Below are 72,089 nucleotides of genomic sequence, written 5' to 3'. Positions count from 1 at the left end.
AATGACAGGTTAAGGGCACTGCTATGCGCACCCAACAAAATTGCTGGTACATCCAGTAATTTCACAAATTTCCCATTTTGCCCTTTTGTAAAAGGATATGAATCAGTTGATTTGTGGGCCTCTTACGGATTACAGATCAACTGATCCGCATGAGCTGATCCGTGCTCGTACGGATTACATAATCCGTATGAGTTAATTCGTATGACTCATACAGATCACGTAATCCGTATGAGTTAACTCATACGGATTACACGATCCGTAAGTATTTTTTTTTTCAAAAATATGTTTTTTTAATTTATTAATATATTAAATTTTTTAATAGTAAATACTTTTTATTTATAAAAAATATACAGATTAAATAATTCGTATGAGTTATATTAAAATTAATTGTCACAAAATTTATTATTTAAATGCATTAAATATACATTAGAAAGTTTAGTGTTATGTATAATAACATTATTTATTTTATAACATAATTGACCTATTAACTTAGTTGGTTAGAGTATTGTGTTAATAACATGAAAGTCACAGGTTTGATTCTTGCTTGGACCATTAATTTTAAATTAATTCATAATACATATTTAAACAAAAATAAAAAAAACTTTCGGATTGGACTTATCCAGATCAACTGATCGGTGGGCCTCATGTGGGCTTATACGAACCAACACCCCTCTAGTTTGCTGTGGGAGCTCATTTACTTCGTCCAAGAGTTAGTACGTATAAGAGGGGAGATCAAGAGGAATGCCAAAAAGTTGTAATATGGATTTGATAATTAAAGGGTCAAAAGATTGTTTTTATATCATGTAAACATTTATAATGTACCAATTAACTATATATAGAGAAGGGGAGAAAGGGAGAGAGTGAAATAAAATTTTTAATTAGAAAAGAAATTTATTTCACAATCTATTTTATATGTATGTTATCTCTAACTACATTACTAAAAAGGGAGTGTTTTTAGAACGGCAATGATATGATATAGGTAGAATACTATAGTGTCTTCATACTTCCGTTTGAAAAGAAAAAATACCCATACTCAATCACATACTAAGGTGGATAGCAATGTTAATCCCATCACGTATATTCAATGGATACATATACTTCTATACTTATACTCGGCACACGCACTTTCATTAAAGTTTTAGACAAAATTTATATTTAATATTTAATTTAAAATAATATATAAAATTTTGTTTTACATTTTATCAAATACAATATTATTGATCAAAGCTCTATGATTAATTATTTCTGACACTTCACTGTCAATATATAAAAAAGACAAATTTGTACAGTCTATCTTTTAAACATAGTTAATATAAAAAAATAATTGAATAATTAAAAAAACTACCTTTAGAAGTTATAATAACTATAAATATTGTTAATAATATGTTTAAAGCAATTAATGTACTTGATAAAGAATATAATATTTTTATATAATTTAATTTTTTTTAGTAATGTACATATTATCTAAAAATTTAATTTATATACATTATCAAATGAAAAATGTTTTTACGTAGCTATCAAATAAAATCTGATTATCTTATTCATCAGTATATATAATGTTGTCATATACTAAATTCCAATAGACAATTTTTTACGCATACTATAAATATTTTAATTATTTTATCACATGCTATTCATCAACATAATATTTGGATATAGTGCATTTCTATTAGGTATGAGTATATAATATTTTACACTATTAATACATACAAATTAAACATATATTTTTGGTTCTTTTTAGCGAATAATTACTCTATTTGTTTATGGTATTTTTGCGGCTATTCATGGGTAAGAGTAGATTTCTTTTAAATTTTTTAAGAATCTTAGGTTGAATATATTAAATTTTTATGTTTAATATGAGTGTTTTAAAATCCATTTATTGTAATCTAACGTTCTCAGAAATCATGTTTTATTTAAATGTATGTTTAATATTATTCATTTTTTAATTGACCTTACTCAATGTTGTTGACTTAGTTAACAATGATATGATGGAGTGTGGGATTTTTTCTACAATATTGGAAATAGTTTTCAGGAGACACTCCACAATAACATAGTAGCAATATATATTTTTCCCACGATTTAATTTTCACCCCAGATACCATTTTCACAATTATTTCTCAGTTGGCAGAAATCAGTTTTCGCACTAATCATTCAAAAATAATTCGTATTTCAATTTTAAAAATTTTGAGAAAATTTAGACATGCTCTACAAAGGTAATTTCAAAACATATATATAACTCCCACATAAAAATAACCACAGAAATTATTTTTTTCTTCTCAATTTACAGCGCAAAGTAGATTCTGGAAAACACAATAAATATTTAAAATAAAATATGAAAATTGCTTTCAAAATTCCAGAAAAATTCAGAGACATTACACATCTTTAGCAGAAAGGGTTTATGGCCTCATTTCATGAAAACACTCCATTAAAACAATTTAGCCGTTCAAAAGATATATCATAGGGCAGATTTAGAGAAATCCAAAAATAAATCAATTAAGAAATTTTTTGGATATGGAGTTTAGAGAGACAAAGGAGGAAATGAGAAGCATTCAAGGAAAGAGAGAAAAATGAAATTTTCTCTCTCTCTTCCCTCCATAGGGTTGACTGTAGTGGTGTGAGGGGGAAGGGTCCTTGCTTTTAGGGTTCCCTTAATGAGTAGGGTCATGGGCCTTTAGGTTCATTTGAGTCCATTTCATTTTAGGTTTAAGAGGTTTTAATTACTTAAAAACCTTCTTAATTATCCAATTAGGTCCTTAATCTTGTCATTTTAAATTTTTAAATCTCAATCCATACACTACTAATTATTTAATTTAGTTCCACCTAACTTCAATTTCTAAAAATACAATTAGGCTTTAATTAGATATGTAATACTGGTGTGAACTGATATGACCCGATCAACTTTGCAGTTAAATGTTGGAATTTTGGTAAGAATATCAAATCGTTCAAGTAGCACAATGATAAGTAAATATCATCTTCACAAGAACTTGTGTGCAATTGGATAATTAATAGTATAATATCTAGACTACGAATATTGAAAATTAAAGGTAACTAAATATAAATAGCAAATTGCACAAAGATAAAGAAATCAAGGAAGGAGATTAAGGGAAGAATTAATCAGGGAGATTTTGATTTTTTAATTTTAACAAATGCTTGATATGCAAAGAAAATCAAAGTAATATAAATGAGAGAAAATTGTTGGGATTTGACTTCCTTAAATCAACCTAACATTTATTACTAATTATTCTTATTCTATTAAGTTAATTAATCTATAATTTATTTAACGTTAACAGTGTAAGCGAGAAAACCTAAGTCCCTTAATCACAATATCAATCCCTTGAGTAGTATAATTAATTGACTTGCATTATGAACGAGGATCTAACAATGACCAATAATCTTTACCCTATCCCTAGACATAAAGTTCATTGGTTGTCCTCTTCAGTTTACAATTCAATTGAATTTTTCAATTACAATCAAATAGAAAGAATCATGCACTCAAGTGATCAAACCAAGAGCAAGCAATAAGTATGGAAGAGAAACAATAACAATACTTAATTAAATAGAAAAATGTAGTATTTACATAGAAGGAGATTCAATTACATCAAACCCCAACAAGAAAGGAACTAGTTGCTCATAGCCATAAGAGAAGAAGCAACTAATAGAGAGACAATGAAAGATGAATCCCTATGCATGGAAGCTATCAAGAAATGTCTATGGCCTTTTCGCCTTTCAAAACTCAAGGATTTGGAACCCTTTTTCGTAGCCTAAAATGTCTATTTACATTTTTGGTACAATTAGGGTCAAAGCCAATCAAAACAAACAAAAAAAATGCAACCTCTAAATTCATGTTGAATGCAAGCCATGGCCATGGTGTCTACTTGCTATGATAAATTCTGATTTTAAAAATTGACCTCCTGACATCTGTCATGTCCATGGTAGCTATCACAGGCAGCCCATGGCACATTCTAGTTGTGAAAATTGCTATTTTTCTTCATTTTTCTTGATAGCCTCTTCTTTGTTTGATCCAAGCTTCAACAAAGTTTTCAAGTGCTCTTTCTTCATAATACACCTTTCTAAAAACAAACCTCAAAAATTCCTGAGTGATAAAAAGTGAATTTAGTCCTAAATGACAAAATGAATTCAAACCTAATGAATAAATATGAAAAAACACTGTATAAATACCACACATAATTAAACTAGTGGACCAAGGGTTAGTATGACCAAGATTAATTCATGTATGTTTTTATTTTCTTTCAAAAGTTTGAAACATCGAATTTAGACTAAGAATGAAAGAAAGGGACAAGTCAATGAAAGAAGTATTGAATAAATGAAATGACCTTGATCTATGAACTGAAGAACAAATCACATTGTCTTATCATCGTCGAACCACCCACTGCCATCGCATGAACACCCATTAACTGTCGTTGTAACTCGGGCATGTTGAAGCTTGTCTTAGCATCATCATACCAGGTAGCATCCATGCCATATTCGCATGCACCTTCCACCATGCCGTCGCACTTGCACCAACGACCATGCTATCTCACCAGGTTTTGAGTTCTAGTTTGTCTCATATTCAGATTTGTTAAGATAGAGCGGTGATAGTTGGCTAGCAAAGAGGCAAGGAGCTGCTGATTAGTTTAGGATTTTAGTGGAAATAGGCCTTTGGGCAAAATATTTTAAAGTAGAGTATTGTTATTAACACTACCAAAAATTCAATTCACACTACCCATGTGGGTAACTTTTTAGTAATTTCCAAAAATACCATTCCAAAGGAAATACGTTATTGTTGTAGATTTTGTATGTGATTATACAACGAAAATGTATTTTCTTTGGAAGGATATTTTTTGTAGACATCCCATGTTTAAGATTTTGTATGCACCCCATGTTCACACAACGAAATCATGATTCTATTATGAGTTTCAAAAATTAAAAAAGTGGAATCACAATTCCGTTGTCAAAGACACAGTAGAATCAGGATTCCATTGGACAAAAAAAAAATTACCTTGGCTAGAATTGGTCTAATGAGAGAGAGGAGAAGATAAATTAGGAAGGGGGTGGGTAGGGGGTGATGTAAGCTCCATTGGAGCTTTTAGGCCTAGGATCTTCTTCATCAATGGATTCTTTTGCTACTTGGAAGATGAATGGCAGTTGTCATACCCTAATTTCGTCCGGGGATTATTACTTGATGACATGCAACCTTTGGTTAGCCGCTTTGAGATACTTGGCGTCCTTTGTTGCACAATAAATGAAGTCCCGAGGCGTGTCAGAAATCAAAAGGAAGCAGGCTTGCGCGATCCGTGAAATTCCGTAATGTGGCGGAAATCGAAAAGAGGTGTTTTTGCGCAATTAGTGAGTTTCCGTAACTTCTTCGAAAGCTAAAAAAGAGTAAATACATAATCCGTAAGGACTCGTAACCTTGCGGAAGGAAAATAAGTATCGTTACGAAATTCGTAAAGTTTCGTAACGTTACGGAAAAAGAATTACCAAAAAAATATAGAAGGGGGGTGCATTTAGTAAAAAAGGGGGTACAAATAGCAATCTGGCCCACTTAGGCCTTCCAGATCCTTCCTCCAGAAGGCTGTTGCTTCTGGAGGAAGCAACCTTGCTCGCCTGGGCGAGCTGGGTGGCAAGCTTCTCCCCTATTTTGCTATAAATAGGGGGAGAAGTGAAGAAGAAAGGGGTTCAGCCTTCTTGGCACTTCTCTCTCTCTCGAAATTGGTGAGGAAAATTATTTCCGTGAAGAAAATCCAAGCCGAGGCGCTTCCGTAACGTTTCCGCAACGTTTCCGTGAGTAATTACGCGAAGATTCTCGACCGTTCTTCAACATTCATCGTTCGTTCTTCGTTTTCTCCAATCTTCAACGGGTAAGTACCTCAAACCAAGCTTTTCAATTCATTATATGTACCCGTGGTGGTCCACATTTTGTTTCATGTATTTTTATTCTCGTTTTCATTAGCTTTTTATACCCCCTTTTGACGTGCTTAAGCCATTTATTTAAGTCATTTATCGCTTAATCTAAAAATAAAATAAATTTCCACCGATCGTTTAAATTGTATCATCCGTTAATTTCGGTTAAAATGAATTACGACCGTTCAGTCGTGCCGTAACCACGTTGGAAACCAAAAAAGAGGTAAAATAATAATATAATAATAAAAAAAATACCTTTTAGTAGAATAAAGCGAAAAAATCAATCGGACGTTTTCTCTTTGGGATTTCTCATTCTTAATTGAATTGACTAACAACTAAAGTGAAACTAAGGCTAAAATCGAACTCACCTAGTCAAGCTCGTCCACAAAAATAGGTTTTTTGAAAGTTTATCATTTCAGTTTCTTACTAAGTAAAAAGGATCATTTTTAAGGTCCAACGCCTTAAAATGATCACCCCTCAAGTAAAAAATCAATCACTTGATTCACGCATAAGAAAGAACTACGTAGGTCTGATTTCCTCTTTGATGGAGGGTACGTAGGAGCAAAAGCCCCGCTTTTGTCGACCTCAAAAAATAAAAAGAAATAAAAGTTAAGATAACACAATTCCACAATTCTAAAAAATAGGCTGTTGTGCTTTGAGACAAACGTAAGAGGTGCTAATACCTTCCTCAAGCGTAAATACAACTCCCGAACTTAGAATTTTCATTTTGACCGGTTTCCTTCAGTTTTCCCGACGTTTTCCACAAATAAATGTTGGTGGCGACTCCGCGCATCTTTCCTCCTTTGGAAAGCGCACCCGTGAGCCTCGCCCTCGCTGGCCCGCGAAGGGCACGTTGCGACAGTTGGCGACTCCACTGGGGAATATTTTTTTGAGTTAGGCCTATTTTAAGGAATTGTGGATTTGTGAAGCTTTGTGTGTGCATTTATTTGAACTGTGTAAAATGTAAATAACTGTTGTCTATTTTGCATTCTTTACACTGCATTCTAATCACCCACGGGTTTGAGTAAAAAAAAAAAGGGCCCTATACCCGGGTTCATGGGAATTTAAGGAGTGGAGGTGAATCTATCATCATGCTAGGTCTCCGACTTGCTTGATAATAGTGAAACCTCGTCTAGAGCTTTCTCTCTTTATAATGTGTTGTCGCTGGTATTCCATACCACCACAATATTATTATCTTGGGTGATGATACCTCTAGAAAACAGCCGTGTGAGTTATAAATTGTTGGGAAGTAGTTATTAGAGACCCCTAGATATTGTCCTATAGGTTCCCAAATAGGGGCAAAGAGCAAACACGCTCCGTGCCATTTGTTCTCATGCATTTATGGTTTATAGTTTTTGCTAGTAATGTTTGGTTTCTTTAGAGTAATACGTAACCTTTTTGATGCTACGTTGAGGCGCCATCATGCCCAAAACATAGCATTAAAATTGGGTCTCTGCGGTCTCGTATGTATGAATTACCCTTTTTTTCTTGTTTTTTTTTCCGTTTCATGCATACGCATCGCATCATTCATGTCGGAGTCTTGATCCACCCCTTTTTTAGGTAAATGATGGGGACAAATCAAAACGGCAAAAGGTTTTATCAAGTCAAGGTTAAAAGTCTAGATGTCACTAGCCTCAAGGAATTAGGACGATTGATGGGACCTCTCCAAAGGCAAGCCTTCCGCAAAGTGTACGGGAAGATTCTAGATTTGACCGCAGCGGAGGTATTTACGGAAGCTGTCGTATCCCTCGCCCAATACTATGACCAGTCGTTGAGGTGTTTCACGTTTGGGGACTTCCAAATGGTACCAACTATTGAAGAGTTTGAGGAGATATTAGGATGCCCTCTTGGGGGGAGAAAACCGTATCTTTTCTCCGGCTTTCTTCCTTCCTTGAGTAAAATTGCAGCTATGATTGGAGATTCAGCAAAAGAGTTGGATCACATGAAACAAACTCGCAATGGAATAGTGGGCCTGCCACGGAAATACTTGGAAGGCAAGGCAAGGGATATGGCGAGCCAAGAGAAGTGGGGTCCGTTTGCGGATATTTTAGCTTTGCTGAGTTTTGGGGTTGTCCTCTTTCCGAACGTTGACGGTTTGGTAGACTTAGCCGCCATTGATGCTTTCCTCGCATATCACCATAGGAAGGAAAGTCCAGTGGTGGCTATCTTGGCAGATTTGTTTGACACCTTTGACCGGAGGTGTGAGAAAAACAGTGCACGGATTGTCTGTTGTTTACCCGCTCTCTGTGTGTGGTTGATTTCACACCTATTCCAACAAGACACGAGACACCCGTGTCCGCTTCAAAGCTATCGCTCATGCGCCGAAAAAGGAAGAGTCGATTGGGACCAACATTTGGCTGGGTTAGGAGGCAGCGCGATCAATTGGTTTCCTCGTTGGAAGGAAGGTAAGGAAGGAGTTCTTTTCTCGTGTGGGGACTACCCTAATGTCCCACTGATAGGGACTAGGGGTTGTATTAATTATAATCCCGCACTCGCCATAAGACAACTAGGGTATCCCATGAGGGTAGCGCCAACCGAAGAAAGTTTCTCGCCTTTCCTTGTGAGGGATCTAGGCGCGCAAGGTCTCAAGGTTATACAAAGAATCCACAAGGCGTGGAGGAGTCCGTTGAAGAGAGACAAGGAGCTTAGGGGCATCCGAAATGGCGTCATCGGAGGTTATCATGGATGGCTAAGAATTCATGCGCAAGGGTTAGATTGGCTCTCCAAATTGAAATTTTTCGATGAGGAGAACTTCGAAGCTCCGGAGGAAGATGAAGAAGTCCGAGCTCTAAAATTAGAGCTAGGGAAGGCAAGACTCGCCAAGGAGAAGTTCAAGTCAGCTGCTACACACATCCGGAAGGAGTGCACCGAGTTACAAGAGGAAAACGCGGCCACTGCAAGAGCCCTTGAACAAGAAACCAAAAGGGCCCACAAGGAGGAATATGGCCAAGAGAAATTCCGAGGAGCATTGTGGGGTAGTAACAATGAGCTCAAGCTCCGAAGAGAGGAGAGAGATCGGTCACGGATGCATGGCATGATCTTAAAAGAAGAGTTAGTTGCTTGCGTGAGGTCCAAAAGGAGTTTGGCACAACACTTGGAAGCCACGAAGCAAAGCATGCTGGCTATCATAGGGCAATACAAGGAAGAATTGAACCAGTCCATGGCCCATGAACAAAAGCTAGTGGAGGATTTTGCACAAGTGTATGCCGAAAAAGAAGCAAGGGGGAGGGTGATTGATGCACTGCATCAAGAAGCGACTATGTGGATGGATAGGTTCACCTTGACCTTGAATGGAAGTCAAGACCTCCCGCGTCTATTAGCCAAAGCAAAAGCCATGGCCGAAGTGTGTACTGCCCCCGAGGAGATTCATGGGCTAATCAATTACTGTCAACACATGATAGATTTGATGGCCCATATAATTAGGAATCGTTAGGTTCTCTTGTAACACCTTTTGTATAATCTTGGCTAGATGAAAGCTTTGTTCTTTTTATAAAATGAGAAGTTCTGAACTCATCATGTTATCTAAACAACCTTGGGGTGGATCCAAGTGCTCCGATCATCCATTTGCATACTCATGTTTTGGTGACATACTCACCGTTGTTTATTTCTTTGGGAATTTCATCATAACTAAGAAAACACCAAGGCACCCCTATAACACTCGATCCAGAAAAATGGATAATGAAGAGGGCGTGCAGGAACAGATGAAGGCCGATCTATCGGCCTTAAAAGATCAAATGGCTTCCATCTCGGAGGTCATGTTAAAACTCCAGAAAACCATAGAGGATAAAGCCACGACAACCGCCTCCAGTACGGTTAGGGAAGCGAAGCCGGTGCTGCAGCCCGCCTTGAATCCGGGCCTAGACAGAAACACGGCCGTGTTCGGTCGAAGGTATAGTCCGCAAGCTTATCCTTATGGCCTGCCTCCGGACTTTACCCGCCGTGCCACCCCGGAAGATTTAAGCCAAGCCCCTACTTTCGAGGGGCAACTCCCACCTTATGAAGACTATCCCGGGCAAGACGATGGGGAAGGAGATACCCATCTTGGCCCCCTGCTCCACCTCAAAGATCCGTCCCCACATGAACTACCCTAACCGAACATAGTCCGCCATATCCCGGCCTCACCCACACCCGTAAAAGAATCTGTTCCCTTTGCGGAAGATAAGGGAAAAATTGAGGCGCTTGAAGAGAGGTTAAGAGCAGTCGAGGGCCTTGGCTATTACCTATTCTCGGATTTGGCGGATTTATGTCTCGTGCCCAACATCGTCATCCCTCCCAAGTTTAAAGTACCAGACTTTGATAAGTACAAAGGGACGACATGTCCAAAAGGGCATCTCCGGATGTATTGCCGAAAGATGGGGGCGTATTCTGCGGACGAAAAGTTGTTGGTCCATTTGTTTCAAGACAGCTTGGCCGGAGCAGCTGTAGCATGGTATACCAATCTGGAAGCTTCCCAGATCCGATCGTGGAAGGACTTGGCAACTGCCTTCATTAGGCAATACCAGTACAATACGGACATGGCTCCCGATCGGAACCAACTTCAGAGTATGACTAAGCGAGAGCATGAGTCCATTAAGGAATATGCCCAAAGATAGAGAGATCTCGCAGCCCAAGTCGTACCGCCCATGACGGAGAGGGAGATGATCACAATTATGGTAGATACGTTACCCACGTTCTACTATGAAAAGCTGATAGGCTACATGCCAGCTAACTTTGCGGATCTCGTCTTCGCCGGAGAAAGGATTGAATCCGGACTACAAAAAGGCAAGTTCGAATATGCTGCCAATATGGCCCCCAACAACAACAGAAGAGCCCCAGTAGTGGGCGCGAGGAAAAAGGAAGGAGATGCCCACGCGGTCACCACCGCCCCAACATGGATGAAAGCACCCCAAAATATCCAAAGCTCATACCAGCCCAATCCCCCAAATTTTTTAATCCAAGCCGGGAACTCCCTCCCGACTCAAGTAAAAGGACCACCCGCAGCAGAAAGAGCGTCGGCCCAACGCACAGCTCCAGCCGCACCCCGGCCAGTTAATAATACAGCCCCCGACGCGACCTATAAATATGCACAGCACCCGCCCCTGAAAGACAACTTCCCTCCTATTCCCATGGCATACTCCGAGTTATGGCCTTCATTATTGGATAATCATTTGGTGGTGGCCATACCCGGGAAGGTTCTCCAGCCACCCTACCCCATGTGGTATGACCCGGGTGCCAAGTGTGTGTACCATAGTGGAGTTCCCGAACACAATATTGACTCCTGCATCCCGTTCAAGTATAAGGTGCAGCACCTGATTAGTGCCGGCTAGCTATCGTTTCAGGAGGAAGGCCCAAATGTTAAAACCAACCCGCTAGCTAGTCATGGAGGGGCTAGCGTGAACGCCGTCAAAGAGGATGGGCCATCGCGGGCAAAGAGATTAGGAGACGTAGCTACTTCTAGACGCTTCATCTATCAATCACTGCAAGCGGCGTGCATGGTCTCCCGTGGTGGAGGCGAAAAGGACGAATGTTTATTTCACCTCGGGGAGTCGCACGACATGGAAACCTGTCCCGTGGTAGAAGAATTGCTTCAGCGGCTCATGGACTGGGGGCAGCTTGAAGTGTCCATAGGAGGGAGGGAAGAACCACAAAGTTGCATGCAGTCGGAAGAGAAGAAGGCTCCTCTAACCCCCAAGGCCCTAGTAATATGTTTTACTAGAAAAGGGACCGGCTCCACACCCTTATACCCCCGGGTGGCGCCCAAGCCAACGCCATTTGCATATCAAATTAATAAGGCCATTTCGTGGAAGTATACCCCTCCCGCGTCCAGCGAAAGAGTTGCAACCGAAGTTGACTCCCTATCAACTAAGGTAACCAACATCACCGGCCTCAGTGGCGTAACCCGCAGTGGTCGGGTGTTCGCTTCCCCTCACCCGGCGGAATTGCCCTCTAAAGGGAAAGCGCCCATGGTCCAAGAGCCCAAAGATATAGCCACCCCCTCGAAAGAAGTAGATCCTCCAGTGGGAAGAGGGGCTGAAAAGAAAGAAGGTCTTCAAGGAAAAACAGTGACTTTGGAAGAGGCCCATGAGTTCCTCCGCCTCATCCAACAAAGTGAGTTTAAGGTAGTCGAGCAACTGAATAAAATTCCAGCAAGGATCTCCTTGCTTGAACTACTCATAAACTCCGAGCCTCATCGTGCGCTGTTGATGAAGGTCCTTAACGATGCCCATGTAGCACATGATATCTCAGTGGAGGGTTTCGAAGGCATCGTTAATCATATAACCACCAACAACTACATCGCGTTTGCGGAAGAAGAGATTCCCGTTGAGGGGAGAGGACACAACAAGGCTCTACATGTGTCGGTGAGATGTATGGACCAGGTTGTCGCAAAGGTACTTATCGACAATGGATTGAGTTTAAATGTAATGCCGAAGACCACTTTGGAAAAGCTTCCTTTTAGTGCGTCACGTTTAAAACCGAGCTCGATGGTGGTGCGAGCCTTTGATGGTACTCGGCGGGAAGTAATGGGGGAAATCGACATTCCCACTCAGATAGGCCCCCACACTTGCAATGTGGTGTTTCAAGTAATGGATATAAATCCCGCCTATAGCTGCCTCTTGGGAAGACCGTGGATTCATGCCCTGGGAGTGGTCCCTTCAACGCTTCACCAGAAATTGAAGTTCGCAGTGGGTGGACTTTTAGTGATAGTGTCGGGTGAAGAGGATATGTTAGTGAGCTGCCCCTCCTCCGCACCGTACGTAGAAGCGGCAGAAGAATCATTGGAAACGACTTTCCAATCCTTTGAGGTGGCGAGCTGCGCCTCGGTGGAACCAAGTCCGTCGCTACCTTCTCTCTCCAACACGGCCATAATGGTGGCACGTGTTATGCTCAGGAACGGATTTGAGCCCGGAATGGGTCTAGGCAAGGACTGTCTCGGGAATGCCGACATGGTCGATATCAAGGGAAATCCATACAAGTATGGATTAGGGTACGAACCCAGGATGCCGGGGAGGAGGAACGTGCCGTCAAGATTTCGGGCGGATAGGGTATGGCCCGGCCGTATTAGCCAGTGTTTCACCAGCGCTGGAATGGTGTCCGAGGAGGAGGTGGCCGCAATAGAAGAGGAGTTCCCTCAAGACCCACCAAGTTTAGTGCAACCATGCCACCCCGATTCCCAAGTGGGGAACTGGCGCGTGATAAGCCAGTCAGAAGTCTATACCGCTAATTCAATGTAATTAGAGCCTATAGATTTCCGTTCTCTTTTGTTTTGTGAAACCTACCTTATTAAATAAACAAAGAGATCTTGTTTCATCTGTTCTTGCAGTACCACCCTTTCTCATATCATTTTGCATGTTTTTTGTTTCTTTTGCCTTGTTTGGTATAGATATAAGGGTCGATTCTTTGAGGATCCTAACAACGAGGGTTTGACAATCGATTTCGATCGAGATATAAGCCAAACGATAAATGAGAAAGAGGAAGAGGACGTCCTGTCACCAGAGTTGGAGAGGTTGGTCGCTCAAGAAGAACGTGAAATGAAGCCTCACCAAGAAGAAACCGAATTGGTAAACTTGGGGATCACGGAGGAAAAGAAAGAAGTAAAGGTAGGAACCGGTGTGACCGCGCCTATCCGTCAAGGCTTGATAACCCTTCTTCAAGAGTATCAAGATGTCTTTGCATGGTCATATCAAGACATGCCCGGTCTCGATTCCGACATTGTGCAGCATAAGTTGCCTTTGAATCCTGGGTCTTCCCCGGTTAAGCAAAAGTTACGAAGAATGAAACCCGAGATGTCTTTAAAAATTAAAGAAGAAGTAAGGAAGCAATTTGATGCAGGTTTCTTAGCTGTGGCGCGGTACCCGGAGTGGGTGGCCAACATTGTCCCAGTCCCGAAAAAGGACGGCAAGGTTTGAATGTGTGTAGACTACCGGGACTTGAACCGGGCCAGTCCAAAAGACAATTTTCCCCTGCCATACATTGATATATTGGTAGATAATACAGCCAAATTCGCCCTTTTCTCATTTATGGATGGTTTCTCGGGGTATAATCAAATAAAGATGGCACCCGAAGATGTAGAGAAGACCAGTTTCGTCACCCTATGGGGGACATTCTGCTATAAAGTGATGGCCTTCGGGCTGAAAAATGCTGGGGCAACCTATCAGCGTGCCATGGTGGTGTTGTTCCATGACATGATGCTTAAGGAAATAGAGGTCTACATAGATGACATGATTGCTAAGTCTCGGACTGAGGACGAACACCTTGTCAATCTGCGTAAGCTGTTTGGAAGGTTGCGGAAATACCAATTAAAACTAAACCCAACCAAATGCACCTTTGGGGTGAAGTCGGGGAAGCTGCTAGGATTTATCGTAAGTCAGAAAGGGATAGAGATAGATCTCGAGAAAGTGAAGGCCATCCTTGAAATGCTGAAACCACGCACGGAGAAGCAGGTTCGGGGATTTTTGGGCAGGTTAAATTATATCGCGAGATTTATCTCGCAACTCACCCCTACCTGTGAACCCATTTTTAAGCTATTACGTAAGAACCAGGCGGTCCTGTGGAACAGTGACTGCCAAGAGGCCTTCGAGAAGATCAAACAGAGTCTCGCAAATCCCCTGGTGCTCATGCCACCTGTAACAGGAAGACCTCTTTTCCTGTACATGACCGTGTTGGACGAGTCTATGGGGTGCGTGTTGGGTCAGCATGATGATTCTGGGAAAAAGGAGCAAGCCATCTACTATCTGAGCAAGAAGTTTACCGCATGTGAGATGAATTACTCAATGCTGGAAAGGACGTGTTGTGCTCTGGTATGGGCATCACATCGGCTTAGGCAATACATGCTCAGCCATACCACGTGGCTTATTTCCAAAATGGATCCCGTGAAATACATCTTTGAAAACCCGGCCCTCACGGGATGAATCGCTAGGTGGCAGGTATTATTATCTGAATTCGATATCATTTACGTCACCCAAAAGGCAGTAAAGGGAAGTGCCTTAGCAGATTATTTGGCCCAGCAACCCCTCCAGGATTATCGGCCGATGCACCCCGAGTTCCCAGATGAAGATATCATGGCCCTGTTTGAAGAGAAGCGGACGCACGAGGACATAGACAAATGGATTGTTTGCTTCAATGGGGCATCCAATGCTTTGGGCCACGGAGTAGGGGCAGTCCTTGTATCCCCGGATGATCAGTGTATTCCTTTCATGGCTAGGCTAGGTTTCGATTGTACCAACAATATGGCCGAGTACGAGGCATGTGCCCTCGGGGTTCAGGCAGCCATTGATTTTGATGTAAGACTACTCAAGGTGTATGGAGACTCAGCTTTGGTGATACGCCAGTTGAAAGGAGAATGGGAAACTAGGGATTCGAAGTTGATACCCTATCAAACTCACATCTTGAGGTTAGCCAAGTACTTTGACGACATTTCCTTCCACCACATACCTCGGGAAGAGAATCAAATGGCTGATGCACTAGCCACCCTGGCATCCATGTTTCAACTTGCCCCACACGGGGATCTGCCGTACATCGAATTCAAATCTCAAGGCAGGCCGGCATATTGTTATGCAATAGAGGAAGAGCGGGATGGGAAACCGTGGTATTTAGACATCAAGCAGTATGTCGAGAACAAAGAATACCCACCAGGGATTTCTGACAATGACAAAAGGACGTTGAGGAGATTGGCTACTGGTTTCTTTGTAAGTGGTACTATCCTATACAAATGAAACCACGACATGACCCTCCTACGATGCGTAGATGCCAAAGAGGCGAACTTCATGATTGAGGAGATCCACGAAGGTTCCTTTGGGACACATGCCAATGGGCATGCTATGGCCAGAAAAATCCTTAGGGCCGGTTATTATTGGCTCACCATGGAAAGCGATTGCTGCGCTCATGTCAGGAAATGTCATAAATGTCAGGCATACGCGGACAATGTCAATGTTCCGCCACATCCTCTGAATGTTATGTCCGCCCCTTGGCCTTTTTCTATGTGGGGAATAGATGTCATTGGGGCCATCGAACCCAAAGCGTCGAATGGTCACCGCTTCATTCTTGTGGCGATAGATTACTTCACCAAATGGGTCGAAGCAGCTTCTTATACTAATGTCACAAGGAATGTGGTAGTTAGATTCATAAAGAAGGAGTTGATTTGTCGATACGGACTCCCCAGGAAGATCATTACTGACAATGGCACCAATCTGAACAATAAGATGATGCAGGAGATGTGCGAAGACTTCAAGATCTAACATCATTACTCTACCCCTTATCGGCCAAAGATGAATGGGGCTGTAGAGGCTGCGAATAAGAATATCAAGAAGATTGTTCAAAAGATGATAGTGTCATACAGAGATTGGCACGAGATGTTGCCTTTCGCCCTACACGGGTATAGAACCTCGGTGCGAACTTCTACTGGGGCAACGCCGTATTCCTTGGTTTATGGGATGGAGGCAGTACTCCCATTTGAGGTAGAGGTTCCTTCTCAGAGGATAATGGCGGAGTCAGGCCTAGAAGAGTCAGAGTGGGCTCAAGCACGCTACGACCAACTTAACCTTGTTGAAGGTAAGAGTTTGGCCACCATGAGCCATGGGCGTTTGTATCAACAAAGGATAAAGAACGCATTCGACAAGAAGGTACGCCCGCGCAAGTTCAACAAGGGGGACCTCGTGCTGAAGAAGATGTCCCACGCTGTTAAAGATAATCAAGGCAAGTGGGCCCCGAATTATGAAGGACCTTTCATGGTGAAAAGAGCTTTTTCTGGGGGTGCTCTGATACTCACCCACATGGATGGCGAAGAATTGTCTTCGCCCGTGAACTCCGATGTAGTTAAACGATTTTACGCTTGAAGTCTGGGGCAATCGAGGGGACCGTTGCAGTTTCTTTTGATTCTGAGTTTTTTGTTCTTCCTGGTTTCCTCCAGGGATTCCCTTCCTCTATATTTGTCTCGTTCCTTTAAAAGAAGAAAAGATAGGTGAGGTTTTAGTCCTCCCTTTGGTTTCAAACTTTGTGTTTTAGATTTGTTATAAGCTTGAGCCCTCTTCGCTCGGTGTATGGGGTGCCCCAAATGCTTATTTAAAATTGAACCTAACCAGCCTTCACTAAAATAAAATCATCGCATTAGAAACATTCATACATGCACATGCACATGCATATCTTGTGATAGTAAGGAGCAGAGTCGTCTCAGGCCACGGTCAGAAGTCAAGACGAGTCAATGGCAGAAATCAACCAAGGTAAGACGATGACCGGTCACGATTGGGCGCATATTATTTGTCTCCTACTTGCAGGTACTTAGGGATGGAGGCAAATGGAGGATAGGATCGCGACCGACCGATCGTTGCCCCTTCCCGGCGCTAAACAAGCGGAGAACGTCGCTGCAAGGCAGCCCAGTATCCTTTGCATTCGCAGTTTTCTTTTACTATTGTTTGTTTTAAATGAGTAATCGACACCTAATTCTAATTTAAGTAGGTTCAAGTGGGCAAACGCTAACCCATAAGGAAGGAGGGGACATGGTTAATGTTCCCCTCAAAAAAAAAAATGGCAGGTTAGCTCGCCTGGGCGAGCCACCCCTGCATTCAAAATATAAAAACGAGGGAGGGGAACGTTTTTGCATCCAAAAAACTTCCCCCCCCTCATTCAAAAGAAAGGATTCACGAAGGCTTGCGGTTCTTGCTCCCTCAAGCCACTTTTGGTTGCCTTTTGCTTTCATTTTTGGTGTTATTATTCACTCCAACAAGTAAGTATTCAGTCCTTGATGTTTTTAGCTTCCCATTGGTATATTTTGTTCATCTTTTGGTGCTCCAATTTGTGAGAATGTGCTTGTATTTGTGGGGCAGTTTTGGTTTGTTTTTATGCTTGTTTTCTTGAATTGGGGATTTGAATGAGAAGGCCTTAGGCCTATGCTGTATTCCGAAGCAATGGGGCATGCCACATTGTCCCCATTCTCTTGCAATTTATGTCCAAACATGCGCCCACCAAGTGCTCGGTGAAATGCCCCAATGATATATGAATATGATTTTGCAAAATTGGGATGGTGGGGCTGTTTTATGTATGTAGAAACAGCATAGGAAAGTCAAAATAGATGCCCAAATGCAATCCCAAGCTTAGGAACCCAAACCTTTTAAGCTTCAGTGCAAGAAAACATACTCATGACTAGGAACCCAAATTTGGTTTTAGAATTAGAAAAGCATGAAAATAGGGACTTGTTTGTAAGAATTTGGGCTGCCCCCATGATTGGTACTTTGCACCTAAGTAACGTGGGAAATGCTTTTCAATGGTGTGTAGATATGTGTGTAAATATAAGGGGCATAAAATTCCTCGCCAAGTATGAATAAATTGTTTTCCTAAATGAATGTATGATAACATAGAATGCCCTTTTGAATGCAAATGTGTGCGGGATGTAATTAGCTTTCCGATATGCATATAAATAAATATGAGAGAAACAATAAAAATTTGTATGGCGTACTTCAAATGTATGTAGGTAGTTTGTGATAGCAAAATGTTTAGGATATAAATTAGGTGTAAAGTTTGACGCAACACTTTGAGCATGAAAGTGTGTTTTTTTTCTCTTTTTCAGAATGTATATAGGTGTATGGCAATTAGAATATGTTGGATGTTCTTGTATGTTGACATGAGTAATAGGATATTTTCTACACATGCGCGTGTGGATGAATGGATCATATGAGTCTGGTCTAAATCAGAGGGATTGGCATGACATTTTTGCGTTAAGATAAGCATTATCTTGTAAAACTAACTTCCGAATGTTTGTTCTCGCAGGAGATGGCCCCGAGGAAACTTGCCTCAAAGAGATCCAGGAAGGATAAAGCGGCCGAAGGAACTAGTTCCGCTCCCGAGTATGACAGTCACCGCTTTAGGAGCGCTGAACACCAGCAGCACTTCGAGGCCATCAAGGGATGGTCATTTCTCCGGGAGCGACGCGTCCAGCTCAGGGACGATGAGTATACCGATTTCCAAGAGGAGATAGTTCGCCGGCGGTGGGCATCACTGGTCACCCCCATGGCCAAGTTCGATCCAGACATAGTCCTCGAATTTTATGCCAATGCTTGGCCTACAGAGGAGGGCGTGCGAGATATGAGATCCTGGGTGAGGGGTCAGTGGATCCCGTTCGATGCAGATGCTATCGGCCAGCTCCTGGGATATCCTTTAGTGCTGGAAGAGGGTCAGGAGTGCAAGTATGGCCAGAGGAGGAACCGGTCCGATGGGTTCGATGAGGAGGCCATCGCCCATTTGCTATGTATACCGGGGCAGGATTTTGCCTGGACTGCTGCCGGGAGACGAGTGCGGATCATGTGCACCAACATGACCACCCTGACTCAGATCTGGATGACTTTGCTGCTCAGCAACATCCAGCCCAGTGACCATAATTCCGACCTCCCCCTGCCGAAGTGTCAGCTGGTGTACGCCATCCTGACGCGGATGAGCATTCATGTGGCTCAGTTAATCGCTGATGCCATCTATATATTTGCAGGTATGGCGCCTACCAGGCACCCTCTGGACCCGGATAAGTCCAACAGGGCCCTGGGATTTCCCGCCTTGATCACAGGACTCTGCCAGTCGTTCGGCGTCCCCGTCGCACCTAGCAAGGTGATTCGGCCACCCATCACCCGAGCTTTTATTAAGAAGTACTGCACGCAGAGACAGGTCCAGGGTGATGCACCACAGGCCGCGGACGCGCCGCCACCTCATCAGGCTGGTCCAGCCGGATCGTTTGATACGGAGCAGTATTTGCGGCATTTGGTTCGCCAGCAGGCGGCCAACCACCGGGCTCATGTACAGACCCATGATTGTCTTTATCAGATGAGTCTCAGCCTGCAGAGCCAGGGCTTTACTTCTTTTCCGTGCCCTACTCCGGACTAGTTCAGGGCAGAGGTCGCATGGCCTGGAGATTGGCCTGAGGCCCGGGCAGGAGAGGCACCAGCAGAGGCTCCCGACGAGGCAGATGAGGCCCGCGAGGATGAGGAGATGACCGATTTACTTGATTTCTTAGGAGGGAGCGGGGCCACATGATTGGGAGATCCCTTGATCCATATTTCTTTTTATTTCTATTTTTCCTGTTATATATTTTTTTTTACTAAGGGACTAACGTTTGTTTCATGTTTTGATTTTTGTTTTGTACATACATATCGTTTGAGTTGTTACGTCGGTACTTGTTTCATTGTTATCAATAGTGTTTGTTGGAATTCCAGAACCGTGTAGAGTTTTTCATTTAGGAACGTCGTCCTAAAAATAAAATGAACCAAAAATCCTAATAAAAAGAAAGAAGCGTTGTGAATAAAAGTCATGTTCATAAAGAAAAGAAAATGGTTTTTATCTATACATGTATGTAAAAGGAAAATGTGTATAGAAGGTCTTTGTGTGTAAATGATGCATGGAAAGGAATTCTTGTGTGTGTGAGCAACGAGTGTATATGAAAAAACTTTTGTGTGAACTATAAGTGTGTGTTGGAAAAAATGAAAAAATCTTTGAATGTAAATAGGGTTTGTATATAGACCGTGTGACGTAAAGAGAAGAGTTCTAATGCATGTATAGAAAAAGTTTGTCATGTATAAAAATATAGATGTACAAAGAAAGGTTTTCCTCATAAAGGACCACAGGTGTATAGTTTTAGTGAACATATATAAAAATAAAACAAAAAGTAAAGAGAAAGAAAGACTGCGAAGGTTGACATGTTATAGTTAAGAAGTATAAAACATTCGTAAAGAGCAAACGCATCTTCTGGAAACAAGGGACTGATGGTAAAAGTTTATTTTCCGGAATAAACCGAGATAAGAATGGATGAATTCATTGAACTGATTTGGAAACATTGGGTCTATTTGTGTAAATTCCCAACCGTAGTATCACAATGCCATAAACGGGATGCTTGAGTGCCCACCTGGATGTAGCCATGACTAATTTTGCACGTTGTTTTCGAATCATCATTGTCACGCGTGCCTTATGGAATAATATGGAAGTTCGGCCTGAGACCGACACCTTGACACCCAAATTTGTTTTGCCCCAGATATCAAGATTGGGTTCCCACGATAAAAGACCCCATTGAAACACAACCTTAGACTTTTTTTTTGAACCTTGGCCTATCAAAAGAATCCTCCTCCTTTCCCCCGAAGCAAAGGACAGCGAAATCTCCTCAAGGGAGAGCAAATGGAATGCTAAAACCCGATTTCCCAAAGAAAGGGATGGGGAAGGAGAAGTCAAAAAAAGAGTGAAGGAAGATATGGAAAGAAAGAAAAGAAAAAGATGAAAATAAAAAAAAGAACAAAAAAAAAAAGAAAAGGAAGGATTCCCGGTCGAAGGTCGAAGGGAAGTAAAAAGGGAAAAGAGGCAATTCTCGATCAATGAAAGAAAGAGAACGGAAGATCTTCAGACCGGATAAATTTTCAGCAAGGTAAGGGACTGCCGACAAAGGAAAACCCATTTTTGGTGTCTCTTCCCTTCAGATTTCCATTCAAGGTCATTCTCGACTGGCGATATCCCACCCCACCTGAACAAAGAGGAAAAGACCAAAACACCCAGTTTCCTCTCCAAAAACACTACCCTCGAGAAAATCCTATTGGTCCGTGATCATACGTTTGATCTTTGATTCAATAGGAAATCGTGTGCAAAATAAAGTCATGGTGCAGTTATGGTTTGGGAATAGGATAAAACACTTGCCTTGTGAGTTTTATACACTATGAGTGATTTATTTTCAGCTTAGCCCGATGTTTCCCCTGCGTGTTCATTTGAAAGCTAGAAGTTGACATCCTACCCTTCATTCTCGATTACAAGGAAGATTACCCTTGGCACAAGCATATTGTTTCTCTAAGATGTGGTGCTCTCGCGAATGATCTATTTTTCTTTGCAAAAAGCATGTTATCCTTTTAGGTGGAAAAAACCGGTGGACCGTTCGGTCCCGCCAACCCCTTTTTTCGGAGCTCCGTGAATTGCATTTTCGTTCATGTGTCCTCCACTTTCGAGTTTGGAGCTGTGTTTCATGATTGCCTAAGTGAGGATCCTCAAGGCAATCCTCCATTCTCACCCTTTTTTTTTCGGAGCTCCATGAATTGCGTTTTCGTTCATGTGTCCTCCACTTTCGAGTTTGGAGCTGTGTTTCATGATTGCCTAAGTGAGGACCCTCAAGGCAATCCTCCATTCTCCCCCTTTTTCGGAGCTCCATGAATTGCGTTTTCGTTCATGTGTCCTCCACTTTCGAGTTTGGAGCTGTGTTCCATGATTGCCTAAGTGCGGACCCTCAAGGCAATCCTCCATTCTCCCCCTTTTTTCGGAGCCCCATGAATGTTATTGCCTAGCGCTGTTCATGTGTCCTCCACTTTCGAGTTTGGAGCTATGTTTCATGATTGCCTAACTGCGGACCCTCAAGGCAATCCTCCATTCTCACCCTTTTTCGGAGCCCCATGAATGTTATTGCCTAGCGCTGTTCATGTGTCCTCCATTTTCGAGTTTGGAGCTGTGTTTCATGATTGCCTATGTGAGGACCCTCAAGGTAATCCTCCATTCTCACCCTTTTTCGGAGCCCCATGAATGTTATTGCCTAGCGCTGTTCATGTGTCCTCCATTTTCGAGGTTGGAGCTGTGTTTCATGATTGCCTAAGTGAGGACCCTCAAGGCAATCCTCCATTCTCACCCTTTTCCGGAGCCCCATGAATGTTATTGCCTAGCGCTGTTCATGTGTCCTCCATTTTCGAGGTTGGAGCTGTGTTTCATGATTGCCTAAGTGAGGACCCTCAAGGCAATCCTCCATTCTCCCCCTTTTTTTTGGAGCTCCATGAATTGCGTTTTCGTTCATGTGTCCTCCTCTTTCGAGTTTGGAGCTGTGTTCCATGATTGCCTAAGTGTGGACCCTCAAGGCAATCCTCCATTCTCTCCCTTTTTTCGGAGCCCCATGAATGTTATTGCCTAGCGCTGTTCATGTGTCCTCCATTTTCGAGGTTGGAGCTGTGTTTCATGATTGCCTAAGTGAGGACCCTCAAGGCAATCCTGCATTCTCCCCCTTTTTTTCAGAGCTCCATGAATTGCGTTTTCATTCATGTGTCCTCCACTTTCGAGTTTGGAGCTGTGTTCCATGATTGCCTAAGTGCGGACCCTCAAGGCAATCCTCCATTCTCCCCCTTTTTCGGAGCTCCATGAATTGCGTTTTCGTTCATGTGTCCTCCACTTTCGAGTTTGGAGCTGTGTTCCATGATTGCCTAAGTGCGGACCCTCAAGGCAATCCTCCATTCTCCCCCTTTTTTCGGAGCCCCATGAATTTTATTGCCTAGCGCTGTTCATGTGTCCTCCACTTTCGAGTTTGGAGCTGTGTTTCATGATTGCCTAAGTGCGGACCCTCAAGGCAATCCTCCATTCTCACCCTTTTTCGGAGCCCCATGAATGTTATTGCCTAGGGCTGTTCATGTGTCCTCCATTTTCGAGTTTGGAGCTGTGTTTCATGATTGCCTATGTGAGGACCCTCAAGGTAATCCTCCATTCTCACCCTTTTTCGGAGCCCCATGAATGTTATTGCCTAGCGCTGTTCATGTGTCCTCCATTTTCGAGGTTGGAGCTGTGTTTCATGATGCCTAAGTGAGGACCCTCAAGGCAATCCTCCATTCTCACCCTTTTTTTTTGGAGCCCCATGAATGTTATTGCCTAGGGCTGTTCATGTGTCCTCTATTTTCGAGTTTGAAGCTGTGTTTCATGATTGCCTAAGTGAGGACCCTCAAGGCAATCCTCCATTCTCACCCTTTTTCGGAGCCCCATGAATGTTATTGCCTAGCGCTGTTCATGTGTCCTCCATTTTCGAGGTTGGAGCTGTGTTTCATGATTGCCTAAGTGAGGACCCTCAAGGCAATCCTCCATTCTCACCCTTTTTCGGAGCCCCATGAATGTTATTGCCTAGCGCTGTTCATGTGTCCTCCATTTTGAGGTTGGAGCTGTGTTTCATGATTGCCTAAGTGAGGACCCTCAAGGCAATCCTCCATTCTCACCCTTTTTTTCGGAGCTCCATGAATTGCGTTTTCGTTCATGTGTCCTCCACTTTCGAGTTTGGAGCTGTGTTCCATGATTGCCTAAGTGAGGACCCTCAAGGCAATCCTCGATTCTCACCTTTTTTTTCGGAGCCCCATGAATGTTATTGCCTAGGGCTGTTCATGTGTCCTCCATTTTCGAGTTTGGAGCTGTGTTTCATGATTGCCTAAGTGAGGACCCTCAAGGCAATCCTCCATTCTCACCCTTTTTTTTTCGGAGCCCCATGAATGTTATTGCCTAGGGCAATTCATGTGTCCTCCACTTTCGAGATTGGAGCTGCGTTTCATGATTGCCTAAGTGTGGACCCTCAAGGAAATCCTCCATTCTCACCCTTTTCCGGAGCCCCATGAATGTTATTGCCTAGCGTTGTTCATGTGTCCTCCATTTTCGAGTTTGGAGCTGTGTTTCATGATTGCCTAAGTGAGGACCCTCAAGGCAATCCTCCATTCTCACCCTTTTTTTTTCGGAGCCCCATGAATGTTATTGCCTAGGGCTGTTCATGTGTCCTCTATTTTCGAGTTTGGAGCTGCGTTTCATGATTGCCTAAGTGATGACCCTCAAGGCAATCCTCCATTCTCACCCTTTTCCGGAGCCCCATGAATGTTATTGCCTAGCGCTGTTCATGTGTCCTCCATTTTCGAGGTTGGAGCTGTGTTTCATGATTGCCTAAGTGAGGACCCTCAAGGCAATCCTCCATTCTCCCCCTTTTTTTCGGAGCTCCATGAATTGCGTTTTCGTTCATGTGTCCTCCTCTTTCGAGTTTGGAGCTGTGTTCCATGATTGCCTAAGTGTGGACCCTCAAGGCAATCCTCCATTCTCTCCCTTTTTTCGGAGCCCCATGAATGTTATTGCCTAGCGCTGTTCATGTGTCCTCCATTTTCGAGGTTGGAGCTGTGTTTCATGATTGCCTAAGTGAGGACCCTCAAGGCAATCCTCCATTCTCCCCCTTTTTTTCAGAGCTCCATGAATTCCGTTTTCATTCATGTGTCCTCCACTTTCGAGTTTGGAGCTGTGTTCCATGATTGCCTAAGTGCGGACCCTCAAGGCAATCCTCCATTCTCCCCCTTTTTCGGAGCTCCATGAATTGCGTTTTCGTTCATGTGTCCTCCACTTTCGAGTTTGGAGCTGTGTTCCATGATTGCCTAAGTGCGGACCCTCAAGGCAATCCTCCATTCTCCCCCTTTTTTCGGAGCCCCATGAATTTTATTGCCTAGCGCTGTTCATGTGTCCTCCACTTTCGAGTTTGGAGCTGTGTTTCATGATTGCCTAAGTGCGGACCCTCAAGGCAATCCTCCATTCTCACCCTTTTTCGGAGCCCCATGAATGTTATTGCCTAGGGCTGTTCATGTGTCCTCCATTTTCGAGTTTGGAGCTGTGTTTCATGATTGCCTATGTGAGGACCCTCAAGGTAATCCTCCATTCTCACCCTTTTTCGGAGCCCCATGAATGTTATTGCCTAGCGCTGTTCATGTGTCCTCCATTTTCGAGGTTGGAGCTGTGTTTCATGTCTTGTGATAAACCAACGTCCTCAAGGCAATCCTCCATTCTCACCCTTTTCCGGAGCCCCATGAATGTTATTGCCTAGCGCTGTTCATGTGTCCTCCATTTTCGAGGTTGGAGCTGTGTTTCATGATTGCCTAAGTGAGGACCCTCAAGGCAATCCTCCATTCTCCCCCTTTTTTTCGGAGCTCCATGAATTGCGTTTTCGTTCATGTGTCCTCCTCTTTCGAGTTTGGAGCTGTGTTCCATGATTGCCTAAGTGTGGACCCTCAAGGCAATCCTCCATTCTCTCCCTTTTTTCGGAGCCCCATGAATGTTATTGCCTAGGGCTGTTCATGTGTCCTCCATTTTCGAGTTTGGAGCTGTGTTTCATGATTGCCTAAGTGAGGACCCTCAAGGCAATCCTCCATTCTCACCCTTTTTCGAAGCTCCATGAATTGTGTTTTCGTTCATGTGTCCTCCACTTTCGAGTTTGGAGCTGTGTTCCATGATTGCCTAAGTGAGGACCCTCAAGGCAATCCTCCATTCTCACCCTTTTTTTTTGGAACCCCATGAATGTTATTGCCTAGGGCTGTTCATGTGTCCTCTATTTTCGAGTTTGGAGCTGTGTTTCATGATTGCCTAAGTGATGACCCTCAAGGCAATCCTCCATTCTCACCCTTTTTCGGAGCCCCATGAATGTTATTGCCTAGCGCTGTTCATGTGTCCTCCATTTTCGAGGTTGGAGCTGTGTTTCATGATTGCCTAAGTGAGGACCCTCAAGGCAATCCTCCATTCTCCCCCTTTTTTTCGGAGCTCCATGAATTGCGTTTTCGTTCATGTGTCCTCCTCTTTCGAGTTTGGAGCTGTGTTCCATGATTGCCTAAGTGAGGACCCTCAAGGCAATCCTCCATTCTCACCTTTTTTTTCGGAGCCCCATGAATGTTATTGCCTAGGGCTGTTCATGTGTCCTCCATTTTCGAGTTTGGAGCTGTGTTTCATGATTGCCTAAGTGAGGACCCTCAAGGCAATCCTCCATTCTCACCCTTTTTTTTTCGGAGCCCCATGAATGTTATTGCCTAGGGCTATTCATGTGTCCTCCACTTTCGAGATTGGAGCTGCGTTTCATGATTGCCTAAGTGTGGACCCTCAAGGAAATCCTCCATTCTCACCCTTTTCCGGAGCCCCATGAATGTTATTGCCTAGCGCTGTTCATGTGTCCTCCATTTTCGAGTTTGGAGCTGTGTTTCATGATTGCCTAAGTGAGGACCCTCAAGGCAATCCTCCATTCTCACCCTTTTTTTTCGGAGCCCCATGAATGTTATTGCCTAGGGCTGTTCATGTGTCCTCCACTTTCGAGATTGGAGCTGCGTTTCATGATTGCCTAAGTGTGGACCCTCAAGGAAATCCTCCATTCTCACCCTTTTCCGGAGCCCCATGAATGTTATTGCCTAGCGCTGTTCATGTGTCCTCCACTTTCGAGTTTGGAGCTGTGTTTCATGATTGCCTAAGTGCGGACCCTCAAGGCAATCCTCCATTCTCCCCTTTTTCGAAGCCCCATGAATGTTATTGCCTAGCGCTGTTCATGTGTCCTCCATTATCAAGCGTGAAGCCTCTGGTGACTGGGAAATACGTTCTTCTGTTGTTTTCCGGATCGGTTCCTTTGCCAAATATGTGTATATGTGTATATGTGTATATGTATATTATATTCGTTGTTCTTGTTGTTGTTTGTATTTTTGTTTTGTGCAGAAGAAAAAGAGAAGGAGTAGAGACGAGAGTCGTCATCACGGAAAGGGCAGGACGGACGAAATCAGTGTCCTATCTTTGTTTTCCTCTTATCTCCGATGAGAGGTAAGTAAAGAGGGGCAACTGTCATACCCTAATTTCGTCCGGGGATTATTACTTGATGACATGCAACCTTTGGTTAGCCGCTTTGAGATACTTGGCGTCCTTTGTTGCACAATAAATGAAGTCCCGAGGCGTGTCATAAATCAAAAGGAAGCAGGCTTGCGCGATCCTTGAAATTCCGTAATGTGGCGGAAATCGAAAAGAGGTGTTTTTGCGCAATTAGTGAGTTTCCATAACTTCTTCGAAAGCTAAAAAAGAGTAAATACATAATCCGTAAGGATTCGTAACCTTGCGGAAGGAAAATAAGTATCGTTACGAAATTTGTAAAGTTTCGTAACGTTACGGAAAAAGAATTACCAAAATAAAATAGAAGGGGGTGCATTTAGTAAAAAAGGGGTACAAATAGCAATCTGGCCCACTTGGGCCTTCCAGATCCTTCCTCCAAAAGGCTGTTGCTTCTGGAGGAAGCAACCTTGCTCGCCTGGGCGAGCTGGGTGACAAGCTTCTCCCCTATTTTGCTATAAATAGGGGGAGAAGTGAAGAAGAAAGGGGTTCAGCCTTCTTGGCACTTCTCTCTCTCTCGAAATTGCTGAGGAAAATTATTTCCGTGAAGAAAATCCAAGCCGAGGCGCTTCCGTAACGTTTCCGCAACGTTTCCGTGAGTAATTACGCGAAGATTCTCGACCGTTCTTCAACATTCATCATTCGTTCTTCGTTTTCTTCAGTCTTCAACGGGTAAGTACCTCAAACCAAGCTTTTCAATTCATTATATGTACCCGTGGTGGTCCACATTTTGTTTCATGTATTTTTATTCTCGTTTTCATTAGCTTTTTATACCCCCTTTTGACGTGCTTAAGCCATTTATTTAAGTCATTTATCGCTTAATCTAAAAATAAAATAAATTTCCACCGATCGTTTAAATTGTATTATCCGTTAATTTCGGTTAAAATGAATTCCAACCGTTCGGTCGTGCCGTAACCACGTTGGAAACCAAAAAAGAGGTAAAATAATAATATAATAATAAAAAAATACCTTTTAGTAGAATAAAGCGAAAAAATCAATCGGACGTTTTCTCTTTGGGATTTCTCATTCTTAATTGAATTGACTAATAACTAAAGTGAAACTAAGGCTAAAATCGAACTCACCTAGTCAAGCTCGTCCACAAAAATAGGTTTTTTGAAAGTTTATCATTTCAGTTTCTTACTAAGTAAAAAGGATCATTTTTAAGGTCCAACGCCTTAAAATGATCACCCCTCAAGTAAAAAATCAATCACTTGATTCACGCATAAGAAAGAACTACGTAGGTCTGATTTCCTCTTTGATGGAGGGTACGTAGGAGCAAAAGCCCCGCTTTTGTCGACCTCAAAAAAAAAAAAGAAATAAAAGTTAAGATAACACAATTCCACAATTCTGAAAAATAGGCTGTTGTCCTTTGAGACAAACGTAAGAGGTGTTAATACCTTCCTCAAGCGTAAATACAACTCCCGAACTTAGAATTTTCATTTTGACCGGTTTCCTTCGGTTTTCCCGACGTTTTCCACAAATAAACGTTGGTGGCGACTCCGCGCATCTTTCCTCCTTTGGAAAGCGCACCCGTGAGCCTCACCCTCGCTCGCCCGCGAAGGGCACGTTGCGACAGCAACAGAATGGAGAAGGAAGGGAGAGAGGAGATGCCACTTCAAGGACAAGATGAGTCTAGAAGAAGCTCACCACCATAGGAGGCCATGGATAAGAGCTTGGAGGAAGAAGGAGATGAATGAAGGGAGAGGAAGCAAAGAGCACGAAATTTTATTCTCTAAAAGAGATTTTAAATCTGAAGTTTAATTTTCAAATGATCAAAGTTGAAAAAAATGCACACACATGACCTCTATTTATAGCCTAAGTGTCACACAAAATTGGAGGGAAATTTGAATTTCAATTCAAATTTCACTTGAATTTGAAATTGAATTTGTGGAGCCAAATTTTGGAGCCAAAATTTCACTAATTATGATTAGTGAATTTCAGTTATGATTCAGCCCACTAATCCAATATCAATTCCAAGATTCTCCACTAAGTGTGCTTAGGTGTCATGAGGCATGTAAAGCATGAAGAACATGCACAAAGTGTGACTATATGATATGGCAATGGGGTGTAGTAAGCAAATGCTCACCTCCCCCTCTAAAATTTAATTGGATTGGGCTTCTACCAATTCAATTAAATTTATTTCCCAACACACATCAAATATTCACTTAGTGCATATGAAATTACAAAACTACCCCTAATACAAAAACTAGTCTAGGTGCTCTAAAATACAAGGGCTAAAAAATCCTATATTTCTAGGGTACCCTACCTACATTATGGAGCCCTAAATACATGGCCCAAAAATAATGAAATCCTAATCTAATATGTACAAAGATAAGTGGGCTCATACTTAGCCCATGGGCCCAAAATCTACCCTAAGGCTCATGAGAATCTTAGGGCCTTCTCTTGCATCCCTGGTCGAATCTTCTTGGAGTCTTCTATCCAATGCCCTTGGGGGGGGGGGGGTAGGATTGCATCATTCCCTCCCCCTTGAAAAGGGTTTGACCTCAAATCCATAGTTTCTTGAAACTCAGGGATTCTTTCCTCAAGAACTGTAAAAAGAATAAAAACATATGTATTAGTGATGTTGAGTATGTTAGAGTAGGGTATTGACTGAAAACCCCTTTCATGACCATCTTCCCATGAGAGAACATAGTTCCTCACCAACTCAATGAGTGGTGCTACAAGTATAGAAAAATATAGGACAAACCTTTTGTAAAAGTTTGTTAAGTCATTGAAGTCCCAAATTTCCCTTATAGATGGTGGAGTAGGCCACTCAGGAATGACCTTTATTCTCTTAGGGTCCATGGGAAGCCCTTGATCACTATTTTAAAAGTCAAGGAAAGTAATGGAATAAAACATACCTTTTTCTTTATTTTCATGTTGATTATTCCTACAAAAAATTATGACAAACCTAAGGTGTCCCATATGAGCACCTAAGTTTGTATTGAAACAAAAAATAAGAACAAACCTACCTAATGAGTCCCTATGTACACAAATCATGAAGATGTTGGGTGCATGAGTGATTTTACAAAAGAGGGTTGCACCACTCTACACATTCATCATACCACCTATCATAGGGATTTGGTGCCTCATAATACTTATTTTGGGCACCAACAAAGCACAAGGATTTAAGCTCTTACGAACCAAACCCTCATCCAACAACTTCTTTACTTGAGGAATAACCTCAAGCTCAAGAGGTATGGTAGTGCTAAGGGATGTTTCCCTTGATAGGAGAAGGTAGAAAGATTGTTTAAGAAGGAATGGTCTTTTGATATCACATTTTATTGCAAAATGATTGATGCAATCCTACCCCCAAGGGTATTGGATAGAAGACTCGAAGAGGCTCGGGCTAGAGCTACTAAAGAAGGCCCTAGGGTTCTCATGAACCTTGGGTAGATTTTTGAGCCCATGGGTCAAGGTTGGATCCACTCTTCTTTGTAAATATTAGAATAGGTTTTTCCTTCTTTTGGGCCTTGTATTTTGGCCATTCTATTAGTATAGGGTTTTAGCCTTGTATTTCAGGGCATTTTAAGTAGTCTTTGTAGTAGGAACATTTTTGTATTTTCATGTATTTTGTCAAGGAGGTGAGCTTAGTTTTTAGATGGGTGTGTGTAGCTAAGCTCTAGCTTCTCAAGGAAGCTTCTTAAGAAGGTGAGCTTAGTTTTCAGATGGGTGTGTGTAGCTAAGCTCTAGCTTCTCAAGGAAGTTTTCTCAAAGAAGCTTCTCAAGGAAGTTTTCTTAAGAAAGCTTCTCAAGGAAGCTACCTAGTCTATAAATAGAAGCATGTGTAACACTTGTTGTAACTTTGATGAATGAGAGTCTTGTGAGACACAACTCAAAGTTCAACTTCTCTCCCTTTTTCTTCCTTCAATTTCGTGCACCCCCTCTCTATCTTTCTCTCCCTCTTTCTCTTCCTCCATTGAAGCATCCTCTCCAAGCTTTTTATCCAAGGCTCATCTTGGTGGTGAAGCTCCTTCTTCCATGGCTTATTCCCTAGTGGATGGCGCCTCCTCTCACCTCTTCTCCTTTGTCTTCCGCTGCATCTCCATGGTGGAAAATCACCATTAAAGGACCTCATTGAAGCTCAAAGATCCAGCCTCCATAGAAGCCCCATAAGCAAGCTTCCATCAAGTGGTATCAGAGCACAAGAGCTTCAAGTAGGTGCTCCTTAAACCTCCATTATTTTTTTGCTTTACCTTCTCTTCTATTGTTGTTTCTTCATTTTTCTCCATGTATCTCCTCACATGTCTTGTGCTAAATGTTTTTAACATGATTCTTTAGAGTTTCCACAGATTAAACTTGCTATAGAAGCTAGATTTGATTTTCTATGGTTCAAATTTCTTGTTCTTGTTCTTGAACCATAAATTGTGTTGAGTTTAGGTTCCTTTGAGTTTTGTCTTGTTATTTTTTGTGGCTGAAACCTAAACCATAGAATTCTTACAAAAATATTAAAGTAGAAGAAAATCTCAAAAATCTAGAGTGACTTGTTCACCTATTGTAGTTTTGTCATAGAAGTCATGTCTAGTCATGAAACTTGTCACATAAGATTTCTTATGTTGTGCTGAATTTTATTTTCTTGTTTTTTTGTCTAACTCATTTTTTCATGAGTGTATGAAATTATTTTAGCCTATTATTTCATTTGAGTAAAATCTTTCATGTTAATTAGTCCTTAACATGTTCATGCAAAATTCTTAGAGAGTATTTGATTGTGAACCTTTTCTTGAACTTTTAGGTTTCCTTATGATTGTGTCTATTGTGAATTTGAGTTTTGGTGATTGAATTGCTGGCTCAAATGTTGATCCTAAGTGAATATTGAACTCCTAAAACTATGGTAAACAATCCTAGTGAGTTCAACATACATAGGAAGGTTGAAAGTAAGCCCAAGGCAATCAATATACCATGCTTAAAAAAAAAATCGCTGGTGCTGGCAGCTTGGACATACAAACTTGTAAACATTACTGAGAATTGATTACTTCGAATTTTGAGCTGAAATTTTTAATAAATTTTCTAGACATCTGGAAAACATTTATACAAAAAGAAACAAGTGATTTGGATAAAAGGAAAAAATACTAAAAATCACACAAGTTGGCAGAAAAATCAGTATCCAGGAAAAAAGAAGTGAAAGGGAAGTGCGCTTGTTCTTTGGGCTCAAAATTTATTCTATAATTGGTGCCTATGTTATACCAATCTTAGTTCCGAAATTTCAATTGAAAATTACTGTGAAAACAAGTGCCAAAGCTAGAGGTTTGTTGAGTCTTTTTTTTATAGTTTTTTTTACCCTACTCTAGAGCCATTCTAAGTTTCTCTTTGAGTCCTAGCTTGCTTCTATGTCCTTTTCATTGCTTTAATTGTTGAGTAATCCTTGAAAAATTGTCTTGTTAAAACTCCATTGGTTTAGCTTTCATTTCATTTTTTTTTTGGTCTTTGGTTATTGCTTGTCTCTTTGTTTCCTTGTTTGTGGGTTGCCATATAGGGAATTGGAAGGAGGATTGGTGTCATCCCTTGAAGAATTTGAGTCAAGAAGAAAGGGGCCAACCACCTTAAGAGCTATTGGACTAAGAAGCACTCCCAATTGAGTGAATCACCAAAGAGAGAACAACCACCAAAATTGAGGACCGTTTCAAAAAGGCCTTTCATTGGAAGTGTGTTGGGAGCCTCCAATAGGTTACCAAACTTCCATTTGTGTAATAATTTTTGGCAATTTTTCCTTAGGATAGTGAGTGTTTTGTTGGGAACCTTGAATGTGGTCATCAAAACACTCTTAGGATTCACCTAGTTTATATTTCTTGCTTACTTTCATAGCTTATTTCCTTTACCTTCCATTGTCAAACCGCCTAGATAGCTTTCCTTTTACCAATTAGTTTTTTTACCTTATCTTTCACACCTCTTTTAGTGTTTATTTTGGCTAGTTTAAACCATAGTTTCTTTTACCTTTTGTTTTCAAACCTCCAACAAGAAAGAACCACAACTTAGAAACCAACATGAGTCATCATTCATCTAGTGTTTATGGCGAGGGTACTAGTCATAAAGACCCTTTATCTAGAATCTTAGATGAGTTGAGTTCCCTCAAGTTATGGAAAGAAAAACAAGAGAGAAAAGAAAAAGGAAAAAAAAGAGTGGAAGAAATAAGTCAAGATGAAAGAAAGAAAATAAGAGAGGAAGAAAGAAAAAAAATAATGAAAGAAATAAAAAGAGAAAAATATGTCTCCTATAGTAGTCATAACTCTTGCAAGAGCCTAAGTGAAGAACTTCGTGACTATTACGAAGGAAGGCATAGGTCACATCTTAGACCTCACTCCTATAGAAAAGAAAAGGAAAGAAAGCCTCAAGAGGCTAACATTAACCTCTCATACTTCCATGGGAAGGACAATGTAGAGGCTAACTTAGATTGGGAAATAAGGGTAGAGCTACAACTTAAAAAGAAGTCTACTTCAAAATCTTATGGCTCTCACTCTTATCCAAAGAAAGACCAAGGTCAAGGCATCTTAGGGGTGACACCTTCTAAGCCCAAAGATGATAAGGGGAAGACAATAGAAAAACAAGCCCCTAAGGCTAGTATGCAAGAGAAAACTAGCTCTATAAAGTGCTTTAAATGTCTTGGAAGAGGACACATTACTTCTCAATGCCCCACCACCAAAACCATGATTATGAGGGGCCAAGACATTTATAGTAGCCAAGATGAGGCTACTACTTCACCTTCCTCTAGTGAAAGTGAAAAAGCAAAAGGGGAAGAATCTAGTGAAGAAATCTACCCCCAAGAAGAAGGATAACCATTAGTGGTTAAAGAGAAGTGTAAGGAGGTAAGTGTCTCCTCCAAGAGTTTAGCTAAGAAGGAAACTCATTTTACAATAAAGACAAACATTAAAGAAACTTTCCCTCTTAGACAACCTCCACATTTTCTCTTTTGTAAAAAGACACTTGTTAGCACTGCCACACCTCTTGGGCTTGAGGTTATTCCTCAAGTAAAGGAGTTGTTGGATGAGGGTTTGGTTCGTAAGAGCTTAAATCCTTGTGCTTTTTTGGTGCCCAAAATAGGTATTATTAGGCACCAAATCCCTACAATAAGTGATATGATGAATTTGTTGAGTGTTGCAACCCTCTTTTGTAAAATCAGTCATGCACCCAACGTCTTCATGATTCATGTACATAGGGACTCATTAGGTAGGTTTGTTCTTATTTTTGGTTTTAATACAAACTTAGGTGTTCATATGGGACACCTTAGGTTTGTCGTATTTTTTTGTAGGAATAATCAACATAAAAATACAGAAAAGGGTATGCTTTATTGCATTACATTCCTTAATTTTTTAAATAGTGATCAAGGGATTCCCACGGAGCCTAAGACAATAAAGGTCATTCTTGATTGGCCCACTCCACCAAGTATAAGGGAAATTTGGGGCTGCCATGACTTAACAAACTTTTACAAAAGGTTTGTCCAATATTTTTCTATACTTGTAGCACCACTCATTGAGTTGGTGAGGAACCATGTTCCCTCATGGAAAGATGTCCATGAAAGGAGTTTTCAGACCTTACCCTACTCTAACATACCCAACAAAACTAATACATATGTTTTTATTCTTTTTACAGGTATCGTGGGAAGGAGCCCAGAGTATGAAGAACCTCGGGATTTGAGGTCAGATCCTTTCCAAGGTGGAGGGGATGATGCAATCCTAGCCCCCAAGGGTATTGGATAGAAGACTCCAAGAGGCTCGGGCTAGAGCTACTAAAGAAGGCCCTAGGGTTCTCATGAACCTTAGGGTAGATTTTTGAGCCCATGGGTCAAGGTTGGATCCACTCTTCTTTGTAAATATTAGAATAGGTTTTTCCTTCTTTTGGGCCTTGTATTTTGGCCATTCTATTAGTATAGGGTTTTAGCCTTGTATTTCAGGGCATTTTAAGTAGTCTTTGTAGTAGGAACATTTTTGTATTTTCATGTATTTTGTCAAGGAGGTGAGCTTAGTTTTTAGATGGGTGTGTGTAGCTAAGCTCTAGCTTCTCAAGGAAGTTTTCTCAAAGAAGCTTCTCAAGGAAGTTTTCTTAAGAAAGCTTCTCAAGGAAGCTACCTAGTCTATAAATAGAAGCATGTGTAACACTTGTTGTAACTTTGATGAATGAGAGTCTTGTGAGACACAACTCAAAGTTCAACTTCTCTCCCTTTTTCTTCCTTCAATTTCGTGCTCCCCCCCTCTCTCTCTTTCTCTCCCTCTTTATTTTCCTCCATTGAAGCATCCTCTCCAAGCTTTTTATCCAAGGCTCATCTTGGTGGTGAAGCTCCTTCTTCCATGGCTTATTCCCTAGTTGATGGCGCCTCCTCTCACCTCTTCTCCTTTGTCTTCCGCTGCATCTCCATGGTGGAAAATCACCATTAAAGGACCTCATTGAAGCTCAAAGATCCATCCTTCATAGAAGCCTCACAAGCAAGCTTCCATCAATGATTTTCCTTCTTAACAATCTTCTTGGAGGAATCCTTTTCCTCTTTTTCCTTCCCCTTGGCCTTTGAAGATAGGGCCTTACTATCCTTCTTTTTCTTTTGGTTTTCTAGTTTTTCTTCCTCATCCCTCTTATCTTTCATAGCTAGTTGATCCTTGGCCACCTATGAAGGTGTTTGAGGATGCAACACAAATTTAGTGCCAAGATGGATGAGGGTAATCTCATTAGTTAGGCCATTGTAAATGATCTTCCTATCAAAGTGCCATGGCCTTCCTAAAAGAATATGTCCTGCCTCCATGGGAACTATATCACAATTAACTTTATCCTTATATGTCCCAATGGAGAAAGGTACCTTCACTTATTGGTTAACTATCATTTCCCTTTGCTCATTGAGCCATTGAAGTTTATAAGGTTTTGGGTAGGGAATGATAGTGAGGTTCAACTTGGAAACTAATCTTGTGCAACAAGATCCACTATCCATAATGAGAGAACAAGTTTTATCTAAACTTTTGCATCTTGTATGAAAGATGTTCTCTCTTTGGGATTGAGATAGATCACAAGATTGATCTCCATGGAGCCTTCTAACCATTAAGAGGTCACCTTCTTCATGGGGGTAGACTTCCTCACTAGACTCTTCACCCCTTACTTCATCTTCACTTCCACTAGAGGAAGGGCAAGAAGAAGTCTCCTCTTGACTACTATAAATGTCTTGACCCCTCGTGATCATGGTTTTCTTTGTGGGGCATTGAGAGGCAATGTGACCTCTCCCAAGACATTTGAAGCATTTAATGTTGCTAGTCCTTTCTTGGGAATTAGTCTTAGGGGTGTATTTCTCTATGGTCTTACCCTTATCTTCCTTGGGTTTTGAAGGTGCAGCCCCCAAAATTCCATGGGCTTGGTCCTTCCTTGGATAAGAGTGAGAGCCATAAGATTTTGAAGAAGGATTTCTTTTAAGTTGTTGCTCCACTCTTATACAAAGTTGGACTAGCTCATCTAGGTCCCTATATGGAAGGAGTTCCATAATAAGCCAACTAAGGAACCTAGCTATGCTTGTTCTTTCCTCCTCCCTAAGTCCAGCTCTTAAAAGGAGTAGTTCCATTTGTTGTCTATATTCTTCAACACTCATACTCCCTTGTCTATGCCTTTGGAGCTTGTCCATAAGCTCCCTTTCATAGTAGGAGGGAATGTGCCTCTTCCTAAGAGCACTCTTAAGATCATTCCAATACTCTACTGGAGGATCCCCGTGAATCTTTTGTTCCCTAACAAGAGAAGTCCACCAATAGAGAGCATACCCTTGAAAGCTAAGGGTAGCCAATGGAACTTTTATCTCTTTGCTAATATGATGGCAAGCAAAGAGTTGTTCAACCTTCATTTCCCAATCTAAGTAGGCCTCAACATTATCTTTTCCATGGAAATATGGGAGGCTAATGTTAACCTCTTGAGGCCTTCTATCCTTTTCTGTTCTTTGGGAGTGATGTTTAGTATGTGAACTATGACACCTTCTATAATAGTCGCTAAGTTCTTCACTTAAACTCTTGCAAGAGTCATGACTACTATAGGAGACATGTTTTTCTCTTTTCATTTCTTTCATTATTTTTCTTCTTTCTTCCTCTCTTATTTTCTCTCTTTCATCTTGACTTATTTCTTCTACTCTTTTTTTACCTTTTTCTTTTCTCTCTTGTTTTTCTTTCCACAACTTAAGGGATCTCAACTCATCTAATATCTTATACAAGGGGTCCTTAGGAGTAGAACCCTCACCATTAACACTAGATGAAAAATGAAGACTCCTGTTGGTTCCTAAGTGATGGTTCTTTCTTGTTGGGGGTTTGAAAACAAAAGGTAAAAGAAACTATGGTTGAAACTAGCCAAAATAAACACTAAAAGAGGTGTGAAAGATAAGGAAAAAAATAATTGGTAAAAGGCAAGCTATCTAGGCAGTTTGACAATGGAGGGTAAAGGAAATAAGCTATGAAAGTAAGCAAGAAATTAAAGTGCAAGAAATGCAAACTAGGCGGATCCTAAGAGTGTTTGGATGACCTCATTTAAGGATCCCAACAAAACACTCACTATCCTAAGGGAAAATTGCCTAAAATTATTACACACAAATGGAAGTAGGGTGACCTATTGGAGGCTCCCAACTTACTTCCAATGAAAGGCCTTTTTGTTACGAAATTTGAAAGCAAAGCAAATGGCCAATTACAAAATCACAAAAAAAAAATAGTCCTCACTTGTAGTGGCTATTCTCTCTTTGGTGTTTCACTCAATTTGGAGTGCTTCTTAGTCCAATAGCTCTTAAGGTGGTTGGCCCCTTGCTTCTTGACTCAAATTCTTCAAGGTATGGCATCAATCCTCCTTTCCAATTCCCTATATGGCAACTCACAAGCAAGGAAACAAAGAGACAAGCAATAACCAAAGAAAAAAAATGAAATGAAAGCTAAACCAATAGAGTTTTAACAAGACAAATTTTCAAGGATTATTCAAAAATTAAAGCAATGAAAAGAGCACAAAAGCAAGCTAGGACTCAAAGAGAAACCTAAAATGGCTTTAGAGTAGAGTAGAAAAACTAAAAAAAAAAGACTCAAGAAACCTCTAGTTTTGGCACTTTTTTTCACAATAATTTTCAATTGAAATTTCATAACTAGGATTGGTATAAAATAGACACCAATTATAGAACAAATTTTGAGCCAAAACAACAAGCACACTTCCCTTTCACTTTTTTTTCCTGGACACTGATTTTTCAGTCAACTTGTGTGATTTTTCTTATTTTTTCCTTTAATCCAAATAGATTGGTTCTTTTTCCATAATTTTAGTCCCGATGTCTAGAAAATTCAGTAAACATTTCAGCTCAAAACATGTAGTGACCAATTCCCAGTAATTTATACAAGTTCGTATGTTCAAGCTGCCAGTACCAACGATTTCAACCTAGAAATCAAGAGTAGTGTTTATGCTGCCTAAGGCTTGGATAGTTACAATTTGTGTTTTCTTATGCTCAATTCTCTTGAAGAACACAATTTAAGAGAGCTTAAGACTTATTTTGATTCACAAATCCAGCCACAACTCAGCACCACAACTCAACTTCATCATAGGCATCATGTAGGAAACTTAGAAAACAAAAAAAGTTCAACAACAAAACTACTTCTAGGAATTGATTTAGAACATGTTATGAACTAAATAACATGCATGAATTAGACTCAAAATTCAAAAGATAGGCTAAGAATGACAAGACTACATGAACAAATGTATCTAGAATTCAATCAACAAAATAAAAATTCAACACAAACTTAGAACATAATGTGACAATTACTATGACTAAACATGACTCTAAGACAACATGGATTAAGTGATTTACACTTAGATTTTTGTGTTTTTTTTTCTAATCAATATTTTGGAGGAAAAATTGGATCTAAAGGTTCAGCACAAGAATATTATGAATGAAAAATGATATAACCTAAAATCAACACAAAAACATGATTCAAGAGTAGATCTACAAAATTTGAACCATAGAAATGCAAGAACAAGTGTAGATCTAAGATTTAATCGGTTTATTTTTTTTAATCTACTCTAAAACGCATCAAACCACAAGAAAATGGACGATATACATGGAGAATAAGATGAAGAACAAGGAATTAAAGAGAATTTACCAAACAAAAAGATAGAGGAAGCAAAAGAACATCACCTAGATGAAGATGCTCTTGATACCACATGATGTAAGCTCCATTGGAGCTTGTAGGCCTAGGATCTTCATCATCAATGGATTCCTTTGCTTCTTGGAAGATGAATGGCAGTAGAATGGAGAAGGAAGGGAGAGAGGAGACGCCACTTCAAGGAGAAGATGAGTCTAGAAGAAGCTCACCACCATAAGAGGCCATGGATAAGAGCTTGGAGGAAGAAGGAGATGAATGAAGGGAGAGGAAGAGAAGAGCACGAAATTTTCTGCTCTAAAAGAGCTTTGAAATATGAAGTTTAATTTTCAAATGATCAAATTTGAAAAAAATGCACACACATGACCTTTATTTATAGCCTAAGTGTCACACAAAATTGGAGGGAAATTTGAATTTCAATTCAAATTTCACTTGAATATTAAATTGAATTTGTGGAGCCAAATTTTGGAGCCAAAATTTCACTAATTATGATTAGTGAATTTCAGTTATGGTTCAGCCCACTAATCCAAGATTCTCCACTAAGTGTGCTTAGGTGTCATGAGGCATGTAAAGCATGAAGAACATGCACAAAGTGTGACTATATGATGTGGCAATGGGGTGTAGTAAGCAAATGCTCACCTCCCCCTCTAAAATTTAATTGGATTGGGCTTCTACCAATTCAATTAAATTTATTTCCCAACACACACATCAAATATTCACTTAGTGCATGTGAAATTACAAAACTACCCCTAATACAAAAACTAGTCTAGGTGCCCTAAAATACATGGGCTGAAAAATCCTATATTTCTAGGGTACCTTACCTATATTATGGAGCCCTAAATACAAGACCCAAAAAATAATGAAATCCTAATCTAGTATGTACAAAGATAAGTGGGCTCTTCATACTTAGCCCATGGACCCAAAATCTACCCTAAGGCTCATGAGAACCTTAGGGTCTTCTCTTGCATCTCTGATCCAATATTCTTAGAGTCTTCTATCCAATGCCCTTGGGGGGTAGGATTGCATCAGGGGGTGTCGTAAAAGAGGAAGAGAGAAGTGAGAGAGGATGGGAGAAGGGTTAGGGGAGTAGGAAAAACCTCAAAAGGATAAAATGGTAATTTGCTATGGCTTGACAACAACTCCTTTCAAAGTATTTATGTTTTGGTTTAGTTGTTTGGGCTTGGTTTGACTCCAAAAACTAACATAAAGAGCCAAAAAATAATCAAAACATAAAATATAATAAACTAAACAACAACAACAACAACAACAACAACAACAACAACAACAACAACAACAATAATAATAATAAGTTGTAATATATTTTTTCTTTTCTTTTTTTTAAGACTTGGGTATACAATTTTCTAATTTTTTAATATAGACTCAGTCATGTGTATCAATAGTGATCCACTGATTTGACCATTGATCTTATGATTCAATGTCTTGAACAAGTCGATCACAAATAATAATAACAAGGATTTACCAAAAAATATAACATAAAGGTCCTAATAAGTATTCTCCATAAGATATTTCTTACTACTCAAAACTTGTGATGCCACACACTAATAGTCATTTTCCTTTGGTTACAAAATTTGCACAAGTTCTACCCACCAATCAAGCCACGCAAAAATGACTACTAGTTCTAAGAATGTGTTTATGTTCGAACCTTAATTTTAATGTAGTTTATCTTTCCAGTAATTTATTTTCTTATTTAATTTACTTTATTGTTATTCTCCTTTTCTACCTTTCTTCTCCAAACTCAAACTTTTATTTATTCATATTTTTACATTCTATTAGCTTAGTACCTCATGTCTTGTAGGGTATTAATTAAATTCATATTATATAATTCATAGGAGTAATTATTTTATATATTATTTTGAATTTTTAATATATTATTAATTATTTATTTAAATTTTGATAAATGTAAGTGTTGATGGTGAAAATTGTTAATAGTTTTCGAAAAGAATTTTATATCTATCAAAGAATAATTTTCACTAGCAATTCTATTAATAAATAAATGTTTAAGTGTGATACATAGAATGTGTTTTCGATTGTAAGTTATTTTTTGTCGAACAAACAATTATAGTTTTCAACTTAAAGAGAATTGCTTAAGTATTAATAAAGATAGTAATAACAATTTTGACAATAATATCCATTACATAGTTTATGTATAAATAATTTCAATATAAACATTGTTCAATATTAATAATATCGATGATAAATTTAGGCATACATGTTATGAAAATTCTAATAATAATTTCAATGATTAAGCAATGGAGATTGGACAAAAGGAAAGTCCAGAGAAGAAATGAAGATTAACAAAAGTAAAGATTTTGAGAAGAAATGGAGATTGGGTAGAACTAAAGTTTAGAAAAGAAATGGAGTTTGGAAAAACTAAAGGTTTGGATAAGAAGTAACGATTGAAAAGAGATAAGGGTTCAGATAAATATAGGAAAGTAAACAAAAACAAATTTCATTAAAAGTGGGATGAATACATACATTGCGACCTTCAAATTGAGAGTCATTTTCGTGTGAGCAGCATAAGTGGCGTATGAGAACTTGAGGGACAATAATTCAATCTAATGAAAAATGATTGTCATAGGTAATAGTTGAATAATATGATTTTGACATGTGTAGAAGTAAATTCCTAACTACTTAGATCTAATGGCTTCAATTGTCTTTGTGTAAAACCTCTTTTGCCAAACCGCTATAACCTCCAATCTAAGCTCTTCTTTCTTCATGTTTGTAATAATGCTATCAAAACAATTTTTGTCGAAATAAAACCTTTAAAACATCGAAGACTATTTTATTGAAATAACATTTTTTATGAGAATACTTAATCTTTTATATTTCCTTCACCTTATTATTATTCCTTTCTCGTTGAAATAATAGCCATTGAAAATGAATTAAGTTTCCAAACTTAGAAATTTTTCATAAAAGAGATAATAGATGGCTGATCGAGGCCGTACCCGAATCAAATAAACATGAAAATGCAGTAACTAGGAAGTGATCCTAGGTCGTTTCCCAACGAGCAGTGACAAACCAAATGTTCATAATATACTTGCAGTAACAGTAACGATTGGGGGGGGGGGTTGTTTGTTTTGTGATTAAAGAGCAGAACAAGTAAACTGGAATACGAAACTACTAATATTAAAAACGGGTTGTTTCCTCTGATTCAGAAGCCATTCTCTTATCCTGGGTTGGAGAATTCGTCCCTAATAGTCAACCACTTAATCCATCCCTATTTCAATTTACTAAGCGAAAATCAACTTAGGGTTTTCAATACGTGATTAGGCACCACATACACCAGTTAGCCCTTCGTCCATTAAGCATGAACGCAAGTTAGGCTCAGAGGCAATTAATCGAACACGAAGCGTGCACTGATTAATATTCACGAATTTGGGATACTGGTGAAGGGAGAACTGCCAGGAAACCACATTACAAGCGAAACCTCAAAGAGAGTTGGGCTTCGTCCTCAAAAGGAAACAACACCAGAAAATCTAGCCTTCCATGGATTCAAACAGAAAACGCAATTGAAACATGAAGCAGAAACGTAAATGAACGGAAACGTAAATGAACAGAAACGTAAACGAACAGAAATGTAAAACGGAACAGAAACGTAAATGAGAATAGAAGAAGAAGCAAGAACGAAATTGTAATTAGAAGCAGAAAACGTAAAATTGCATTACGAACTCAGAAGTGTCAAAACAGAAAAACGAAAACCCTAAAACAAAGCTCTGAATAATGAATAGCATAACAGAATAGAATGCCCTGCACGAATCCCAAGACAACTATTTAAAAAGAGTCACTCAAAGTCACTGGGCCCTATTACAATACTCTGGCCCAAAACGAAATAAACACTGAACAACATAAAATTGCAAAATTTCCTAATTAGAAATTAACTAAGGTAAGCGCTGCTTTATTTGCCCTCTTCAAGTCCACAACCAAAATCCGGATTAAGCCCAATGTTTCATTAATTCATGAAATTAGATTAAAAACATCAAATTAGCTAAATGAGCCCAAATAATAAAACTGCCTAATTAATTGACAATTAAGACCAATCAATAATTAAAATGGTGCAAAAAGGGTTTAGAAAATAGAAGAAAATGATGGCACATCAAAACCCCCCATACTTAGCCTTTTGCACTCCTGGGCAAAATGAAACAAAGAACAAAATCCAAGGATATCAAAGGGAGACAAACAAAAACATTCACATATTTCTCAATGAACATCAAGGAATGAAAGGAATGGGTAACATCTAACATAAGGAGATCCAAAAAGTCAAGACATTCATGAAAATCATCCAAGCAACCCAATCATGGCAAAATAGTTAATCAGCTCAAGAATGAAAAGTGATAAAGCCTCACAAGATATACACTCTATCTCTCAAGTGTCTAGGCTACTATTTACCCTCAAAGCACCCATGAAAGCAAACACCACATAAACTTGGCAAGATTCTAAAATTGACAATCAACCCATAAACACAAGCACATGAGGATCAAAAGGTCTTTTAAGGTTGTAATGGGGCCAAGGACAAGGTATGGAGAAATATGGAATAAGTGGCTAAATCCCAAAGGAATAGAGGAGCAAAGGGGAATAAGTGCATATTAAGAAAAAAAATAAGAAAATAAAAAGAAGTAAAGATAAAAATTAAACATGAAGAGTAGAACCAAGAGTTTCATCATTCTTGTGCCATTTAAGATCTTATTCACTCAACTTTATTGCTTTTCTTTTTCTTTTTTTGAATTTTTTTTTTTTTTTTTTTTTTTTTTTTTTTTTTTTTTTTTTTACTCTTTAGCCTTTGAGAAACAACATTTCATTCAGCATGTCCAACATTTAACCAATATACAATGTACATCAAGTATGGCCCAAAATACATCATGAAGCATAGCCAACAAAACAAGTTGTCCAATGAAACAAAAACCCCCCACACTTATTCCCAAAACAATTCCAAAGCTCCAAAATTCCTTAAGGATATGGTAATATCATGGTTTTTCACTTAAGGCTTGTAGTGAGCTTCAAAACAAGGAAAGGGAAACAAGGCTAAAAAGAGCTATCAAAGGAATTAATTCAAGGTAAGTCCATTTGGCTAGAAGCTTATAAGAACAAAATTGCCTTAATCATTTCCAAATATGCATGTGAATTAGGACGCATCAACAAGAATCAAGCCAAGGCTATTGTGCAAGCAATCAATGGGGCAAAACACACCAAATGATTATAATGATGGATGGGTCAAATTCTCACAAAGGTAAAATCATCACTTTCAAATTGAGCTTTCAAAACTATCATGACATGTAGAGAAGAATCAAGGATTTCAAGTCACAAAATGTCAAGAACTTTTATTTTCAAAACAATTACCCATTTCTTGAACATATCCTATAATTCAAAGAAAAACATGCAAAGTCGTACGTGCACACGAAATTGACCCAAAATATTAAACTGAAAATCCGACGAAACTAACAACATTAACAAATTAACACAACTAACACATTAACAAAACCAACAAAACTAGCAAAACCAAAGAACACTCCCCCCCCATACTTAAACAACACATTGTCCTCAATGTAGCACAATTAAAAGATTAAAAACAATTAAATCATCAAAGAGAATCGGACAAGTGTAATAAAAGCAAAGAAGGAGATAGGAAAAGAAAAACTCCCTAAGTCATGGTGGAGGAAGAGTAGGGTGGAGTAAGGAAGTCTCTTCCACCACTACGTCCACTAAAGAAGGGTTCGTGAGGAATGGCTTAAGTCGATGTCCGTTGACCTTGAAGCTCTTGTTTGTGGAGTCGCTTTTGATCTCAACTGTACCATAAGGAAAAACATTAGTAACAACAAAAGGACCAATCCACTTAGACCTCAACTTACCACTCATGAGTCCAAGCCTAGAATTATACAATAACACTTTTTGCCCAACCACGAAGTCTTTTTTAACTATCATGCTATCATGGAACTTCTTGGTCTTTTCTTTGTAGAACTTGGCATTCTCGTAGGCTTCTAGGCTGATTTCATCTAACTCACTCAGTTGCAACTTCCTTTCCTCGCCAGCTTGATCCATAGAGAAGTTGCAAGTCTTCACTGCCCAGTATGCTTTGTGCTCAATTTCCACTGGAAGATGACATGCCTTTCCAAAGACAACCCGATAAGGAGACATTCCTATGGGTGCTTTGTAGGCAGTCCGATGTGCCCAGAGAGCATCATCAAGCCTGGTACTCCAATCTTTCCTGCTTGGCTGCACAATCTTCTCTAGAATTCTCTTGATTTCGCTGTTAGAAATTTCTGCCTATCCATTAGTCTGGGGGTGGTATGGTGTGGATACCCTGTGTACCACCCCGTAATTTTTAAGCAGGGCATGCATTGTTCTGTTGCAAAAATGGGTTCCTTGATCACTAACAATTACTTTAGGTACTCCAAACCTGCAAAACAGATTAGACCTGACAAAGCCTGCGACAACTTTAGCATCATTAGTTCTAGTGGGCTTGGCTTCCACCCATTTTGAAACATAATCAACTGCAAGGAGAATGTAAACATAACCAAAAGAGACAGGAAAAGGACCCATGAAATCTATACCCCAGACATCAAACACCTCACAGAATAGCATAGGTTGCTGAGGCATTTGTTGTCGCCATGTAAGTGTATTTCCTGCTCTCTGACACTGCTCACAAGTGCTGCAGATCTTCCACGCATCTTTAAAGATGGTGGGCCAATAAAAACCACAATCAATCACTTTGCGAGCTGTCCTTTGAACACCCAGATGACCTCCCGGTGCGGAAGAATGACATAACTGCAGGACTGAGTCAGTCTCATGATCTGGAATGCACCGTCTAATGACCTGATCACTGCACAATTTCCACAAGTAGGGGTCATCCCAAATAAAATGCTTAGCATCACTTTTAATCTTATCTTTTTGGGCCTTAGATGCTAAGGGAGGAAAAATAGAGGCAACTAAATAATTGACAATGTTAGCAAACTAGGGAGTAAAAAAAGAGTCAGAAATACTATACAATATATAGAAATGATCATCCGGGAAATCATCCCGAATAGGTGAATCTGCATCAGAGACACGTTCGATCCGACTCAAATGATCAGCAACTAGATTTTGTGCTCCGCTCCTATCACAGATCTCCAAGTCAAACTCTTGGAGCCAGAGCATCCATCGGATCAACCTAGGCTTAGAATCAGCCTTCTTCAACAAGTACTTTAGAGCTGCATGGTCAGTATAAACAGTAATGCGAGTACCAAGCAAATAAGATCGAAATTTTTCAAGAGCAAAAACTATGGCTAGAAGTTCTTTCTCAGTAGTAGTATAATTTGCTTAGGCAGCATCTAAAGTCCTAGAAGCATAATATATCACCCTGGGCAATTTATCAATTTTCTGAGCAAGGACAGCCCCCAATGCATAATTTGATGCATCACACATAAGCTCAAAAGGGGCTGTCCAATCGGGTGCCTGGATGATGGGGGTGGTAGTCAATGCTCTTTTGAGGCAATCAAAAGCCTGTTTGCATCTGTCATTAAAGTCAAACTCCACCTCCTTTTGCAACAAGTTGGACAGTGGAAGGGCTACTTTGCTAAAATCCCTTATAAAGCGCCTGTAGAATCCTGCATGACCAAGAAAAGATCGCACCTCTCGCACACAAGAGGGGTAAGGCAATTGTGAAATAACAGAAATTTTTGCAGGATCTACTTCAATACCCTTATTGGAAATAATGTGGCCTAAAACTATACCTTGCTCAACCATAAAATGACATTTTTCAAAATTTAGAACAAGGTTAGTTTCAATGCATCTATTCAAAAAATTTTCCAAACTATTCAAACAACCATCAAAAGAGGATCCATATACAGTGAAATCATCCATAAACACCTCTATGCAATTTTCTAAAAAATCACTGAAAATACTAATCATGCACCGCTGGAAGGTACCAGGGGCATTGCACAGGCCGAAAGGCATCCTCCTATAAGCAAAAGTGCCGAATGGGCAGGTGAATGTGGTCTTTTCCTGATCCTCAGGAGCAATAGTAATTTGCATATAACCAGAAAAACCATCAAGGAAACAGTAGTGGGATTTACCTGCCAGGCGTTCAAGCATCTGGTCAATGAATGGCAGGGGAAAATGGTCCTTTTTGGTAACCTGGTTCAGCCTCCTATAGTCAATGCAGACTCTCCAACTGTTCTGCACCCGAGTAGGAATCAGCTCCTCCTTCTCATTTCTGATCACTGTGAGGCCAGTCTTTTTCGGGACTACCTGGACGGGACTCACCCATTGGCTGTCGGAGATAGGATAAATGATTCCAGCTTGCAAAAGCTTGGTTATCTCCTTCTTCACTACATCAAGAATCACCGGGTTGAGTCTTCTCTGTGGCTGTCTTACTGGTTTAGCTCCATCTTCTAAATTTATTCGATGCATACATGTGGATGGGCTAATACCAGGAATGTCCGCCAGGGTCCAGCCTATAGCCTTCTTATGCTTCTTGAGAACTGACAACAACTTCTCCTCTTGCTCATCAGCAAGGGAGGCAGATATAATCACTGGAAAACTCTTGCTATCATCCAAGTAAGCGTATTTTAAATTTGATGGCAGAGGCTTCAATTCTGGTGTGGTCGGCTGGACAGTGGTAGAAGGAGATGGTTTCTCAGCCTTTACCTAATAAAGAAAGTCAGAGGTATGTGTACTTCCTGAAACATGGTTAGTCCTATCTGACTCTATAAAATCAATCTCAAGAGGTAAAACACCACCACCAGGCATGCAATCAATATCACTCTCAGATTCACTCTCAGCATCAAATTCAGACATATGATCAAGTACAATTTCAGACTCAATGCATGAAGAGTGAGAGGCATGCAGATTAGAATAAAGATCAGTCATGTATTCATCAACAACATGGTCAATTATTTCAGCACGAAATACAGAAAGATCTTCAGATGGGTATTTCATAGCATCCAGAATATTAAAATGAACAGTTATATCACCAAACTCCATGGACAGTGTGCCTGCATAAACATCTATCTTAGTTCTAGCAGTTTTCATAAAGGGTCTGCCTAGAATGATGGGAACTGATCCTTGAGAAAATCCATCTTCCATATTCAAGATATAAAAATCAACAGGGAAAATCAGTTCACCAACTCTAACTAAGATATCTTCTATGAAACCAACAGGATAGGCAACACTTCTATTAGCTAAATGAATTACCACATCAGTTGACTGCAAGGGACCTAGAGATAGAGAATTAAAAATCGACAGAGGCATAACACTAACAGAGGCTCCTAAATCTAGCATGGCATTGTCAAACTTACTATTCCCTATAATACAAGGTATGCTGAATGTACCTGGATCTTTGCATTTTTCAAGAATTTGAGGAACAGATTTACCAATCAATGCGGAGACATTTCTGCCCATGCTAATTCGTTCACTTCCTTTAAGCTTCCGCTTATTAGTGCACAGCTCCTTCAAGAATTTGGCATATCTTGGAATTTGTTTTATTGCACCCAACAGAGGTATGTTTACCTCTACTTTTCTAAATGTTTCCAAGATCTCTTTCTCTGCCTCTTCCATTTTTTTGTTGGAAACTGCTCTTGGAGGGAATGGAAGAGGGGGAATGTGCTGCTTCTGCAAATCAGAATTACCTGTGGAAGAAGATTCACCTGCACAAAAATTGTTAGGTAGATTTTTGTCATCACCTTTTTCTGGAATAGAGTGAAGTTTGGCAGGTTCATTTGCAGATGAGGAAGGTGCTACGGGTTGAGGTCCTTGACACTGCTTTCCCGACCTCAATGAAATGGCACTGACATTTTTGGGATTTTGGACAGCTTGAGAAGGCAGCTTGTCAGAATTCTGGGACTGTTGTTGATTCAATTGGGTAGCTAATTGTCCCATCTGATTGGTTAAGCTCTGAATGGAGGCTCTGGTCTCTTGCTGAAACTGCATGTTCTGCATAGTCATTTGCCTCACAAGTTCTTCGAGGGAAGGTTGTGGAGGGACCTCAACTGTTGGCTGTTTCTGGGGTTGTTGCTGTTGTTGGATTGGTGGAGGAATGTATGGTCTGCTTGGGCCAGCAACATTTTGGAAGGAAGGAGCAGGCTGTTGTTGTTGTTGCTGAGGGCTGGACCATCTGAGGTTAGGGTGATTCCTCCATCCAGGGTTGTATCTGTTGCTGGAAAGGTCATAATTGCTCTGCTGTGGTTGATTTTGCTGTTGAGGTTGAGGAGGTCTATTGTAAATATTTGCAGCATAAGCTTCAGGCTGCTCAATTGCTCCAGGTTGCTGCATGGAAGGGCAAAGGTCTGTATGGTGGTCAGCAGAGGAGCACAAACCACAAACCCTTGCGACAAGTACAGATTTCTGATTCAAGGCCAACTGGGTTACCAAGTTAACCAATGCATCCAGTTTGCCTTCAAGCTTCTTAGTTTCAGATGATGCAGATGGGTTTGTAGCTATCTCATGCACTCCTCTAATGACTATGGCATCATTTCTGGCGCTAAACTGCTGGGAGTTGGAGGCCATCTTCTCAATTAAATTTCTGGCTTCAACAGGAGTCATGTCTCCAAGGGCTCCACCACTGGAAGCATCTATCATACTTCTCTCCATATTACTGAGTCCTTCATAAAAATATTGGAGAAGAAGCTGTTCTGAAATCTGATGGTGAGGGCCACTGGCACATAGTTTCTTAAATCGCTCCCAGTACTCATACAGGCTCTCTCCACTGAGTTGTCTAATACTTGAGATATCTTTCCTGATGGCCGTGGTCCTGGAAGCAGGGAAATTTTTTTCTAAGAATACTCTCTTAAGGTCATCCCAGCTCGTGATGGACCTTGGAGCAAGGTAATACAACCAGTCCTTTGCCACTCCCTCTAATGAATGAGGAAAAGCCTTCAGAAATATGTGATCCTCTTGGACATCTGGGGGTTTCATGGTGGAGCAGACAATATGAAATTCCTTCAAATGCTTGTGCGGGTCTTCACCTGCAAGGCCATGAAACTTTGGAAGCAAATGAATCAGTCCAGTTTTAAGAACATATAGGACATCCTCATCAGGGTATTGGATGCACAAGCTTTCGTAGGTGAAATCAGGTGCAACCATTTCCCTTAGAGTCCTCTCACGAGGTGGAGGTTGTGCCATGTTCTCAGAATGTGCAAAATCAGAATGCTTAGAATCAGAATGCTCAAAATTATAATGCTAAAGATCAGGATGTTCAAAATCACCAATAACAGAATGCACAGATTCACCAGTTATGGAATGCTCAGAATGATCTAAAGGTATAAAATGATGCCTAACTAATATATGAAATGTCCTATCTATCTCAGGATCAAAGGGTTGTAAGTCAGATGGATTGCCTCTAGTCATACACTACATTCAGCATGCACACAACTAGTTGCCTTGTCATGTAAATAAAGGTGTAGGTTTGAACTACAGCTACCCTCAAATGATATCCAAATGACTTTAAATTTTGTGAGCAACCCTATAAAATGAGGAGAATATAGCACAAAAAATTTCAGACAAAAATTCAAAGTCTAACTATGAAAGCTAAAAATGGTAGGTTAAGAAAAATAAGTGAATAAAACTTGAAAAATAAAAAACTTTTGACAGAATCGCTTTTTTTGGACGATGGAGACCTCAGCCGGCCTACGGTGAATGGAGAACTGCCAGGAAACCACATTACAAGCGAAACCTCAAAGAGAGTTGGGCTTCGTCCTCAAAAGGAAACAACACCAGAAAATCTGGCCTTCCATGGATTCAAACAGAAAACGCAATTGAAACATTAAGCAGAAACGTAAATGAACAGAAACGTAAACGAACAGAAATGTAAAACGGAACAGAAACGTAAATGAGAATAGAACAAGAAGCAAGAACGAAATTGTAATTAGAAGCAGAAAACGTAAAATTGCATTACGAACTCAGAAGCGTCAAAACAGAAAAACGAAAACCCTAAAACAAAGCTCTGAATAATGAATAGCATAACAGAATAGAATGCCCTGCACGAATCCCAAGACAGCTATTTAAAAAGAGTCACTCAAAGTCACTGGGCCCTATTACAATACTCTGGCCCAAAACGAAATAAACACTGAACAACATAAAATTGCGAAATTTCCTAATTAGAAATTAACTAAGGTAAGCGCTGCTTTATTTGCCCTCTTCAAGTCCACAACCAAAATCCGGATTAAGCCCAATGTTTCATTAATTCCTGAAATTAGATTAAAAACATCAAATTAGCTAAATGAGCCCAAATAATAAAACTGCCTAATTAATTGACAATTAAGACCAATCAATAATTAAAATGGTGCAAAAAGGGTTTAGAAAATAGAAGGAAATGATGGCACATCAATGGCCCCAAAAAAATTGTGTTCGAGCATTTGCTTTCAAGAGCGTAGTATTTTTACTCTGCAAGTTTTAAATAGATTTATGTCATTTCTTAAATTACAATGTTCATTAGTATTAATATCTAGGAGCACACTTTCAATTGTGTAGAGATTTTTGCTCTAACCGATACAACAATGATTATGCATATAGATCTATAACTGCCTATCCCCACTAATCACGTTATCTTTTCTTATCATTGGTTTAAAATTAAATAAAATTTCAAATTATCTTTTAATGGGTTATAAATATGAATATCCTCAACATACTTGCTTCTCACTCCCTCTTCTCATTCAAATCCCTAACTTGCACTGTTCATCTTCTTCATCTCCTCCAATCACTACTTTTCTTGTTGAGAACTCCTTCCAGTAATTGCAATGGTGTCCTCATCTCAACAAAAGCCACCAATAGAAAAACAAGAGACCTCTACCAACACAGATAGGAGCACTCAAACTCTAATGTCTATTGTGATGACACATAGGGAAAAGGGTTTTGATTTGGTTCTCATATTGGGGCCACGATAAAGAATGTTGAAGAGTCTGGGAAACCCAAATATTACTTTTAGCTTCTCTTAACACTAAAACTATTGGCTTTGCAGGTCTTATTGTCCTCAAATAGATTTAGAAGTTATTAAGGACTAGTTTCCTACTCATGAAGGCGAACACCCTTTCATTCACAAGGATAATATTAGGAGTGATTTCTAGAAAGAGAAAAGTGGGATTTTTATAACTTTTCCCCCACGAGATAAGAAGACTTATTTTAGTTGGTTGAAATGTTTGGAAGCAAAAAAAGCTCAACACTGGCAAAACATAAGCATTTATGGTTTAATTCAACTGATTAAATATGATGTAGTTAGCTTAGATATGCTTATAATAATGGCATCCTTCATGTTTTGAAATCGAAGTTTACAAGCTTTAGAGCTTCCCTGTGGTCAAGTTTAACCAACCTTGATGGTTATTGTTGCTATTACCGGTCTTAAACCATTAGGAAAAACTATTCCTTAGGTTCCACTAATAAAAAAACATTGATTACAAGACAAGTATTTTGTCTTGACATTCCTGACTATACAAATATTCTTCTAGCCACTTCTGACACTATCTTAGACTCCCCTTGAATCTAAGAAAACCCAAGTATTTTTTAACACTAAGTCACTCTTAGCTTTCACAAACAATAGTTTGAATGAATACAAAGATTCAATTAACACTCAATGAGTGGATAAACAATAAAGCTCAAGTACAAAGTAACTTTTCTTTTCAAAGGATAAACAGTGAAAGATTAAATGTATCTTAAAACAATTTTTATAGAGTTGTGCTCCAAAGGTTTTCTCATTTCTTTGATATTTTTCCATTGGTAGCTTTTGGGTAGAGTCTGCCTTTCATAAACTTCAATGAAGGTTCCATTATGGAATTAGCGTTGAGTCTTTGAAATGACCATTGTCTCACACTAGGAGGCGAGGTGACATGACACGTTCTGATTGGAAAGGAAAGGAGTATAGACAGTAGCATGTGCTCCTTATCCTTGTCAAAAGTGACCCTTGATGAATATTCTTTATAGTCCTTATATTCTCTTCTATTTTGTCCTTTTATTAAATTAAAATGTTCACAATTCAAATAAAAAGAGGCAAAATGAATTTTTGAGCAAGAATACATGCACTTGCCTTTTCGGCTAGCATAACTTTTTTGTACTTTGTTGGACATCACATATAATAGTATGTAAAAAACTTATACCATCTAAACACAAGTGTTGAACACACTAAGTGTATAATACTGGTTATTATAATGAGTGGGCTCTATTGGTTTTACAACACGTTGGTTGTTGGTTATTTGTTAACAAAATGTTTTCCACTTTAAGTATGGATGAGATATGTAGATAACAATTAAGTCCCTTAACAAAGTTGGTCATGTCCACTTAAATCAACTCATTAGATTATCAACAATTTATACTTTTTGTAAACATCAAAATTTAAGGTTTGAATGGTTGTCTAAACATAACAATCTCCCATTTTTATGATTACAAATTGTATAAATTTTGACTAAGATAAACATAATCAGGATGATAAGAATGTAAAAAAGCACGATTATGAGATATGTAAAGCATTTAAACACTCCCTAAGTTTAGTAGCTTTATAGCATGATGATGATATGAAGAAGATACTAAATCATGCTAGCATATATGTATGACAACAATAGAATAACACAAAAAATGCTCCAAACCACTTTTATTTATCAAGTATGCTTACAACCAAAATTTATTCTTTTGCCCCTTTTGTCATAAACAAAAAAGACAATGGGCTCAAAGAGAGAAATAATGATGGACATCATAGTCAGTCTTAAACTTGAGGTGGTGATGGAAGTTGAGTAAGTGGAGGTGAAGAGGGTGGAGGTGGTGGTGTTTGTTCAATGGACGATGGTGTAGGCTCAAGTGTTGGGGGTACGAGTGTAGGCATGGATGTAGGTGCAACACAACTCCCAGCATGGTCATCTGAGCCTATTAAAGATTCTAAAGAAGAACAACACCGAGGTTGAAAAACTGAGTAGTACTAGCATTTTACATGGAGAGCTTGAACTACTCGTTTTCTTGCCTTTGACGTTCAACAAAAGAATCCATTGCTTGATGATCGAGGCCATACCCGAATCAAATAAACATGAAAATGCAGTAACTAGGAAGTGATCCTAGGTCGTTTCCCAACGAGCAATGATAAACCAGTTGTTCATAATATACTTGCAGTAACAGTAACGATTGGGGGGGTTTGTTTTTTTTTGTGATTTAAGGAGCAGAACAAGTAAACTGGAATACGAAACTAATAATATTAAAAATGGGTTGTTTCCTTTGATTCAGAAGCCATTCTCTTATCCTGGGTTATGGAGAATTCGTCCCTAACAGTTAACCACTTAATCCAACCCTATTTCAATTTACTAAGCGAAAATCAACCTAGGGTTGTCAATACGTGATTAGGCACCACATACACCAGTTAGCCCTTCGTCCATTAAGCATGAACGCAAGTTAGGCTCAGAGGCAATTAATCGAACACAAAGCGTGCACTGATTAATGTTCACGAATTTGGGTTAACTGGTGAAGGGAAAACTGTCAAGGAACCACATTATAAACGAAACCTCAAAGAGAGTTGGGCTTCTTCCTCAGAAGGAAACAACACCAGAATAATTAGCCTTCCATAGATTCAAACAGAAAACATAAATGAAACATGAAGCAGAAATGTAAATAAACAGAAACGTAAATGAGACAGAAACGAAAATGAAAACAGGAACGTAAATGAAAGTGGAAGAAGAAACAAGAACGAAATTGTAATTAGAAGCAGGAAATGGAAAATTGCATTAAGAACGAAATAGTAGCATTAGAACCGAAAAACTTTTTAAAACCATAAACCCTAAGCTCTGAATAATAGTCTAATAGAATGCCCTGCACGAATCCCAAGGCTGCTATTTAAAAAGAGTCACTCAAAGTCACTGGGCCCTATTACAATACTCTGGCCCAAAACGAAATAAACACTGAACCACATAAAATAAAATTGCGAAATTTCCTAATTAGAAATTAACTAAGGTAAGCGCTGCTTTATTTGCCCTCTTCAAGTCCACAACCAAAATCCGGATTAAGCCCAATGTTTCATTAATTCCTGAAATTAGATTAAAAACATCAAATTAGCTAAATGAGCCCAAATAATAAAACTACCTAATTAATTGACAATTAAGACCAATCAGTAATTAAGATGGTGCAAAAAAGGTTTAGAAAATAGAAGGAAATGATGACACATCACTTGACCTATCATTTCTTGCACTTGTTCTTTAGTCACAACAATGAGTGGTACATAGTTTAAGGGGATAGGTGCTGAGCTTGTGGAGTAGATGATGACAACACTAGGTTCACCCTTGTCCCTTGATGTTGCTTCATTTGAGGTTTTAGACTACTTGGATGTAGGTTCTTTGTCTCTAGGGATAACCTCATTAGTTGGAGCTACATTGGATGCCTGTGGGGTCTTATCCATGACCTTGCTTATAATGTTTTCATCCATAGCCTTTCACTTCTAAAAACCAATCTACACATATCCTTCATCATCTTATCTTCACTCAGGTCTTTGAACCTTTATGGAACTAACTTCTCTTCAGCTGGATGATCAAGGATGGACGCACTAGGCTGTTCATGTCTCTTCTAGGTTTTATGCTCCTTAGCTAAAAATCCCTCATCTTCTTCTTCCATTTGAGACTATTTTCTAGTGTTCTTATTCTTTTGTTGCTCATTCATGATCTTTTGAATTTTCTTTGCAATACCAAAATTGTTGAGGCCTATATCTTCATTAGTGATTGCCTTGGCTAGATGGCGTCTGCATCCACTTTTGGAGCCTCCTTTAGAGTTTTCTCCATTACCACCTTCATAGCTTTTAGGTTGGTTTTGCTAAACTTTTTTGTTTAGCAATAACAGAACCACTGGCTATGATGGTGTGCTTGGAGGCGTTGTCCTTCTTGTCAAAAACATGATAAACTCCTTAGTCCCAAAACACCTTGTTGATTAGGGAAGCATAGTAGATGTCATCTAAACCACCTAAGCCCTTCAGATTTCTAAGAATGTTGGTGTAGAAAGTGTGAGGCAAGTCAAATGGAAAATTCTGCATCAAGTGAAAGAGCACAAACTGTAACACCCTAACATTTTGCTAGCTGTAAATCGATGTTTAAATGTATTTCACATGTTATTTAATTATGTGATTAACTTGGATGAGTTTAGGTATTGTGTGAATTAGCCATGTGTGATTTTCTTGATGTGGATGTTGAGTTATGTGGAGTTTTATTGACTTAAGTTGAAATTATGAGATTTCATGTTTTACCTAAACCTATTCGGGTAATATCGCGATCCCAGATTTGTTAACTGTTGGATCGCCTTAAAATATGGATTGCAGGTTCATAACTTCTGGCTTCACGTTTTGACCATTGGGATTTAGAAAATAATAAAATTTGACATCTTGCATAGTGCGAGAAGTGCGTTGAGTGCAATTTCAACCCGAGAGAGAATTGCACTCAACGGGAAATGTCACACTTAGTGCAATAGGAATTACGCTCAGGGCGAATTGTCGTGCTCACTACAAATCCAAAATGAAGGGGAATTTGCGCTCAGCATGAAAAGTCACGCTTAATGCCAAAATTGAATCCTCACTAAGCGAGACGAGCTCACTATGTGAGATATACAGATTATAAATACGTTCTTCAGCGTGAAAAACACAATTTTCACGCCTCCCTCTCTCATAACTCTGCTAAACCACCCTAGAAATTGCTCCTCCACCGCCCATGACCACCGGTGGCCACCACTGTTAGTCGATGAATACGACTAATTTTTGTGTATGAAACATGTGTAAATTGTATCAAACTCCTCCAATTTATGGTTATTTTTAGTGTTGTAATTAATTTTTGTTAAAGATAGGTAATAAATACTTAGTACTCCGATTTTGTGTATTTAATAATCATTTCCTCTCAATTTCAGGTTAATTAGGCAAGTTTGTGAAGTGCTGATTTTCATTCGCTCGCTAAGCCATTCTGCCAGCTTAGCGAGCCATTCGCTGAGAGCAACACTCCATCCGCTGAGCGCGAGGAAGAATCTAGAAGAAGGATGAGTTGTGCATGTTTGGTGAGCGAGGTGTCATCCCACTAAGCGCACCGCTTGAGTCCAACCGTTGAGCGAGAAGACGCGCGCTAAGCCAAAATTCACTAATGCGCGCTAAGCGAGCCAGAGTTGCGCTAAGCGCGCAAACACCAACAAGGCTGCCTATTTAAGCCGGAAATCAGAAATGGAGAGGGAGTTTTGGAAATTCTCAAAGCTTTTGCATGTTTAGAGAGCTTTTGTTGTGCGAAGACTGGCAGAGAATGGAGCGTGAAGAGGAAGCCATCCTGAGAGCAGGAGATGAGTCTGTGAGTGATTGTGAGGCTCTAGAGGTGGAGGAGACATCCCCACTACTTGTATTTCTTCAATCCTTCACTTTCCTCTTCACTTTGTTGTAAAGGAAGCTTCCCATATATGGAGAGCTAAATCCTCTGTTGGTTCTTCCTTGTAGGTACTTGATGTAAATACATGTATATCTATTTAATGATGCTTTATGTGTTCTCTGTGCTATCAGTACTTCATTTCAGTGTGCTTTTGCCTTGATCATGTAGATGCATGCTTTGTTAGGATCATTAAACAATGGAAACCGGTCTGATTCTTAGAACTTGATAGGACGAGGCTAGTTTATCGTACTATCACAAGGGACCGGGGTACGATAACCTAGTTGTTGCATGTTTGTCTTAATGCGGGCCTAGTCGAGTTTAGTCCAACAAGAGGAATCTGAGGACGATGCTTGATCAGGATTAGGCTAGACTATCATGAGGAATCGGGGTTTAGCATTTCAAGAGATACCATAGAACACATGAGCATTGTTAAGTAGAGAATATCTTTATAACATCAGGCACCTAATAAGAAGAGCAACGTGTTGTCTACTTGTCTTTACACATCATTACTCATGTGATTTTCCTTTTAATAGTTAGTTTACATACCTGTTTATAGTCCACACATATCTTTTAATACTAGACACCTATTCACTGAATATAGCTTTACCAAGTAACACAAGTTCCCCGAGAGTTCGATACTTGGTTCTTACCATTTTATACTACTTGCGCGATCCGATGCACTTGCCGGGTTCAAACAAGTTTTTGGCGCCGTTGTCGGGGAACTTCTTTCTAATTGGAAAGTTAGTTCAGTCCTAGGTGTCTATTCTTTATTCTTTGATAAACTATGAATATTTGCTTTCAATTCATATTTATTTTCCTCTTGAACTGGATAACCGTTGTTTCTGTTAGTGTTTTATATGCATAGATCTCCCATAGGAAATTTAGTTCCTCTAGACTTGGAGATTGAAGCTACGTTAAGAAGGAACAGAGCTGAGAGGAGAAGAAAATTATTGCAAGATAGGATAATAGCATCCATTCTTGAGGAAGAAACTCATTTTTCTGATTCTACATCATCTGACTCACCATCATCAAGGGAATCCGTGACCTATTTACCAGAAGTCGTTTCCATGGCTGATGAACACCAACAAAGAGTTACCTTTGAGGACTATTCAAGCAGTTCAGTGCCACAATTCTTTACTAGCATTTAATACAGGGGAACTTGTTCCAAGGATTACCAAATGAGAACCCCTATGCACATTTGGCGACATTCATTGAAATCTATAACACTGTAAAGATTGCAGGCGTGCTAGATAAAGCCATTAGACTCAGTCTATTTTCATTTTCCTTGGTAGGAGAAGCCATGAGGTGGCTCCACTCATTTAAGGGTAATAGTCTGAAAACCTGGAAAAAAGTTGTTGAAAATTTTCTGAAGAAATATTTCCTAGAGTCAAAGACTGCGGAAGGGAAAGCTGCAATCTCTTCATTTCATCAGTTCCCTGACGAGTCCTTGAGTGAAACGTTGGAGAGGTTTATTGAGAAAGACTCCCACCCATGGGTTCTCTGAGCCTATTCAATTGAATATGTTTATAGATGGGCTGAGACCACAAACCAAGCAACTGTTAGATGCTTCAGCAGGGGGAAAAATAAAGTTGAAGACCTCTGAAGAGGCAACTGAGCTAATTGAGAATATGTCAGCCAACGATTATGCCATTCTGCGTGACAGAGTTCATCAACCCACAAAGAAAAGCTTGTTAGAACTATCATCACATGATGCTTTATTGGCACAGAATAAGTTGCTTTCTAGGAAACTTGAGATTTTAACAGAAACACTTGGTAAGTTGCCAACTAAACTGTCTATTGGTCAACCTACGCATTCTTCTATTTTGTAGGTTACAGGTTGTAGCATATGTGGTGAGGCTCATGAAACAGACCAATGTATTCCCATTGAAGAAAAAACTCAAGAAGTTCACTATATGGGAAATCAACAGAGACAAGGATATACTCAAGGAGGTAACAATGTCAACAAGGATAGTGGAGATCACACCCTGGCAATCAATTCAACAAGGACCAGGGTGGACCTTCCAACAGGCCAATTCAACAAGGGCCTAACATCTTTCAGAGGACTACTAAGCTGGAGGAGACTTTGACTTAATTTATGAAGGTAACAATGTCAAATCATAAAAGAACTGAGTTAGCACTGAAAAACCTTGAGGTCCAGGTGGGACAACTAGCCAAGCAGATAGCTGACAAGTCATCCTACAGTTTTGTGCTGAATACAGAAAAGAATCCCAAGGAGGAATGTAAAGCTGTGATGACAAGGAGTAAGAGGTTTGTGGAGGCGGAGGTTGAGGATAATGTTGTATCCAAGAAGAAAGCTGCTGAAAAGAAAGATGAAGTGAGAGGTGGAAGAAATTAGGAAAAAGAAAAACAAATAATGGTCAAGAAAAAATAATTAAATGACCAAGAAAAAGAAAAACAAGTAGAAAAAGATAAAGAAAATGAAAAAGATGAAAAAAAATAAGAATAAAGAGAGGAGTAGAAGTGAACAAGCTAGAGAGAAGAAAAGAGAAAAAGTTGTGAATGAAGGTGTGGAAGTACCATATCCTGTGGTACCTTCCAAGAAAGAGAAGGACCGCCATTTGGCGAGATTCTTAGATATTTTTAGGAAACTGAAAATAACCATGCCCTTCGGAGAAGCTTTACAGCAAATGCCACTCTACTCCAAGTTTTTAAAGGATATGTTAAAAGGAAACACAAGTATATTCACCAGGAAAACATTGTTGTGGAAGGAAATTGTAGTGTTGTGATTCAAAAGATCCTTCCACCCAAGCATAAAGACCCTGGGAGTGTAACCATTCCTTGTTCAATTAGAGAAGTCACTGTAGGAAAGGCACTTATTGATCTGGGAGCCAGTATTAACTTAATGCCACTCTCCATGTGCAGAAGGTTGGGAGAGTTGGAAATCATGCCCACTAGGATGACTTTACAACTTGCTAACCGCTCCATTACCAGACCATATGGAGTAATTGAAGATGTGTTGGTCAGAGTAAAATATTTTATCTTCCCAGCAGACTTTGTGGTAATGGATATCTGTGAAGATAATGACATTCCTATAATATTGGGAAGGCCATCCATGTTAACTACGAGCTGCATAGTTGATATGGGGAGAAAGAAGCTGGAGCTGGGCTTTGAAGATCAGAAAATTGATTTTGATTTATTTGTTGAAGATAAGCCTACTCCAGAACAAAATGTTTTCTTATAGGTAATGGAAGTGGGTAAGGAGGTTCTGGAAGTAAAAACCAAAATGTGATTTCGCCCATTGAGGTAAAAGCATCATGCTAATAATGTTAATGAAGCGCTTCATGGGAGGCAACCCAGTTCTAATTTCTACTTTTCTTTTCTTTTATGTATGTCATAACATGGAACTTGCTTCATAATAATTACATTGGGGTATATCAGCTTATTTTGAAGGATAGATATAAGGGTTACAATTTCTTGAGGAAGGGACTGAAAAATAACTTATAATTTTTTTTCTAAAAAACAGTCCTTTCGCTAAGTGCAAGCCTCGCGCTAAGCGCATCTTTTGTCATGCACTAAGCAGAGAGTCTCTAGTGCTTAGCGCTCAACCCTTGCATCTTAGGCTGATTTGGTCCACTAAGTTGACCAAGGCTGAGCTAAGCCCATTTCAATTTGATCTGGATTTGGCTAAGCGATGGCTTGCTCACTAAGTGCGTCATATTCAATGGCTAAGCGCGACACGTTGCTGCTAAGCTCATTTCCTTGCAGCCAGAACTGAGGTTCATTGAGCTAAGCATTACTTATGCCAGCTAAGCGCAATTCCTTGCGGCCATAGAAGAACTAAGCGAACTGTAATTCGCTAAGCTCTTATCGCTCTGTATTCAAGAAGCATTATTTTCGCTAAGCCGGCCCAGAGCCCAACTCAGCGAGAGTTGCAAGTTTTATGACCTGCAGAATTCGCTAAGTGCCCATTCTGTGCGCTAAGCTCAGCTAAAAATAAATAAATCAGATTTTGAATTTCAAACTTGGGCTAAGCGCGCAGTTCCGCTAAGCGAACCGCTTTGAGAAACCAAACGTCTCTCTGGCTCGCTTAGCGCTACGGTTCGCTAAGCGAGATTGCCAAAAATTGCTTAAGTGAGTGTAACATCAGTTACACTCACATTTGCCTAAAATTTACTAAACATTGCATGCATTCTCTCTCACACCCAACTTCGTGCATTCTTGCTTTCTTTGTGCATCTTCACGCATCGCCAGTGATTAAAGATCCAAGTAAGTTCCTCATTCCTTTTCTTTCTCTTTTATTCTGTTGAACTTTAGGTTAGAAAACCATAGATTTAGCTTTTAATTTTTAGGGTTTTAATGATATTAGATTAGTTAAAAATTAGGATTTTGTGAATGATTGTGTTGTTTAGATAGTTTTGACTAGTTTGCATGTTTGATATGCCTTTTATGGGCTCAAAAATGGATGAAAACGAGCTGCGTTTTCTGCATTTTTTTTCTTCTGTAAAATGTGATGAACTCACTAAGCGAGAATGCTACGCTAAGCGAGTTCATCAATATTGCTTGAATATATGCATTTTCGGACAAACTCGCTAAGCGCGCTTAACGCGCTAAGCGAGTTCATCTTTTGAGGAAGAACATTCATCTTCTTGAGGAGATACCTGGGGCTAAGCGAGGCTGATTCACTAAGCCCAGGTAACTTAGTCAATTTTTTTGTTGGAAGCCGCGCGCTAAGCCGAGCCTATCTGGGCTAAGCTCATTTCTTTGCGGCAACCATTGGGCTAAGCAAGCCTGGCTCGCTAAACCCCCGTACTTAGTGAAATTTTCTGAAATTATTGGTCCGCTAAGAGCCGCTATGCTGAGCTTAGCGCATATCTTTTGCGGCATTGATTAGGCTAAAGCACATTCTGTTTCGCTAAGCCAATGTGTTATATTTCTGAGGGCGCGCTGAGCGAGTGGTATCCCGCTAAGCGCCCATTGTTAATTTCAGCCTTTTATTTCAACAACTTGAATAAATGTAGTCTAAGGAATTTTGAGTTCTTTGTAGTTATAGATGGCATCGAGAAAAAGGGACAGAGCTGATGACATTCCTTCACCATCTACTCCAGCTCATCCGTCAGCAACAATAGGGTCGGATGTCCAGAGCTCCCAAACCTTAGTCCCTATGTTACAGAGCTTATTCCAAGGACATGTTATTATCATGCACAACTTGCGAGAATTGGCTCACCAAAGGCCAATTATAACTATGGAGCAGTTCCTTGAGCAAGTAGCATGACCTGGAGCTCTACCTTCAGTGGTAAGACCCAACAAGGCTGCTCCTCCTGAGCCCACACCTGCACGAGTTGAACCAATACCAGCTGATCCACAATCTCCAGTGGTGAATCCACCTTCTCCTGAGCTTGAAGTAGTTCCCCATCTCCACCTTTTATTATCATCTTCGATTCCCCGTCTAGAGAAGTTGTTGCTCCCCTTGATTCCCCAGTTGGAGAAGCTGCTGATCTTTCTGATTCCATATCTGGAGAAGCTGTTGCTCTCTCTGATTCCCCAGTTGGAGAAGCTACTGATCTTTCTAATTCCTTATCTGGAGAAGCTGTTGATCTCTCTGATTCCCCTGTTTATCCATCTGACAGATGAGGAGGATGCTCAGACTCAGGATACCCAAGATCTATCTCAGGACTTTTAAATTCCTGATGATTTTTCTTTTTTGGATAATGATTATAACTATATTAGTTTCACTACATTGTTTTTAGTGATTTTGATTTATGTTTATATACTTATGTTGTTTTTTGTGGATATTTAGTATGCATATTTTGAAGCATACATAACAATTTTACTTGATCATGATGATTATGCAGTGAAACACTTTTATCTTTTTGTGAAAATTGGTGTTCTGAATTGATTTTGGATTGAATGCATGATTGTGATGGAGTTTGTGTTTCTTTTCATAAGTTTGAGCAAGTATGTATGTTAGACAAAGAAAGAACAAGAATGTGAACTTCCAATTAGAATTGTTAGTCAATAGACAGGTTGATTGAGAAAGAAAAGCTTAAACCATAACTGGTGAGAGTGTGATCTCAAACTGTGAGTGAACGACTACCTTTTAGTAATAGTCTTTGCATCAATCTCTGAATTTTAGAATGAAATGTATGAATGAGGACATGATAAAGGCCATGATTGTATATACAAGCAAATTGACCAAAAAAGCTTACCCTGAATTATAATTGTATCCTTTGCACCCTTTGTGAGCTAAATTACATTTTCAAAATTAAACCCTGAACTTGAATGACTTTCTCCAAATACCTTGCTTAGATTCTAGGAGAGCAGTTGGTTCAAGACAATTTGCCCCAAATTTGGGGGAATTAACCGGGATGTAAAGTAAAAGGTAAAGCACATAAGCACACACAACAAATAATTTGTGTTAAAAAAAAAGAGCAATCAAAGAAAATGTGTGTTGTTGTAATAAGGTCAAATGCAAATTAAAATGAAAGGCTAGTGAGTAAGATAATTGTATTGAAAAGAATATTTGGATAAGTTTAGGATTTGTGCTCTCTTAGAATCTAAGCCTTTGAATCCTAGAAAACCAATGGTTTTTTTGTAGCCAAACCTCACTACAAGCCTGTGAAAGTCCTTCTGATTCTGTTTATGCATTTATGACATTATGGCTTGAGATGAAGTTCAAAGATTGGACCTCTTGCTAGTTGTTATTGATGAATGACTTAAACACTTGTGCTTGAGTGAAACAGTAGCCATGAGACTGTGATTTAAGCTACTTTCCTTGCTATATGCCTTATGCCTAACTTCATCTAATTGTACAGATTACATTTTATTCATCTCTTTGAATAACTGCATGCTTTGTGAAAGACAAGTGATGAGGGCATTTTGCTTCATTCTTTTATCATGCAATCAATATTTCTTGTTGCATACACCTTTGTACATAGTCATTGCATATTATTGTCACTTGGGGACCAATGCGTTGTTCTTTATTTTCTTGAGGACAAGAAAAACTGTAAATTTGGGGGAGTTGTTAGTTGATGAATACGACTAACTTTTGTGTATAAAACCTGTGTAAATTGTATCAAACTCCTCCAATTTATGGTAATTACTTTTTGTTAAAGATAGGTAATAATTACTTAGTACTCCCATTTTGTGTATTTAATAATCATTTCCTCTCAATTTCAGGTTAATTAGGCAAGTTTGTGAAGTGCTGATTTTCATCTGCTCGCTAAGCCATTCTGCTAGCTTAGCGAGCCATCCTCTGAGCGCAACACTCCATCCGCTGAGTGTGAGGAAGAATCTGGAAGAAGGATGAGTTGTGCATGTGTTAGTCGATGAATACAACTAACTTTTATGTATAAAACTTGTGTATATTGTATCAAACTTCTCCAATTTATAGTTTTTTTTGTAATATTATAAGTACTTTCTGTTAAATATAGGTAATAGATAATTTATACTTTTGTTTTGTGTGTTTAATAATCAATTTCTCTTAATTTCAGGTTAATTAGGAAAATTGACAAAAGTGTTGTTTTCACCTTCTCGCTAAGCCAATCTGCTGGCTTAGCGAGCATTCGCTAAGCGCGACACTCAGTGGCTAAGCGCGAGGAAGAATCCAGAAGAAGATGAGCTGTCAGGTTCGTTGAGCGCGCCGCTTCAGGTCATTAAGCGCACTGCTTCAGCTCATCCGCTAAGCGAGAGAAGCGCGCTAAGCCAAAATCCACTTATGCGCACTAAGCGATTTAGATTTGTGCTAAGCGCGCGAGCACGGACCAACCCACCTATTTAAGCTTGAAATCATATTTTTTGTGAGAGTTTTGAATTTTTCCTTGAGAAGCATCTGCATGCTCGAGAGTCTGGCCTTGGCTTGAAGCTTTTGCATGTTTAGGAAGTTCTAGAGAGAGAAAGGTCCAAGTTCTAGAGAGTTTTGAGAGATTTTGCTGTGTGAAGATCTACAGAGACGAGAGCTCGAAGCGGAAGCCATTCTAAGAGCTTGAGATGAGTTTGTGAGTGATTGTGAGATCCTAGAGGTGAAGGAGACATCCTCACCACTTGTATTTTTGCAATCTTTCATCTTGTTCTTCTCTGTGTTGTAAAGGAGGTTTCTAGACTATGGAAAGCTAAATCCTCTGTTGGATCTTCCCTGTAGGTACCTGATAAATATATTTCTATCTATGTAATGATGTTTTGTGTGTTCTCTGTGCTATCTGCTTTTCATTCCAGTATGCCTTTACCTTGATCACGTAGATGCATGCTTTGTTAGGGTCATTAAACAGTGGAAACTGGTCTGATTCTAAAGTCCTTGATAGTACGGGGCTAAGTTGTTGTACTATCACGAGGAATTGGGGTACAAGAACTTAGTTGTGTATGTGTGTCTTAATGCAGTCCTGGTTGAGTTTAGTCTTACAAGAGGAATCTGTGGATGAGGCTTGATTAGGATTAGGCTAGGCTATCATGAGGAATCCGGGTCTAGCAGTCCAGGAGACAACATAGGAATACATGAGCATTGTTAGATAGAGAACATCTGTTTTAGCATCAGGAACCTATTAGGAAGACCAACACGTTCTCTACTTGTATTTATGCAACATTTCTCTTGTGTGATTTTCTTTCTTTTTGCATAGATAGTTTACATACCTGTTCATAACCACAATCATCTTTTCATACCAGACACCTATTTACCGAAATAACTTGCCAGATAACACAAGTTCCCCGAGAGTTTGATACTCGGTTCTTACCGTTTTATACTACTTGTGCGATCCGGTACACTTGTCGGCCGCGAACAAGTTTTTGGCGCCGTTGCCGGGGAAATTCTTTTTATTTGGGAAGTTAGCTTGTTCTTAGGTGTCTACTCTTTATTTTTTATTCTTTGATTGTTTCTGTGAATATTTGTTCTTTAATTTATGTTTGTCTTTTCTTATTGAACTGGATAACCGTTGTTCTGTTAGTACGGTTTATGCATAGATCTCCCATAGGCACTTTAGTTCCTTTGGACTTAGAAATTGAAGCTACATTGAGAAGGAACAGGGCTGAGAGGAGAAGGATACTGTCGCAAGACGGAACAATTGCATCGATTCTTGAGGAAGAGACCCATTTTTCTGATTCATCATCACCTGATTCACCATCATCAAGGGAATCCACTAATCAATTGTCTGAAACTACTATCATGGCAGATGAGCACGACCTGAAGACTACCCTTGAGGACTATTCAAGTAGCTCGGTACCATAATTTTTCACTAGCATTGCACGTCCTGAAGTGCAAGCGCACAACATCACCTACCCACATTCTTTGATCCATCTGATACAAGGGAATTTATTTCAAGGATTACCTAATGAAGATCCCTATGCACACTTGGCAACATTTATTGAGATTTACAACACTGTTAAGATTGTCGGTGTACCAGATGAAGCTATCAGACTTTGTCTTTTCTCATTTTCACTGGCAGGAGAGGCTAAGAGGTGGCTCCACTCATTCAAAGGTAACAGTCTTAAAACCTGGGAAGAAGTTGTGGAAAAGTTCCTAAAGAAGTATTTCCCATAATCTAAGACTGCTGAAGGGAAGGCAGCAATATCTTCATTTCATCAATTCCCTGATGAATCCTTGAGTGAGGCGTTGGAGAGATTCAGAGACTTACTGAGAAGAACTCCCACCCATGGATTCTCCGAGCCAATCCAACTGAATATGTTCATAGATGGGCTGAGACCACAAACCAAGCAATTACTAGATGCTTCTATTGGGGGAAAAATAAAGCTGAAAACCCCAGAAGAAGCAACTGAGCTCATAAGGAACATGTCAGCCAGTGATCATGCCATTCTGAGGGACAGAACCCATCAACCCACAAAGAAGAGCCTGTTGGAGCTAACATCACACGATGCTTTGTTGGCACAGAACAAGTTGCTATCTAAGCAACTTGAGATCCTAACGGAAACACTTGGTATGTTGCCAACTAAACTGTCGATTGGACAACCTACACATTCTTTTGTTTTGTTGGTCACAAGTTGTACCATTTGTGGTGAAGCTCATTGTTGGATCGAGTGGCCTCAGAATAATTAAGAAGGGGGGGTTTAATTAATTATTCCTAAACCTTTACTAATTAAAAAATTACTCTTTTAAGGCTTTTACTAAATTGTTAAGAGAATGAGGAGTAGAAGAGAAACTTAACAGAAAGTAAAAGCGGAAATTAAATGCACAGTGTGGTGCAAGCTCCATTGGAGCTTGTAGGCCTAGGATCTTCTTCATCAATGGATTCCTTTGCTTCTTGGAAGATAAATGACCGCGGAATGGAGAAGGAAGAGAGAGAGGAGACGCCACTTCAAGGAGAAGATGAGTCTAGAAGAAGCTCACCACCATAGGAGGCCATGGATAATAGCTTAGAGGAAGAAGGAGATGAATGAAGGGAGAGGGAGAGAAGAGCACGAAATTTTGTGCTCAAAAAGAGCTCTGAAATCTGAAGTTAATATTCAAATGATCAAAGTTCAAAAAAAAAAATGCACACACATGACCTCTATTTATAGCCTAAGTGTCACACAAAATTGGAGGGAAATTCAAATTTCACTTGAATTTGAAATTGAATTTGTGGAGCCAAACTTTGGAGCCAAAATTTCACTAATTATGATTAGTGAATTTTAGTTATGGTTCAGCCCACTAATCCAAGATCAATTCCAAGATTCTCCACTAAGTGTGCTTAGGTGTCATGAGGCATGAAAAGCATGAAGGACATGCACAAAGTGTGACTATATGATGTGGCAATGGGGTGTAGTAAGCAAATGCTCACCTCTCCCTCTAAAATTTAATTGGATTGGGCTTCTACCAATTCAATTAAATTTATTTCCAACCACACACATCAAATATCCACTTAGTGCATGTGAAATTACAAAACTACCCCTAATACAAAAACTAGTCTAGGTGCCCAAAAATACAAGGGCTGAAAAATCCTATATTTCTAGGGTACCCTACCTACAATATGGAGCCCTAAATACAAGGACCAAATATAGTGACATCCTAGTCTAATATGTACAAAGATAATTGGACCCAACCTTGGCCCATGGGCTCAGAAATCTACCCTAAGGTTCATTAGAACCCTAGGGCCTTCTTTAGCAGCTCTAGCCCAATCTTCTTGGAGCCTCTTGCTCATGGTTCTAGTGATTGGTCCCTTCCTAGGGAGGATTGCATCATCCCCTTCCCCTTGAAGAGGATTTGACCTCAAATCTGTTAGTTCCTCCTTCGCAATATCAGCTCCACCTGCAAAAGGAGTTAAATCAGAAATGTTAAAAGTGGTGCTGACTCCATACTCTTCTGGGAGGTCCAACTTGTAGGCATTGTTATTGATCCTCTCCAAAACCTGAAAAGGTCCATCCCCTCTAGGGCTAAGCTTGGATTTCCTTTTAGTAGGGAATCTATCCTTCCTAAGATGGAGCCAAACCCAGTCACCCTCATTAAGAACTAGCTCTTTTCTTCCTCTATTGCCTTTAGTTGAATACACCTTTGTTTGGTTCTCTATTTGGTTCTTAACCCTCTCATGCAACTTCTTTACAAATTCTAACCTAGATTCCCCTTCTTTATGTATAAAAGAAGTGTCCAGTGGGAGGGGAATAAGGTCTAACGGTGTTAGGGGATTGAACCCATAGACAACCTCAAAAGGGGACTGCATGGTGGTTCTATGAACCCCCCTGTTGTAGGCAAATTCTACATGAGGAAGATACTCATCCCAAGACTTATGGTTGCCTTTCAGAAGAGCCCTTAAAAGGGTGGATAAAGACCTATTCACTACCTCTGTTTGCCCATCAGTTTGTGGATGACAAGTGGTAAAGAAAAGAAGTTTAGTTCCTAGCTTAGCCCATAAGGTTTTCCAGAAGTGGCTAAGGAACTTAGCATCTCTATCTGACACAATGGTCCTAGGCAAACCATGGAGTCTCACAACTTCCTTGAAAAAGAGTTTTGAGATGTGGGAAGCATCATCCACCTTGTGGAATGGTATAAAGTGTGCCATCTTGCTAAACCTATCCACCACCACAAAGATAGAGTCTACACCTCTTTGGGTTCTAGGAAGCCCAAGGACAAAGTCCATACTAATGTCTACCCAAGGTGCAGATGGGATGGGTAAGGGTGTGTATAGCCCATGAGGCATCACCCTAGACTTGGCTTGTAAACAAGCCACACACCTAGTGCAATGCTTATGGACATCTTTCTTCATATGGGGCCAATAAAACTTTTCTTTGAGTAAGACAAGGGTCTTGTCTATCCCAAAGTGGCCCATGAGCCCACCCTCATGGCTCTCTTTCACAAGTAATTTCCTAATGGATCCTTGGGGTATGCAAAGCTTTCCCTCTTTGAACAAATACCCCTCAGCCAAATAGAATCCATCTTGGGCCTTTTTCCCACAACTCTCATAAATGGGAGAGAAATGTTCATCTAAAGCATACAAGTCCCTAATATTATCAAATCCTAAAATTTGAGCTCCTAGGGAGCAAAACAATGTGTGTCTCCTAGAGAGGGCATCAGCTACCACATTTGTTTTTCCCTTTTTGTATTTGATAACATATGGAAATTGCTCTAGGTACTCTACCCATTTTGCATGCCTCTTGTTTAACTTGCTTTGCCCTCTAATGTACTTAAGTGATTGATGATCACTATGAATGGCAAATTCCTTGGAAACAAGGTAATGTTCCCAAGTTTGGAGGGCTCTTATTAAGGCATAAAGCTCTTTATCATAGGTGGGGTAGTTAAGGGTGGCACTATGAAGTTTTTCACTAAAATAAGCAATAGGGTGCCCACCTTGTAACAATACAGCTCCAACTCCCACTCCAGAGGCATCACATTCTAGCTCAAAAGTTTTAGAAAAGTCAGGAAGAGCTAGAACAGGTGCCTTAGTAAGCTTTTCTTTGAGCAAAGCAAAGGCTTGCTCTTGTTTTTCACCCCAGGTAAATGCCACATTCTTCTTCACCAGCTCATTGAGAGGTGATGCAATTGTAGAGAAATTAGGAACGAACCTTCTATAGAAGCTTGCTAACCCATGGAAGCTCCTAATATCTCCCACACTTTTTGGGGTGGGCCATTCTTGGATGGCCTTGATTTTCTCAGGGTCCACTTGGACCCCATTTCTACCAACTACAAAACCTAAGAAAACTATATTATCTACACAAAAGGTACACTTCTCTATATTTGCATAGAGGGTGTTTTTCCTAAGGACTGAAAGAACTTGTCTGAGATGTCCTAAGTGATCATCTAGGCTCCTACTATACACTAAAATATCATCAAAATAAACAACTACAAATCTACCTATGAAATCCCTTAAGACATGATGCATAAGCCTCATAAAGGTGCTTGGTGCATTAGTGAGCCCAAAAGGCATCACTAGCCATTCATACAAACCAAACTTGGTCTTGAAAGCCGTTTTCCACTCATCACCCTTTTTCATTCTGATTTGGTGATAACCACTTTTAAGATCAATTTTTGAAAAGATATTGGCACCATGCAACTCATCAAGCAAATCATCAAGTCTAGGAATGGGGTGCCTATACTTTACAGTGATGTTGTTGATGGCCCTGCAATCTGTACACATTCTCCACGTACCATCCTTTTTGGGCACCAACAACACTGGCACGGCACATGGGCTTAGGCTCTCTTGGACCCAGCCCTTCTCCAACAATTCTTTAACTTGAGACTCTATCTCCTTAGTCTCTTGAGGGTTAGTCCTATAGGCTGGCCTATTAGGAAGGCTTGCTCCTGGGACTAAATCTATTTGGTGTTCTATTCCCCTTAAAGGAGGTAGCCCAGGGGGTATCTCTTTGGGAAATATATCACCAAATTCATGTAAGAGTTCTTGGACCTTTGGGGGTAAGGTCTCAAATGTAGGAATTGTGGCAGTGCTAAGGGATGTTTCCCTTGATAGGAGAAGGTAGAAAGATTGTTTAAGAAGGAGTGCTCTTTTAATATCACCTTTTGTTGCAAAATGATTTTCCTTCTTAACAATCTTCTTGGAGGAATCCTTTCCCTCTTTTTCCTTCCCCCTGGCCTTTGAAGACAAGGCCTTACTATCCTTCTTTTTCTTTTGTTTTTCTAATTTTTCTTCCTCATCCCTCTTATCTTTCATAGTTAGTTGATCTTTGGCCACCTGTGAAGGTGTTTGAGGATGCAACACAAATTTAGTGCCAAGATGGGTGAGGGTAATCTCATTAGTTAGGCCATTATAAATGATCTTCCTATCAAATTGCCACGGCCTTCCTAAAAGAATATGTCCTGCCTCCATGGGAACTATATCACAATTAACTTCATCCTTATATGTCTCAATGGAGAAAGGTATCTTCACTTGTTGGTTAACTATCATTTCCCCTTGCTCATTGAGCCATTGAAGTTTATAAAGTTTTGGGTGGGGAATGATAGTGAGGTTCAACTTGGAAACTAATCTTGTGCTACAACAATTGCAACAAGATCCACTATCCACAATGAGAGAACAAGTTTTATCTAAAA

At 39.9% G+C, this 72,089-nt stretch overlaps 1 non-coding gene across 1 annotated transcript; it reads left to right on the top strand.

Moving 5' to 3' along the window:
* Positions 1-49,968: 49,968 nt before the first annotated feature.
* On the top strand, positions 49,969-50,075 carry LOC113000237 (small nucleolar RNA R71). The gene has a single exon (XR_003265528.1). It is a non-coding gene; the product is annotated as a small nucleolar RNA R71 (small nucleolar RNA).
* Positions 50,076-72,089: the final 22,014 nt, after the last annotated feature.

Source organism: Glycine max, chromosome 18, assembly GCF_000004515.6.
Source record: "Glycine max cultivar Williams 82 chromosome 18, Glycine_max_v4.0, whole genome shotgun sequence".
NCBI lineage: Eukaryota > Viridiplantae > Streptophyta > Magnoliopsida > Fabales > Fabaceae > Glycine > Glycine max.
This window is presented reverse-complemented; position numbering and strand designations above follow the sequence as displayed.